This window comes from Gobio gobio (genome assembly GCF_949357685.1).
Source record: "Gobio gobio genome assembly, chromosome: 4".
Lineage (NCBI taxonomy): Eukaryota > Metazoa > Chordata > Actinopteri > Cypriniformes > Gobionidae > Gobio > Gobio gobio.
In genome coordinates this window covers 8,376,236-8,448,324 of record NC_137100.1, presented here as the reverse complement: position 1 = coordinate 8,448,324, position 72,089 = coordinate 8,376,236, and the positions used below count along the sequence as shown (strand labels likewise).

General features: G+C 39.7%; 1 protein-coding gene across 1 annotated transcript; it reads right to left on the bottom strand.

Annotated features, from left to right (window-relative positions):
- Nucleotides 1-47,205: 47,205 nt before the first annotated feature.
- mn1b (meningioma 1b) lies at nt 47,206-62,361 on the bottom strand. The gene is made up of 2 exons (XM_079815808.1): nt 57,804-62,361; nt 47,206-48,507 (listed from the first exon to the last, which is right to left on the bottom strand). Exons 1-2 carry the CDS (start codon nt 61,294-61,296, stop codon nt 48,299-48,301), a joined length of 3,702 nt encoding a protein of 1,233 aa, XP_079671934.1. The 5' UTR covers nt 61,297-62,361; the 3' UTR covers nt 47,206-48,298.
- Between the last annotated feature and the right edge of the window lie 9,728 nt (nt 62,362-72,089).

The window sequence follows — 72,089 nt, the reverse complement described above, 5'->3', positions numbered from 1 at the left end:
AGGTGGATGGCCAGGTGTGTGTGCGTTGTTTACCTGGGGAAGAGATGGCAGCAGGGTGCACTATGGAAAGAAGCCAGGCCGGCAGCATCAGTGCAATGCTCTGGGCAATGTTCTGCTGGGAAACTGGCATTCCTGTGGATGTTACTTTGACACGTATCCACCTACCTAAGCATTGTTGCAGACCACGTACACCCCTTCTCTGATGGCAGTGGCCTCTTTCAGCAGGATAATGCAGCCTGCCACACTGCAAAAATTGTTCAGGAATGGTCTGAGGAATATGACAAAGAGTTCAAGATGTTGCCTTATCCTCCAAATTCCCCAGATCCCAATCCGATTGAGCATCTATGGGATGTGCTGGACCAACAAATGGAGGTCCCACCTCACAACTTAATCTGCTGCTAATTTCTTGCTGCCAGATACCACAGGACATGTTTAAAGTAAAGGCCTCACGGGTCCACTTGAATCCGAAAACCCGATGTTCAACCGGGTCCAAAACTTTGACGAGTACCTTGGACACGGGTCAGGTTCGGTATTAGTGGCCTCAGGTCTCGGGTATAATTTAAAATGAATGTGCTTTTTTCAAATGCTCCCAAGAAGACTCAAATTCTTTTAAACTGTGTTGGGCATTTAACAAAATATTATTTAAAACAATTCTATGACAATATTATTTTCTCTCTGATTCCGCACTTCTATGTGCAATGGACAAGGTTGCTTCCGCATTTAGACTCAGTTGCTCCACATTTTTGTCTACACTTTCAAAAATCATGGATTTTAGACTCGCTTCTTGTAAGATCTTGTCTTGTCAATTGAAGTGACATCTCTCACACCCTCTAGTAAGAAGGAAAATGTCTTGGCCATGTCCACACAAAGCCAGAACTTTCCCTATCCGATCTTTTTTTTTCCTCGTTTCAAGAAATATCTGCGTACACACGAGAGCCTGAAAATGGCTCAAAACGATGTAGTATACATGCCAGGCCAGTATGTGGCACTGTAATTCTGCCACAGAAATACACTAAAAACGGAGAAGAAGAGTTGTGGCTGGAAGGGGTATGGCAACAGTCGGAGGTGAGGTAAAATCTCACAATAAAATAACAATAAATAAATTTGCTACTTACCAGATGTGTTTTATTAACGCACACCTACCCCAACCCTAAACATACCCTTACAATAATGCAAATACAGTAATTAAACAACGCAGTATTTATATGCGCATGCCCAGTGCCCGTAGTTGTATCCCCTTCAAGTCTTCCCCGCGCAGGACGTGGTGTGATGACATCACCGTTTCACAAAATGTACGGATTGGCTGTACACACGAAACCGCAAGGGTGTCGTTTTCAGATTTATCCACTTTAGGACCCGGTTTCAAAAAATAGCGGTTTCAGTCTCCCAAAACGCCGGATCCGTGTGGACGAAACGCCAATACGATAAAAAATGTATACGTATACAGTGAAACGCGTCTCCGTGTGGACGGGCCCTAAATCAGATGTTTGGAGTTGTTGGAGATGAGTTGGAGTTGACTTAACTTTAACTTTAACTTAACTTTAACTTAACTTTGAGGGCAAATATTCTCAAGCTAGCTCTCTTCGTTTGTGACAGTTCAAACTCTTATATGTTAAGTTTTCTCTTTACCTTTTTATATCTTCTGTTTTTATATTTCACTAATGTTATTAAGTATTTTTTAGTATAATAGTCATCTGTCAATCAGGACAATGGGATTTTTCCAGACTGACTGCAGGGCTGCAGGCTGTGGACATGTCAATGGCGTTTTCCTTTGGGTCAAGTTGGGTTCAAAAATAAATACAGTCGGGTCAGACTCAGGTCTAATTTTATTGATTAAAAGAAATGATGCACGTCGGGGTAGGATAAGAATTGATTTGGGTCGGGTACAGATTTTAGGATCCAAGAAGACCTCTAATTCTGAGGTCTTGTCAAGTCCAAGAGTTTATCTCTTTCGATAGATTTAGAAAATCAGCGAAGAATCTGTGAGAATCATAAGTCTGGACCTGCTCATGGGGCATGACCCATATTGTCAGAAGGGGATGAAACCCCAGTATCTTATATCTTCAGCCACAATTCTGTTCTGTAGTTCCAGTCAGACACAAGAGCATGGCTTATGACAGTTTTATAGGGGCTATACCTTCCTCTCTCTTTGTCTTTCTCTCGCTCTCCCTCTATCTCTGTCTCCCTCTCTTCAAATCTCCCTGATCTTTACATGCTTTGCAGTTTTTCCTCATGTTCACTAGCGGCAGATAGCAGTCACTCTGATCTGCCTCTTTTCATGTTGGCTACCATTCAAAGAACAGTTGCTGCTGGGGTAAAGCACGTGAGGCCAATGCCCTTCGACGGGCTGGGGGTTAGGGGTGTGCTTGACATTGCTTTGGGGGATATGAGGAGACTCTGTGTGTGTGTGTGTGTGTGTGTGTGTGTGTGTGTGTGTGTGTGTGTGTGTGTGTGTGTGTGTGTGTGTGTGTGTGTGTGTGTGTGTGTGTGTGTGTGTGTGTGTGTGTGTGTGTGTGTGTGTGTGTGTGTGTGTGTGTGTGTGTGTGTGTGTGTGTGTGTGTGTGTGTGTGTGTGTGTGTTTGGAATGAAGTGGTGGTGGGCAGGGTACTGGCCTTTCAAATTCATATTTCCCAACATGAAAGCTTTCTCACTTGAAGGAGGAAGAATCCTGGTCGTGGGATGGAAAGGTAACAGTTTACCACAGGCTCCTCGTGTGTTGCTAGGAGACTCAGCTACTCCTGGAACCTGATATTCATCAAATTTAAACCTTGCCATAAGCAAATGGTTTTCTTGGGAACTGAAAGATAAAAAGTAGGGCTAGAAAACGTGTTACCTACCACATGATCAAATCTTGACAGATATTGAGAGGACTCAACATGACTTATATATATATATATAAATATATATAGTTTTAATAATAAAAAGGTTTCTTGAGCACAAATTAGCATATTGGAATATTATGGAGGATTAAGTAACATATTTATTTGTAGACTGAAGTAATGAATGTTGAAAATGTGGCTTTTAAAAGGGTATATAAAAAAAGAAACCATTTCAAAAAAGTTTTTTTTAAAATATTACTGACTGTATTTGGTGTCAATTGAATGTTACGGTGAAAAAGTATCAATTTCTTTCATAGTTAGTCTTAGTTTTCCAAACATTTAAACGGTAATATATGTAACCTGCAGTCATGTATTTAAACAAATTGTCTTGGGCACTTCATTTTACTGCCTCTATTCTATCATAATTATTCACAATAGCCTACTGTTCTGAGGTGATGCATTGCACAGAGACAGTTTTCTCTTTTGTTTTCATTCTACTTCCTGTGATGTGATAAATTGATATTGATATAAAATCCTTCCCAATGCCATTTGCAATTTCCTGGAGACTCAAATATACTCCCTACAATTAGGGATCGTGGTAATGTCCAAAAACCCTGCATAGTCCAGTGTGATGTTAACAGTAGTTAACAGATGATGAAAATAGCAAACACAATATTCGCACATTAGCTGGACCTGTTCAATTCCTCTGACCGCACTGTAGACACTTAACTTCCCCAAAAGACTCAAATCATCATGTATGCGTATACACTACACTGTGTGTTGGGCCAGCAAAGACTGTATCTGTAAGTTGTCTGTAATCAGTCATAAAAATGTGACAGGTGCATTACTATATTTCAGTATGTCAGTAACTATGGGGTGGATGGGCTGTCCAATTATTATTATATTATTAGAAACCTAATATGGAATATGTTACAAATGGTGACTCTCTGTTTGCATTTGTTGCTAGTGTCTTTGCCTTGACAAGTTGTGAATACTGTAAAATCTTAAAACCAAATCTGAAGCGGCATAAAAACACAAAAATGTGCATTTACACAGACTGTTTAATGCTTCTCTGAAGTGGCATAAATGCATTTACACAGGAATTAAAATCGCAGGAAACAATGATTTTAACATTTAAAAAATACGGTTTTAACGATTTATTACTGATTAAAATACAGTTGAATGAATGAATTAATTATGAAATAATAAACAATGAAATAAAACAAAATAAATAAAAATATGGAATTTCCTCTGCGTGCTATATCTCACACGTTGATGTTTGTCATAATTCTGTGATACTGATAGGCTATTGTAGGCTACGGTATAGTTATTTTATATTTCTTAATAAAATTGTGCCAGCGGGAACAAATGCTATAAAGAAATTATGAATTATTACACCGGGTTGGCTAGATCATAGCAGGATTAAAAGTGGTCGAAAGTTTTTTTTCAAAGAGCCAGAAAGTCTCTTTGGAGCAGGCACAACAAATAAACAATTATAGGCTAATGTTTGCATTTCAGCACAACAGCATATGTCACCTGACCGTCGTGAAATATCTTTCTCAAGGAGATGATTTTTGGAATATATTATAACAATGCCCAATCACAGTGACGCCGATTGGGTTAAGCATGTACCGTAACGTTATCCGAGACAAATGTTGTAGCGCGTTGATCTGCCAGTCTCGAATTCAAAGGAAGGTTGCAAACGGCAAACGCCAATTGAACGCCAATTCTGCATCTTTACACAGAATTTTGAGCAGACTCAGAGCCGCTTTAGAGCAGCCTTAAAGGTAGGGTAGGTAAGATTTGGTTAAAAAACTTTTTTTCCAAATTTGTTTAAACTTTCTTTATATATCAATACATAATTAAAATGTAAGTACTCTGAAAAAGAAAGTATAAAAATTTAGTGTCTGTAGACCTCTCACGACTGTTTTAAAGACAGCTCATTATTTCCATTCACTCCACCTTCTCCATGCTGGGCTCTTTCCAATGCCACGCCCCCAAAACACATGAACGCGCTACGCCGACCGCTCAGCTGAAAGACACATTATTTACCTGAGAGCGGAGAAGAAGTGCATGTAGTGACATCATGTCAGAATCACATGTAATAAAAAATCTAACTTTATCATTATGAATATAAACAAATAAGATGTATTTTAGTACTCACTATCAAGCTAGAATAACGATACTGGTAAAGTTTAAAATACACACACAACACAGTGTCTACGACACACACAGATACAAGATAAAAACATCAGTAAACATTGGTAGAGTATATAAAAACAAACCAAGGGCCGAAATAAACGTGCAGGGGAAGTTCCCGGTGAACATGGTAAAAGAGTTTAGACAGAGGGTAGTAGCTAAAGCTAACTTAGTTCTAAAAAAAGTTCCTGGATGCGGTGTACTAGCTTTTACACATGCATTTTGTTATCTAAAGTTACATTTTGCGAAATTCAACACGACAGCGATCAACTTGAGCTAAGCATATTGAGTATTTATCATCTCTACTAATGGTTCGCTAAGTGTATAACATTGTAACTTTATGCTAAGTAATGTTATGTTAGCTATATTAGGCAGCTACGTGTGCTAGTGAGACATGCTTCATGAAAAAATAAACCAAAAAAATGTATAATCAAAATGAAAGATTACCTGTCCAGCAGAAATACAGCCTCTTGAACTCCCCAAATCAAACGGGTGCGCCAGGGTTGCCAGGTTTTCACAACAAAATCTGCCCAATTGCTACTCAAAACTAGCCCAAAACAAGCCCAATCGTGTTTCTCCGGTAACCGCATTTGGGGGGTAAAATATGTGTCTTTTTGGTAGGGCTGCCTGCTAAAATTCACATCCCGGTGCAAAATATCACATAATTGGGGTCGCTTCAACCTGCAGACATGAAAAACAGCCCGCGGCAACAGTGTTTGAAATAGCCCGACTTGGCAACATTGGGGTGCGCGCATGTGGGCAGATCCTGTAGCAAAAGCGGTGGTAGCCATGGTAGCGAGAGAGAGTGACAGTCGCCCAAGCCAATCACTTGTTTCGGCCCGAACGAAAATAATGAGCGGTGTTTATTGCAGATTAAAAAGTCTTAAGTCACTCGATTTTTATACTCTCTTTTTCAGAGTACTTAAATTTTAATTATGTATTGACATATAAAGAAAGTTTAAACAAATTTGGACAAAAGTGTTTTAGATCATTCTTACCTACCCTACCTTTAACTTGGCTGTGACAAGATGCCTTTACAGTGGTTGTCCAGGAGTTCGTTTCTTATGGTGAGTTTTATCAAGGTCAATGTAAACACAAGTTTGAGAAGCAGAGTCACTTAAAAAAATAACTCAAGACTCGACTCCAGCTGTGACCACCAGGTATGTTTTTGTTTGTTTGTTTGTTTGTTTCATTGATCCGATCACAAGTGGTGAGCCCAGACTGTGGTCAAAGTCATTGCACTGCAGAAGACTTGTAAAGTGGAATGTGTGTGTGGGAAGTTGAGAGATGATTTAAAGATTCCTGTGTCCAATTATGGGGGTGGCAGGAAGACATCCCTGATCACTTACCCACAGCCAGAGGATTTCTTGAGATTAATTGGGAGAAACATCTGTGAAAGGTGGCTCCTGGTTGATTAATTCGAAATAGTGTGTGCACATCCAAACATTGGCAGGTGCTCTGCCAAAAAAAGTCAAAATAAAAGAATATTTAACCTGGGCAGCAAGCGTTAATGCCCAGCTGGTTTTCTAACATCTACATGTGTTTCCACCTGGTATTAACATTTTTTTCAAATGTGTGTCGTGTGACCACGTGTTCGGATTTGTTGAGACACTCCACTCTTTTTTCGTCACACTCTATCACTTTCGCAGGAGCATTGAGTGCGGTACGGTTATACTATTTAATGAACAAACCATGTTACAGGGCTTAAGAAAGAAAATGCGGGAAAGGAAGAAAATGTAAAGTACCTGTGTAAGGAGGGCAGCTGTGATTTCCACCATACTCCATGTGTTTTGTCTGACAGAAATAACACCGCAAACTTTGGATTGCTTGTGTGCTTTGTCACAACGCGTCCCATACTTGAAAGTTAACGAGTCAACTAATCATCCATGACTATGTATTTTTAAAACCTTGTAATGTTTAACCAAAATGTCCTAACTCATAAGTCCACCAGTGAAAACGACAGACACTACTTACGTTTTATTGCGACTTTAATTACAACTAATTCTCAGACCTGTGGTATATCTGCTAGACAAAATAAATACAATGTAGCTTTAAATTCAATGATCATTAATACCAGGGTTTCTCAACTCTGGCCTTCGAGATCCACTTTCCTGCAGCGTTTAGTTCCATCCCTAATCAAACACACCTGGACAAGCTAATCAAAGTCTTCAGGATTACAAGAAAGCAAAGCCACTAGATGACAAGCCTGCAACCATTAGCTAAAAAAGCGTAACGGCTAATGCTAACACTGCGACCAGAGTTCATTTTTTATTTTTATGGAAGTCAATGGAGAAGAGGCTTCACTACACTGAATAAATCGTTTTGTGAGGAAACAGCTTATCATTTAATCAATCGACTGCCTGTCTGCTAATCTTCAACATGTTTTACGCTAAACAATGTTTGTTGGGAATGATATGTAGATTTTACTAGGATAAAAAGGTTATTTTATAACAGAAGGCAGAGAGTGGGATGTTGTGACAGGTAGGACTCATTTACGGCATTACCATAGTAATTAATAGTAATATTAATATTTAATTGAGTGATATTGTATATTGTCTAAAGAAAGTAGAAAATACAGATGTTTTCTTTCCTTGGCTTTCAGGTTATGATAAGACTTGAACGGTAATGACTATTATAACTGCATGAATGCACGTGATGCTGATATTATGCATTTTAATGAATAAAGAGAAAATGAATAGATTTATTTATTGTGTAATATTGTATGTTGTTTAATGAAAATAAAAAAAATATTTTTTTCTATTGCTGACAGGTTAATCTTGTGTTGTAATGATTTATGACTCTGCTGTGCGTCTAATGATGATGATATAACACTTTTTAATGAATGGAGGTGAAACAACACATTTAATGAATTAAATATGTACTAAATTACAATTAAGTTTTTCAACTAAGCTCTTTTTTTCCACTCAGTAAAAGCACATTCCACAAACAATGCAGTCCTACTGTACCTTTACTGGCGATATAACACCAAATATAGGCCCGGTTTCACAGACATAGCTTAGACTAAGTCAGGATTAGGCCTTAGTTCAATTAGGACATTTAAGTAACTTTTATAAACGTGCCATATGAAAAAACATTGCTGGTGTGCTTCTTGAGACAAAACAATGACACTGACGTATTTTAAGATATCTCAGTGCAAGTTGCTTTCAGTTAAAACTGCTCAAACATGCATTTTAGTCTAGGACTAGCTTAAGCCTTGTCTGTGAAACCGGGGGATAAAACATTTATTCCCAAGACCAATGCGCTAATCCACAAGAAACTGATTAACGTGAAATGTAACTGACTGTCATAAAACTTTGAACGTGGACACTGACGTCACTGCCACTACACGATAGGCTGAGAGGTGCCACACATGATCCAAGTTAGCCGTTAAGCTTTCTCCAATGGTAAGAGATACAGACCCTCTCATCTCCCCATATTAAGACAGTCTCTGCTAGAAATTTACAGGAAGGTGAGTTTGATCAGGGTTATTCTATACTCTGAGCTATACCCTGCAGGATAGTGGATCTTGAGGACCAGAACCCATTTAGTTGAGAACCCATAATTCATACTATTGTTGTATATTACCTCATCGCCCAGCCCTCTATGCATTAAAAGGTTAGTTCACCCAAAAATGAAAATTAGCCAATGGTTTACTCACCCTCAAGCCATCCTAGGTGTATATGACATTCTTCTTTCAGACGAATAAAATCAGGATTTTATTAAAAATGTCCTGGCTCTTCCCAGCTCCTCCCAGCAATGACTGTTGGGTCATTTTTGAAGTCCATAAAAGTGCATCTATCCATCATATAACTGGTCAGCATGGCTCCGGGGGGTTAATAAAGGCCTTCTGAAGCAAAGTGGCGTGTTTTTGATCAGAAAAATATCCGTATTTAAAACTTTATAGACTAAAACAGCTAGCTTCCGGCAGTCAACGGTACGCAAGTGAAAGAGTAAAAAGTTACGGTGAAAGAGTAACCTTTGAACCATTGACGCATGCGTATTGATGAACGCAGAAGCGCAGACGATAGAGCAAAACAAAACACCGGTCATGAATTAGAGTCTAAAACGAGAATTTTTAAAGAGAAATGGCGGAGGATTTCGATATAAGAGAAGAGGGGCTTGAGTTTGTTGCCCAGCCCTATCCGCAAAGTTTGCCACGTCAGGGGTTACTCTTTTGCCGTAAAGTTAGTTATTTTATTCTATAAAGTTTTAAATATGGATATTTTTCTTACACAAACGTGCAACTACACTTCAGAAGGCCTTTATTAACTTGCTGGAGCCGTGTGGAGCAGTTATATGATGGATAGATGCATTTTTATGGACTTAAAAAATGACCCAAGTCACTGCCATTATAAAGCTTGATAGAGCCAGGACATATTTAATATAATTCTGATTGTATTTGTCTGAAAGAAGAATGTCATATACACCTATGGCTTGAGGGTGAGTAAATCATGGTCTAATTTTCAGTGATCCAATCAAAAAACTTTTAAGACCCTATTTCCACCTGTATTTACTACTGACCACTTGTGATTGGATCGTCGAAAATGCATCTTAATACCAAGTGGTTACTGGACCCGTGGTGAAATATTTCCCTGAATCAGCGATATCATTTAGATACAAGGGAGAACAAAAAGACATTTCCTACTGAGTGGCATTTACAGAAAGCAAAAGCAAAAGCAAAAAAAAAAAAAAAAACCTTGCCTAAAGGCATTCCATGTTTTTTTTTTTTAATAGGTGAACAGTCTCTCCTTTAACTTAAGGTCAATTAAAATAAATAGAAAATTATATTTTGATTCAAATACAACCTCACCTCATTTCTTTTAGATAAGTTTGATGTGAATTCCCTTAAAATATTATTATCTGTCTATAAGACCTCAACAAGGTTTATAAAATGAACCTGCAAAATATAGAAAACCGTGTCTGCTAAGCAGAACATGATTTCACCAAGTACAACATGTTCCTGGAATTGCATCTTTGTTGATCCTGGAACAGCCTTCCAATCAACCAATCAGATTTGAGGGACAAGTTTACAGTTCATTTCAAATGCAGGCTTACAACCAGGGTTAGGAGCTTCTACATTCACCAATCATTTCCCTCTGATTTTAGGGATAACTTATGGGTATAGGGTTAGGTTTAGGATATGCATTACATTTTCGGACAGGAATAATGTTCCAGGATCAACAAAATATGTTGACCTAGCAAAATCAGGACGTGTGTCTTTCTGCTTAGGGCTTGCAGTCCAATGACCAGACCCTAATTTCACCTAAATTACAACCCAAATGGCCTTGAACATATTTCAAGTGGACAATCTTTATTATTTCTGTATATTTGTCTATTTATTTGTAAGTAAATGAAGATGATTTAAGGTTTTTTATTTAAAGAATGAATGAATATCATGGGCCTCTTTTCTACCTTCCACGCTCTCATTCTCTGCCTGTGCTCTAGAAGATGGCAAGCGACAGTTGAGGTCATTAGCAGAAGAGGGATGAAGGTAAACTTGACTGCAGTTTCCTCTTATCTTAATTCTTTGGACTCACGCTTTTGTTTCAAGGGCTTTGTTTACACCCAGCCCATTAATCAACTACTGGGTCCTATCTCTTTCTCTGCAGGCAACAATAAGGACAGACCAAACCCCTCCCTTAAGCACTTTAAGCCGGACTATTTATGTTAAAACAATAATGCAGAAGAACTGCAGTGTAACTCTTTTCTTTGTTAGCTTTTGTTATATGACTGACAGTGGGGGTATTCAATGGGTCTTGGGTATCTAATTATTGGATCTCACTAGTCAAAAACACTTTGAATGTTTTTTTTTTTTTTCAAGAAATAGCAATTTCCGGTACTTTTGTTGTTGTTGTTGTTAATAGTATAGATGCATACAACATGAAAACATTTGCAAAGTACTCTGTTCACTGTTATTTAGTATGCAAGGGAAAATCATTTGAAGCACTTCGAGAAGTTGGCAAAAGCTTGATTTTTAATTAGCTGCTGGCAGTTTTTCATTTAGGTCTGGTACAGCATTGAAAATGAACTGAATGATCTGTCAGGCAGAACAAAGAGATGTGCTGTGAGTTTGTGTGCACAATTTATCGCTACAGAACAGCGGCGGGTCTGGAATGTGTGTGTGTGTGTGTGTTTAAATGCATGCCTCACAGTATTAAATGAATAGTTTGCCCAAAAAATACTCATTTTTTTTTAATTATTGACTCACCTGTAGGCACATATGACAGCTGGTTGCTCATTTCCATCTAATTCCAATGATTATGGACTGAAAAAAAACTGTAAAAGCACAGTAACGGTGTTATAAAAGAGGCCATAGAAGTGATTTTCTATATCCCATGTCTTCTGAAGCCGTATAATAGAAGAAAATACCAATATTTTGATTACGTTATTATACTGTATGAAGTCTCAATACCACACAACTTGAATATAAATATAACATGAAATCTGTCATCATGGTCATCAACATGAAGGAGGTTTTATTGGCTATAAGCACTATTAGTGTGTAACAATGATGTGTGTATAGCATGTTGTTTGTTTGGATCTAATAGGGAAAATGAAGACAAAATTACTAACAATCCTAAGAAAACAAATGAAAAATGATGTAACGGCATTAGTTATATTAAAGGGATAGTTCACCGAAAAATGGAAATTTCCCCATGAATTATTCACCCTCAAGCCGTCCTAGTATATGACATTATTATTTCAGACGAATACAATCGGAGTTATATTAAAAAATGTCCTGGCTAATCCGAGCTTTATAATGGCAGTGAATGGCAGCCCAAAATGTGAAGCCCAAAAAAGTTAATCCATCCATTATAAAAGTGCTCCACACGGCTCCAGGGGTTAATAAAGGTCTTCTGAAGCGAATCAATGAGTTTGTGTAAAAAAAAAAAAATCCATATTTAAAATGTTATAAAGTAAAATGTCTAGTTTCCGCCAGACTGCGATGGATGAATGCACTTTTTTGGGCTTCAAATTTTGGCCTCCCATTCACTGCCATTATGAAGCGTGGATTAGCCAGGACATTTTTTTAATATAACTCTGATTGTATACGCCTGAAAGAAGAATTTCATATACACCTAGGATTGAGGGTGAGTAAATCATGAGGTCATTTTCATTTTTGGGTGAACTATCCCTTTAAGTCTATAATAACACATTAGAACTATAACTACATGTATCATAAATGTTTTCACATTTACTTTTTATCCATACTTTCATAAACTTGTTCAATATGCTCCTTTAAGCAGTAATCAATCTTCAAACAAGACATGTCCCACAACTTCGGCATTTGCTATTAATAAATCCAGACACACAAATAATATCAGTCATCCAATATACAGCAAACATGACAGTTCACATGGGCCACAGCTGGCTTACAAACAGTGTCTGAACAACTTGAGCCTGTGGCAAGACAGACCCCTTCAGATGACTCGAGACTCAACTTTATGGGCTTTTTGAAGTTCATATGGAAGTTTTTGACATGCTGAAAACAATTAAAGCCAATTCCACCCACTAAATTGCAATAGATACAAAAAAAACCCCTACAATTATAAAGAGAATCCAGATATTAAAAGAAAGGGTTCAGTCACCATTTCCTACCTCAATATGCCTAGTGAAGCCGTGGTTTACAGTAAAATTAGAACAGCTAAGGGGTGTTGAGGGCACCATGTGGAGAAACAAAAAATATAATGATAACAAATGTATTCTTCCTCCAGGCAATATAGTTCTTAAGAAACAATTCAACAAAGTGGTTGCCAAGCAAACACGGACACAGCTACAAAGATACAGTGGAAAGCACGCTTAAAGTTAGGTTGATTATTAACACTTATCGCCATTAAAGCTGCACTATGTAACATTTTTGCAGTAAAATATCCAAAACCAGTGTTAGCAAGGCCAGTGTTATATATTTTGTTCAGTTGAGCACTTACACTATCCCAAATGTTTCCAAATATTTGTAAATTGTGAGAAAATTGCTATTTTAATTTTAAGGAACCAGGACGTGTGAGGGAGTCGCCTGTCAATTGCGTCATATCTGCGTTACCCTCAGTTTCCGGTTATATTTTGCAGAAATGCTTTACTCTTACTGCAGTGTGAACAAGAGGCATAGCAACCGCCGAGAGAACGCACAGAGTAACGCCATAACATAATTTTCAACACACTCAGATGTATCTAATATGATAAACAGAGCTGCGTTACCTCATACTCATGACCGGAAAAGCGGAAGTGGCGCCGGCGACTGTGGCATAATAAAAGTCCTGCTGCTTTCGAGGCGTGTGTTGCGTTCATCTTATTAAAAATCGCTCCAGTGGCCTTGCTCAGCACCACAACACTCGGTCCTGCTCTGCTTCAGACTACAGTAACATTAATGATCGCATCCATGAACATGATTTCTGCCCGAGTCCTATCCCTATTCTTTTCCACCGGCTGTGAGGTGAAGACCACATGACCCAAGATTCTGTGCTTAAACTTGGCATCATCAAGCTACGACTTTGTTTTGAATAGGCGTCCTCTAGCGGATGGAAAAGTTACATAGTGCAGCTTTAACTGTACAATTGTTGAGGCACTGGTCTTTGCTGGATGAGGAGTCGTTTTAATTTCCTCATTTACAGACATTAAAACAACCATCAAGCTTTTATTTTGACGGAAAACTGCAGGGAGCCCTTGATTACAGTGTCATGAAACCCCTGTTTTCAGCACTGGTATTTCACACCACAGACCTCAAAAAGACTCGGGAAATGGCTGTGTAAAGCTGTGGAGAGGTAGGAATAAATGGGGGGATAACACACAGATTAACAACATACTCATTATACAGAGTCATGAATATTAAAATGTAAGTGGGTAAAAAAAGAGTTTAGGGCACTTTGCTGTATTTTTAAATATATATACAAGTCATGACAACAAAGTTCTGTTTATATAAATAATCAATCATGTCATCACGTTCATGATCAGACATACTACAGTATAATGTACATATAAATTTCATTTTAAGAAGATTGAATATGTGCGCATTTAGTACCCCTGTAAGGGAGTGTGTTTATCAGTAAATACTCAAAGCATGATGCTTCACAATTATAGCTTTACTGAGAATGAATGTGGCAATAAATCAAAAATTATTACACAGAAAAAAAATGCATCAGCTCACTTATTTCAATACACTTTCTCCAATCAATGCACTTCACCAAGTTTCACAGAGTGACTTGGGGTAGTATGAATGCTACGTTAAAACATTTACACTCCCCTTATTCACAAGTTTGCGTCTCATTTAAAACACATATAACGAGATAAGCACACATTTACCTTCTATAAACCAAACAGAATAACACAGAATAAACCCAACCATTTACATGTAATCACCTCACAAACAGATTTGTGTTGTACGGTGTGCGCGCTAACCACATGCTTTTTTTTTTAGCAAGTTGCAATATATTACTACAACACACACTATTTATTATTTTAGTATGGGAGTATGTTTAAAAAAACGCATTGCAAGAAATCCCCCGATTAATGAGAAAATGCACACACAACCAATCAGATGCACCCAGTTTAAACGTATTAACTTTTTACCTTTTAACCTAATATGAATTCACTAAACATATTATTTATTGCAAAACTTGCCATTTTCAGAGTATTTGCCAACATTTGAATATTTAATAATAAACTGATAACCCAAACTGAAATGGTCTTATAGCGCGAGTGTTGTTACACTCATCATGTAGTTCAGCAAAACTCTCTCATGCTCGTTCTGTGTGTACATATTAAATGTTTTTACAGATATATTTCCTTGTGTGTTGGTTTGCAGCCAAATGCACACGGGGGAACACAAAGAACCCACAGAAATGCCACTAACTGGATATTTTTTCTTTTTCTGCCCATTCTCTGTAAACCTTAGATATGATTGTGCGTGAAAACCCTTTTAGATCAGCTGTTTCTGAAATACTCAGACCAGCCCGTCTGGCACCAACAGCCATGGCACTGTAACCGGTCCTACTCAACCCGGGGTCTCCGGCATGGGAACGGTTAACAAGGAGGCTAAAGACAGCAGTCGCCAGAGCGCCTCTTGAGACCAGGGGAGTGAGATTCACACGCACAGCTCTTACTGGCCTACGTCCATTACACTCACCCCCCTAAACCTCACTCCCATCTCGGTCACAGCACCAAATATAACAGGTCCTACTCGACCCACTCCTAGCAAGATTCAAACCAAGGTTACCGGTGTTGAAGGCAGGCGCGCTAACAAGGATCGCAAGCCGCTAACACACCTCTTGAGATCAGGGGAGTGAGGTTTATATGCACCACTCTTAAGGGGGTTGCACACCGGCGGCGACATTCGGCGTCTGTCCGCGGCGCCCAGCTACGACTCAGGAATTGTTCAAAATCCTGCCGCGCCACAGAGCGCCATTTCAAGGTTTTATATTAAATTTATATTATTTTTACCTCAAATCGTCAATGTACACACTGATTTCACCCTGTGCTATATAAAAATTAAAAAAAACTAAGTAATAAATAAAGTAAGAACTCAGCTTACTTATTGTGCAGCTCTTCTGTCAGAAGTCGATTCAAAATTGAGCTTGCGCGGATAGAACGGCGCTGAGCTTTACGTCCGGTGTGCAACCCCCATCGTTCGTTACACTCCCCACCCTAAAACTCACTCCCATCCAGGTCACGGCACCACATGTAACCGGTCGAACTTGACCCGCTTCGAGCGGGATTTGACATGGGAGGCGGGCGCACTAACAGGGATGTTACAGACCGCAGCTGCTAAAGTCAGTCGCTACCACGCCTCTTGAGCCCAGGGGAGTGAGGTTTACACGCAACACTCTTACTGGCCTACGTCTGTTACACTTACCCCCCTAAACCTCACTCCCATCACGACACCACATGACCCACTCCGAGCGGGATTCGAAACTGGGGTCTCAAGCATGGGAGATGGGCACGCTAACAAGGATGCTAAAGACCACAGCCGCTGTGCTGACTGCCGCCAGACGCTACCGTGCTTTTTGAACCCAAAGGGGTGAGGTTTACACGCACAGCTATTACTGGGCTATGTCCGTTTCATCATGTTCAAAGTCACTTAAATCATATTTTTGAACATCTTGACCATGGCTGCATCTGAAAGCTTATAGGCAATGACTCTGCAGGCAGCATTTGCAGACAAAGGTACCTCACAATACCTTTCGGACAGACTAGAGGCAGCATAACAGTTTAATGATCTACAGCAAAATAGAGTGAGCTATGGTGAGAATTAAACAAATATTTAATTACTACAATAGTAATTTGAAGCTAGAAATGAAGTGGAAAACGGTAAAAAACGTACGTTTACACACAAACTGACCAGCAACCGCAACTGCAACTTTCAGATGCCGTCCTTCTTTTTTTTAACTCAATGGTCACAGAATGGAAAGCACAGGATTGTGGGATATCAAAGGCAGAGAAGGATACATATGCTGCCTTCAAAAATCAATCAGATGAAGATATCTCAGGAGACAGGATGTAAAGCTAACGTGCCTTGATACCTTCCTACCTTGGAATGCGTCCTCTGAAAGCAGTATTTTTAAGTTTATGGATGCAGTCGATGTCTACATGCCTAAATTCATTGAGTTGCTGCCATGTGATTGGCTGATTAGATATTTGCGTTAAAGCGCAGTTGAACAGGTTTGTCTAATAAAGTGACAAGTCAATGTACACAATGTCACTTCATATATTCACCGTAAATTGAACCCATGACCTAGGCATTTATAACACCCCTTTTATAACACTGTTTGAGCTACAGAAACATACAAAACATTTTTTAAAAAGTCACTGTCCACAATCTACAGTTTTTTTTTTTATCCTAGTCCTGGGGACCCACAGCATTGTACATTTTGTAGAGTAATTTAACAGCATCTACTAGCATAAAAATATAGCACACTAAAAAATCGTAAATTATATTTAAAAAATATTTTATTGACATATCAAGCCTTTTGTGATTAATGGATGACTGGCCTACTTCAAATTATAATTTGTCTTTCCTGGTGCACATGACAAATTGAATTTTGAACTCTTTTCCATAGGGTCAGTTTAATAAAAATAAAGTTGAACTCTACTATAAAATAAGTCCATATAACACAATACTGTCACATGGCCTTAGAAGACTTGAAATTTTGTACAGAGGTCATGCAGTATTTATGGTGCCTTTCTGGTGTTATAGTGTCCTTGGCAGCCTTCGCTCGCTGTCCTGAATTTTATGGAATACAGCCTCAATGGTGGAACTAAGTGTAAAAATTCTTCTTTCATATCGATCTGGAATGATGTAAGGGTAAGAAAATCATGACAGAGTATTAATTTTTAGGTAAATTATTCCTTTAACTTTCTGCTTACTTTTAAAAAAAAGTCTGACAAGGGCATAATGGTTGCATTCATGAACCATGGTGTTTTCTGAATGAGACTTGTCAAAAAAAGAGACTGTAAATACCACCGCATTGAGTCTGAGCATGCTAAATAGACTATAATGATTTTGAGGGAGACTACTGTAAATTACACAAGTTATGAACAGGCCCAATGACAAATGAATTTACTTCTAATAATTGACTAATTGAAACTGCTATTGCCACTGTTCATAATTGCCTATATTCTTTTTTGGCATCACCTGTCTTGGCAAATGGCGTAGGGGAAAAAAACACAATGAGATCTCTTATCTCAGTTGTTTGTTCTTGACAGCAGAAGAAATCATCTCAGAATAGATTAAATCAGATTCTCTCTCTCTCTCTCTCTCTCTCTCTCTCTCTCTCTCTCTCTCTCTCTCTCTCTCTCTCTCTCTCTCTCTCTCTCTCTCTCTCTCTCTCTCTCTCTCTCTCTCTCTCTCTCTCTCTCTCTCACACACACACACACACACACACACACACACACACACCCACAAACAAACACACTGAGTAAAAAGATTGAATACACTTTGAGTTGTGCCAAACAAGCCATTTGCACACCAATTGTTTTGTTTTTTTTCTTTTCTGTGAAAGCAGAAAGACAGAAGGAGTCCGCCTCATTCCCCTCCTTCTATTTCTCTCTCCCTCACCCATTCTGCATGGATCACTTCTTTACTCCTCCCCCTCAAGAACATGTGAATAGGGAGTTGGAATTAATTAATGAAAGAGTGAATGGACGTGAGAATCACATTTATATGCACACAGACAACTTAGATAAGCAAAACATTTTTACCTCACTCTATATTTAAGGGTAAATGTGAGGACTTTAGTGTATAATCACAATTTCAGTCAATTTTGCAGTACATTATACGATTTGAGTGGAGTGAAAAGTAAATTATTTATATATAAAACGGAAGTTTAATATTTTGTTTAAAAAAAAAAAAGCCATTCAACGGCTCCCATTCTGCTTGTAATCGCCTAAGTATCCTCTGTAATAAATTCCTCCACAATTTCCAAGTCCCAAAATCCTCAGACAACAGTAAAGGTATGGAAAAACAAGAACAAAAAATGTGGGGTGCTGGCCAAAGCAAATGCTGTCTCTGTCTTGAGATGCAGCAGGTTGACAAGACCCTGGCTGGACTGTTACAGTTAGTTTCCATTTTCCACCTTGGGAGCATAGAGGAGCGTAGAAGGGTTAACACTTTACCAGCCAATGGTCTGAAATAACCAATGTACTGGAATATTTAATGTCTAAGATATTTGATTGCACTGGGTGGAGTATGCAAGAACTGCACTAATACTTACCCCAAACCCTCAGTCAGCATCTAGTCTTGTCAGTCTTTAAATAAAGACATTGTAGACTCCTCTACACGTACTCTCTGTTTTCCCTCATTGATCTTCTCCACTGATTCTTCATCATTGATCTCCCTTGTTTTTCTCTGGTTGTGATGTCCTACATGTACTTCTCCCTCTATTAAGATCTCCTACAATACAAACTACTACTCTCAAGTTAAGTTTCCTCCTGGATTCAATTGATTTCACTCATATCCACGAGTCTGTGATTCCCTGACAGAAGACATGCCATCATGAACTCAGCGAGGACTTTGTCATCTTCCAATCCTGATCTTATTGAGGAAATGATAGACCAGCTTTGTCAGGCACTCACTGCTTTCAGTTGCTCATCCACCTCTATGCCGACACCATCCACACTGGTAACCGTCATTACCCACAATGCCAGCCCAATGGTGTCATCATATGCAGCCGAAGAGATTCCCTTACAAAAAGTTTATTCAAGTGTGCTATTAATATACTTGCAGTCTACTTTTTATATACTTCTCAGAAATATACTTTATACTTCTAAGAAATATACTTTATGTACTTTTCAGGAATATACTTAAAGCTACACTGTGTGATATTTTCCCCCATCTAGTGGTGAACTTGTATATGACCATCCAGTGAATTTTAGTTTCTGTTCCTCTCAATTCCGATTTCGTTTCAACTCCTACGGTGGCCGATTTAGTCCAAGATTAATATGGCTTCCAGTTCGACCTCGTCCACATTCGACACGGTGCCTGTGGGATATTCTGTGCGCAGTGGGATGGTTGGAACTCAACTGGCCTAATTATTCGGCCAGAAAGAACTGCAGCTAATCCAGAGTGAACTTTGATGATAGTAATGTTTATTCAGTCATCCAATTGCAAGACATAAACAGGTTTGCGTGGATATGTACATAAATGTGGTTTCTGTGAGAGAACAAATAAGGATGGTAAATATACATACACAGTTAAGAACTGTATAACTACTTATAAGTTACATTTGTATAATGTGGTAACCGTAAACCAGAGCTTATTGTACCATATATAGGCGCTAAATGCAGCTGCATTAAAAGGAGCGGAGCTGCCGCTGCTAACAAGCGGTGTCGGGTTACAAAAGTGTGTGCGGCGCTTTAACGTTAGCACTGCAGTGCGCTCTGTATAACAATTGTTAATATGCCGATCAGACCTGATACATATTTCCATCAACATACATTACAAGCAAATATTTTCTATAAACGAATAAACATTGTTGATAACAAAATAACTGAATGATTATTCAAATAGGTGAGCATTACGCTATTGTATGTTGACACAAAAATACTTCTGAGGTGACATCAACTGAATTACGCGATGACACACTCTGAAACACATCTACAATGACAATAACTATTATTACTTACGGAGTTATTAACGCACAGAAATACCACACAAGGAAAAACAGACTTTTGAGGAATAAACAAGCCAGGAAAACTCCGTATAACTCTGGTATAATACTGGACGCTGCTGAGATGAAAACTCTCTGCACATGCACCAGACAAGTCTGAACAAGTTGACGCGCACATGCGCGAGGCAGAGAATTTTGTACAGTGCCATCCAGTATTAAAACAACGCGAAAGGCGAAGCTTGAATTTACGGGTATGTCCCTCTTTGGCTAATGTACTTTCAAGATGGAGGGGCAACATGGCGACCACCGTTAGATCCCATTACCTTATGTATTTTCAATGGCATATTATAAACTTACGAGAATACTTTATTACTTGAAAGAAGTAAATATACATTAATGAGCACATATATTTTTGAAAGAACTAAGTGTTTTTAGCTAAGAACAGACAAAAAAAGTTACACAGTGTAGCTTTAATATTGCACAAGTATAGTACTGACAGAAAGGTATATTTGGACTATCTTTTGATCAAGATGTACTTAAAAGTATAATTAAGTATTCTAAGTATACTTGGCTTGTAGTTGTGTTTACACTTTTGACTGAGTAGCCTGTGAAATACTTTTTTCACATAGTTTTTACATACTGTCTTATAAACTTATATTGTTTGAAAATATTGATTTGTAAAGAAAACAGATATGTTCCTAATTTTGATTATCTTAATTTTTGTGATGGCTATCCCTTGGTAGTGTACATAGGAATTTACTTTAAATCTAATTTACTCTTTCCCCGCCATTGACTGAATTTTCCAGCTATCCATGTTTTGACTGTTATACAGTAGGGGACACCAATTCAAATCTTCTGAAAGAGGACCGAAAGGCGAAGAAGAAGCAGAAACGAGTGATAGAAGATTGCTTATGCAAATGTGAAATAACGCGATCATCAAATATTAAACAGCATATAAGTTTGAAACTGCCTAATGTTTCCAAATAAAATGTTGAACCCATGAAGAGGAAATGACTGTGAAGCTTTTTGGTCTTCGGATGTGTTGATGGACTTGATCTGGAAGTGTACTTTCGTAAACTAAAAATGTGCGACAAGTATTAAAATAGTAAACTGCTAGTAAACTTATAAGTTCACTTGTAGTACAGATACAGTTCAAATGAGAAACATAGTTGTGAACCCTTAAAGTTTACTACTGTTACACTTATAGTACACTTAAACATATACTTTATGTAGGGGGCGGCAGTGGCTCAGTGGTTCATGTAGGTTGTCTACAAACCGGAAGGTTGGTGGTTCGATCCCCGGTTCCACCTGACCAAGTGCCGAGGTGTCCATGAGCAAGACACCTAACCCCAGCTGCTCCTGACGAGCTGGATGGTACGGTGGCCCAGTAGTGCACAACACAACGAAATTTAAAAAGCATACATAAGTTCACAACACAACGAAATAAATCCACAACACAACGGAATGAAACCACAACACAACGAAATCAAGACACAACACAACGAAATCAAGCCACAACACAAAGAAAAATCCACAACACAACGAAATCAAGCCACAACACAACGAAAAGTCCACAACACAACGAAATACAACGCAACGAATCACAACACAACGAAATCAAGCCACAACACAAAGAAAAATCCACAACACAACGAAATCAAGCCACAACACAACGAAAAGTCCACAACACAACGAAATAGCCACAACACAACGGAAATGCTCCCAACCACTCGGGGGCACTCGGAGCGCTGTAAAGTTGTCATGCACTGTTCTATAGAGTCGGCAATCTTACAAAGAAATCAATACCACAATTATTTTTAACAGTATGTAGGCTAACCATTGTTTATCTATATGAAAAATTAATTTAAAATCACCTACATGCATTATAGCTGCATATTTATGCTCGAGAATGCTTTGACCCGATCCCACCGCGCTAAGGGAACGTCTACCAATTCCACCAATTGGTTGAAACGTATAATTTGTATGAATTAAAATTACTTTTAACATTTAAAAACAGACATGTTAAAATTTCACAGCTTGATTGTATTGGTAAAATTGACTTAATAATGCACAACACAACATTGGACTTTGAAAATTAAAAAAAAAATTTTTTTAATTCATACAAATTATGTTTCAACTTGGTGGAATTGGCAGACGCTCCCTTAGCGCCGAGGCAGCGGGTCAAAGCGTTCTCGAGTATAAATATGCAGCTATTATGCACGTAAGTGATTTTTAATTGATATTTCATGTCGATATACAACTGCACACTTAAAACTGATCGTAGTGTTTAAATATTTGTAAGATTGGCGAATCTATATAGAACAATGCAAGGAAAACTAACTTTACCGCACTCCGAGAGTCCCCTAGTGGTCAGGAGCATTTCCGTTGTGTTGTGGCTATTTCGTTGTGTTGTGGACTTTTCGTTGTGTTGTGGCTTGATTTCGTTGTGTTGTGGATTTTTCTTTGTGTTGTGGCTTGATTTCGTTGTGTTGTGTCTTGATTTCGTTGTGTTGTGGTTTCATTCCGTTGTGTTGTGAACTTATGTATGCTTTTTAAATTTTGTTGTGTTGTGCACTACTGGGCCACCGTAGGATGGCGCCTTGCATGGCTGACACCGCCGTCGGTCTGTGAATGAGTGTATGAATGGGTGAATGTGAGGCAAAAATGTAAAGCGCTTTGGATGGCCGTAGGTCTGTTAAAAGCGCTATATAAATGCAGTCCATTTATATACTTAAACGTGGGCCAATTTAGTCCCACGCAGTATTGAAATAGTACACTTCCAAGTTAGTACATTTATATTAGTGTACTTACTACATAAAGTATAGTTAAAATATACTTGAACATTATTTAAGTTTACATAATAAAATGAACTTGAAGTATACTTCTTTTTTATAAGGGTTGTTCTGGCATTTGGCAGTAAGTCATCAAGAGGGCTGACTCGTCCCATCCAAAACTGGAGTACAAACCTGATGTGCATAATAGTACTAGACCGCTTGCCTTAATGATTGTGATTGAGTTGTTCATTAATGGAAGAATCTCCAGCAGGATGACCAAATAGCTACCTCACAAAAGAGAGAGAGGAATGTGTCCAAGGATTACGTGACTGATCTGGCCTGCTCCCAAATGGTGTTAGCCCACTGCAGTGCCTGTCCGGAGAGCAGAGAGATGATCATTAGCTGTATCCATGCTGCATCTATAACATGACTGAACATAGCAACAGGAAACCATTAAATCCTATGCTAAGGCCATGGGGCTTGAACGATTTGTACAACTCTCCATCCAGGTTTCTCATTGCATGAGATCATATCTGCATGATCATTAAACACTGCAATCCCTCGCCGATCAACCACACTGGAGTATACTTATTTTAAACTAAAAATAAGAAGTATACTTTCAGTCTCCTTTTTATGTCCTTCTCAGAAATATACTTAAAATTGCACTTATGTATACTTGATTTATTCTGAAGTAGGCTATATTTGGTCAATACTTGTACTCTTTTAATAAAGATATACTATATAAGTATTCAAAGTATACTTGGCAACAGTATATATATATATACTAGGGCCGTCAATCGATTACAAATTTTAATCTAATTAATTACATACTCTGTGATTAATTAATCTAAATTAATCGCATACATAATTTTTGCTGTGAAAGTATTTTAAATATTTAAATTCAAATGAATCAATGAATAATCAGCATTAGTGACATTAAAGTTCAAAAACTCTTTTATTATTATTTTCACTGTTCAAATATTGGCCATAACAATAAACAATATGACCTAATATGCTGAGGAAATAAATTAAAAAGTGCTTCAGGAAGAAGATTTTCACTGTACACACAATCAGGGCTTGACATTAACTTTTTTGCTCACCAGCCACTGTGGCTAATGGTTTTCCAAAGTTACTAGCCACTCTGAATTTTCACTGGCCACAATTTTGCTGCTTGGAAATTACATTTTATATGATTAAAGTTGAATTTGACATGCTTAAATTACTTGATTTTGAGTAATTTTTCTTGGTTTAAAAGATTTAAAACCCTTTCAAACTTTCAATGCAGAGTGACGACCCAAATCAAGACTACATTGTATATCAGCTGGTATGTGCAGGTGGGCAAGGGGTGGGCAATATGGCTAATATGAAAAATGTAATAGCTATAGGCTAAATAAAAGAACAAAGAAGCAAATTACAAAAACAATAATCCATTTCTTAAAAAAATATACAGACAGTAGGTTTATTTAATATCTATACATTTATTTAACACCTGTAGTTGTTTGATTAACATTAATGACAGACAGGTATTAATTTGGGCTGCTGAATGCATGGACGTTGTAACGAGTAGAAATATGGTGTGGCCCCTTTAAGAGTGCGCGGTCCCTGTTGAGAATGCGTATCAATAGTACAAGTGTGCAGTGTCGTGGAATGTATACGCTACGCAGTTTTTCGCGTGCATATGATACGCACTTTATGGCGTGTATATGACACGCTCTTGGGTAGGATAGTGGACATTGCAGACGACTTTATTTTTATCAGCACTTCCATCAGGCCGTTTTTATATAGGCTACGTAAATGTTCCAATCAATGATCCAGGCAGCGCGTTCTCATCTCCCTCCTTCATTTTACAGCTCAGGGTCAAACTCCAATACAGAATGGATTAATCTGTGTTATTTTTTTTTACGCGTTAATTTCGATTAATTAATCTGAGGAAAAATAACGCGTAAAAAAAATATATATATATATTTATATATATAAGAAAACAGATATATTATACAGTAGGGGGCGCTATTACACATCTTCTGAAAGAGTACAGAATCTCCAGATCAAAACACAGGTGAAGAAGAAGCAGAAAGAAGTGATAGAAGATAGCTTAATATGCAAATGTGAAATAACGTGATCATCAAACATTAAACAGTATCTAAGTTCAAAACTGCCTAACATATGATGTTATATTCACTTAAAGAAAACTTACAAGTATACTTGAAGTATAAAACTACTAAAGTAGTTTACAGAGAGTATACTTCAACGTGTACTTGACTACTTTCATAAACAAAACAAAAAAAATGACTACAAGTTTTTGTCTATCAGTATACCTATGAGTACAATTGTAATATAGTTGCAGTACAAATAAAAAAAAGTAGTTGTAAAATAGTTGTGTACTCAAAGTTTACTACTCTTATGCTTAAAAGTATACTTGTGGGCCAGTTTAGTCCCAAGTAGTATTGAAACAGCATACTTACAAGTATACTTCTAATACATTGATATTATTATAAAGTATACTTAACATATATATTTGAACCTTACTTAAGTACACTTAATAAAATTAACTTGATTTATACACATTTTTTGTAAAGGTTGTTTTTCATGGACTCCACAGCAGACATCATCCTAGAACATCCCTGGCTTCTCCATCACTCTCCAGTGCTCTTATGGTCCACCAAAGTGCTAGCTTGGGGGAGGTAACTGCTTTCAAGAGTGTCTTCATCTAGCACACACAAGCTTCTTGGAAGCCCCACCAGGAGGACTCTTCCTGCAGACATTCTGTCACAAACATCAGCACAGCTGGAGCCAATTCCTTCCCTGGGGTGAGAATGCAAAGAACTCTTTCCGTCAAGCAGCCACCATACTGACACCATTCCAGTGTATACTTGGTTTCCAGCTGCCACTGTTTCCCTGGTCAGGGCAGTCATTGGATGTTCCAACTTTTTCATCTCCATCTCTATCGTTTATCTCACTTGTTGTTCTCTGGTTGTGATCTCCTATGTGTTACTCTCCCTTTGACAATTTCCTGCAAGAAAAACTGTTACTCTCGAGTGAAGTGTCCTCATTGATTCGTCTGTTGATCAGTTTACGTACCTGATTCCATTGCATCACAAACTTGTAATTAATAACTTGTAATAAATACACGTTTCAGCATAGAACAAAGTTAAACTGAGACTGAAATTGTAACCTATATCCATATTAATTTGAAGATTTTCTTGAGTGTTATGTTTGATATGATTACAACCATTGATTTGACAGAGGCATCCTTGATACACTTCAATTAAATAAGCAAACAACCATTAAATATATTTGTTATATGCTTCCATCTTACCTTGAGCCTTCAAAACGGTGTTGTTTGATAACTGAATGTGTATGTTGTGACATAATCTTGACTCGAAAATTTGCTCACTGCATCACGGTTGTAAGGTGAGAAATGAAGAACAATACAAACTCTCATGTGTTAATACCTTTTTAGGACCACTTGAGCCATGACCAACAGTAGAAACTGCCAAGTGATGGAATTTGGGAGTCAGCTTTCTTTCAAATGCACTGCCAAAGTACTGGTAGACTAATGAGTTGTAATGTGACTTGTTCAAATTTGTATGACCACTAGGGAACTGAGAGAAGATACTGCCACAGAATTCGGCAATGGCACACACACACACACACACAGACAAATACACACTGTCGACTTAGTGGCCAGACATGATAAATCATTGCCAGAGTAGTTGACGTGAAACAGTTTGTAAGCCTTAATGAGGCTCTTCCAATGGCCAGCTTGCTGTCATTCACTAATTAGGTTTGTTTATGCGTTTGTGTTTGAGCCGGGCTCATAGAGATGGATGGAAGGAAAGTGCGGAGGGAGGGGGTTGCTTGTCTTCAGCAGCAGCAGCCTGTGATGTCGTGACTGTGCAGTGACATGCATGTCATCCAGGAGAGGGAGAAATAATATTTTCCCAAAAGTATCACCCACCAGAGTAATAACACACAGGGAGAAAGCGAGAAAGGCTTTTTTTTTTTTTTTTTCAAAAGTATCAAAGAAAGTAAAAGAGGAAAGAAGAAAAAGAAAAATAGAAAATCAACAGTAAATGGGTGAGCAGTGAATTTTGAGCTGGCAGCATATATTACATTGATATTTATTTGTACAGTTTTTACAATTGCTGGCTATTATGGTTTTTCGAATATTCCCATTCATGCAGTGTGTAATACAGCTGTTTGTGAATGTAAACGTTCTGCAAAGTTGTAAAGTTGAACGTGCACGATAAATTGTCTCACAAAAGAAGGAATCGACTCTGAACCGCCTTTACGAGTCGTTTATATTTCGAATCCCACTGTGTTGCGGTTCTATGTCACTAGAAAATTTTGTATTTAAATGTTGAAAATGTTGAACAATTTGACCAGCCCTCAAACACATCATTTTACTGACAACTGCTTCCCTGTTAAACGTGGGATTCGCTAAACGCTTGCTCTTGAAAGATGGGTCATTACTCAGTTTATTTGGACCAGCTTGCTCCTCAGAATCAAAATACATATTTTCTACCGGGTGTTCAAAATGCATAGTTTTGTGTGTTTTATTGTGTAAGATTCTGGCTAATTTACGTTATTATTGTCTTACTGAAATACTTCTGCTCATCAGCTGTGGGCCACTGTTACCTAAAACGGTGTCTGTTAATGCAGATTGTCTGTCCTTCTTACTACTTTGAGTAAAGATATAGGATGGATTTGTTTTACAAACATTTATATTACATCAGTCATTCATGTAAGTGCTGGGCTGTTATTGCTATGTGCACCGCAATTAACTAAAAATACACACATGGGTTTGTTGATGGACATACACTAATGTTAATGCTAATGGTGAGGAATTGCAGCTGTAACATCTCATGATGTACCTCAAACTGAGTAGTGTATCACTGAGAAACGTCCTACTCAAGTCGTTCTTGCGATGGAGGTTTGGGCTGAATAACTAAATCTTCCAATGTTTCATCATTGGACTCGGATTGATATGGTAAAATTGACGTCATAGTTACTGTCTTGATAGTGTGTACAATCACTGAGCTTTAGGAGCCTCTGGAGCTGAAGTTCAGTTATGGTAATAGATGTTTAGCTTCCAAAACACATGCTAAGTTTTAAAGCAATCACAATAAATTTGGCCATCTGACCAATAAGAGCAGAGTAGCTCTCAGAAAGGGGAGATTTAGAGGCGGATTTAGTCTCCTCGCCCCCCTCAGAAACCTGACGATCAGATCGTGCTTCCCAACAGACTTACCATCTACCATGTCATGGTTTGTAGAGATAGCGGCAACATAAACCTTGAGGGTGGAGGGAGACAGCCTTCGCTCCAACCCATATTGTAGGGCACTGAACCGATCGAGAATCTCCGGGGGTCTTCTCGGCGAGAAGAACACCAATCGACAAACAGGTTCCATTTCAACGCATAGAGGTGCCTCGAAGAGGGAGCTCTAGCGGAAGTGATGGTGTCTACCACATTCTGTGGCAGGCCACCTAGAACCTCCGCGTCCCGTCCAGGGACCAAACATGGAGTTTCCAGAGGTCCGGACGTGGGTGCCAGAGGGTGCCCCGTCTCTGAGTCAGGAGGTCCTTCCTCAGAGGAATAGGCCAAGGAGGTGCTGTCGCAAGGAGCACTAGTTCCGGGAACCAAGTCCTGTTGGGCCAGTACGGAGCGACCAACAGGACTTGCGCCTCGTCCTCCCTGACTTTGCACAGTGTCTGTGCGAGAAGGTTCACTGGGGGAAACGCATGCTGTTAGTGCTGAAGCACCCAGGGATAACCGTGGCAGAACACAGGGAAAAGGTGCAGTCTGTGTCTGCTCTCACTGTAAGGAACGCCTTCACCGAACCAACTCAGACATTTTTTTTGGTTTGCTGTGAGAACAGCAGTTTTTGCTGCATGCAGCGGTGAGCACGCAGTCTCGCATTTCCGTGCCGTCTCGCCAACACGAGCGTCCTCATGTCCTCCTTCTCTCTCTACTGATGAGTGAATTCTCTATTGAAGAATTGCGTCTTTATTCTTCGAATTAACGGCAGTTCGGCTCCGAAGTGAATGACAACTCTGCTCTCGCTTCCTGTTTATACCCGCAGTGCGGGGCGGAACGCAAGATGCAAATCTCGCACGGCAATGGCCCATTGGCCTGTTCTCCATATCTCAAAGCTGATAGGGGCTCTCTGAAGTGATCCCAATTCGTCGGTACGTCCGACGTACGTCGAACATGACCGTCTGAAAGGGAACTCCATCAACTGCAAGATGCTATCCTATCAATATGGGCCAACATTTCGAAAGAATGCTTTCAGCACCTTGTTGAATCAATGCCACATAAAATTAGGCAGTTCTGAAAGTGAAAGGGGGTCAAACACAGTACTAGTATGGTGTTCCTAATAATCCTTTAGGTGAGTGTATATTATGAGAAAATTCAAGTGTTATTTGACCTTTGATGCATGTAAACCTGTTGTAGGAGACCTCCAAAACAAAATTAGGAAACGTTATTAAAAAAGCTTAGTGTGGTAAGCTAGACACTTGTATATTATATACAGTCCGTGCTAACAAAAAAGTAGAACAAAAATAAAATGTGCAAATAACAAACATGCTCAGGGTTGACTACCATGGTGAAAAAACTAAAATCTAAAATGATGGTAAAATTGACAAAGATGTTGGTGGCATTGACAGATGTACTAACAATAGGCTTTAGGCTTTTAAGCACATCATTGTTTTGGGTGTTACTACATTTTTCAGACATGCAAAAAGAGTTGTGATTTCCAATAAAACAGTTGTGGTATAACATATTTGCTTTTGGCATGCAAACAAGAGTGGAGCAATGATTTGATTTGATCTGATTTTATTTAATTTTAATCTCTTCTTGGAGAATTGGAGAGCCAATGCACAGTTAAAGTTTTAGAGAGCCAAGGTGGAGCCAGGGGATAAACAGACCAAGGCAGAGACAGAGACAAATTTTCAATTACAGCACCCTGTGAGTGTTTATTAACACAGTTGTATAGTTTATATTATAGTGTTTTATTGGTGAATATATAGTGAGTGTATATTAACACCGTATTTTAAAGTCCCTGTAAAGGCAATTCTGAGATTTGTTTCTAAACACATTATAAATGTTAGAAATGTATTGCTGAAACACGTTGCAAAGACTGTGGACTGTGTACTGAATTGTAGAGTTAGACCGTTAAACAGTTCTTCACCATGTCTGTGTTCAGCATTCTTTGGCGGGGCTAAAACGGTGGCTCGATGGTGTGCTGGAGCCACTGAGCCTGGCCCCTCCCCTAACACTATAATTAATAACTAGAGCGCATTCGCATCAGTTCGCCCACTCAATCGCGAGTTATATTAATAATAGTGTATTAGGTTTCTCAGTCAGAAACAAAATTGTATTGTGTTGTGTTAAACTGACTTAAAACAGTTGCGTTTAGGCTCAACTCAATGTTTTCATTTTGAAAGAACATGTTTCAGTTAAGCAGGCTGAAAATACCATTTGATGCTTGTTTAATTTACTTAAGTAAATTAAGTTAATCCAACACAATTATTTTCGACCACTTTACTTAATCCATTTGAGTTGAGAGTACATAAATTATTTTTGTTGTTTTAAAACTGCATTGTAGAAACCAGGGAGGACTGGATACAGAGCGTAAATGTTGAAATAATATGTTATTGAATGTGTTTTTTTATCAAGATTAAAAAATTGGGAGTTTAATGTTCTTTTATTTTTATATTTTAAAAAATGTCTGGTATGTTAGTGTTTTTGGAGGTTACCATTGTGGTGAAGTGTATGTGCTTGGGGTGAGGACCTGCTAATAACAATTCAAGTTGTTTTAAGAATAAAAAACAACTACTTTGGGCATGCCATGGATGTAACAAAACCATCTTCTGGCTAGCCAATAAGATTTTGTAAAAGATTTTCTTGTTAGATAACGTTTGTAAATGTTGTAAAAAATTATTTCTCTAAATAAAAATAATCAATTCAACTGGATTACTTGTTTTGGTTTTTGTTTGATATTCATTTTAAAATAATTGAACTTTTGGACTAAATGGCATTGAATTAACCTTATGTAAAAACTTAAGGTTACTGAAATAAGCAATGTTAATTAAATTCAACATAACCCAGTTACTTGGAACCTGTTGACATAAAAAAGTTAAGTAAATCCAACGTATACTTTTTTTGAGTGTACAGCCTACAGTTTGCTGGATAGTAATGCCTTCGTCACGTAAATGCATATTACCTGGTTGCGATAACTTACAAAACAGCTCTGTGTCCTTATTTAGATTTCCGAAAAACAATGATATCAAATTAATTTTGTGTAGAGCCACCTTGATGGAGAGCTGAGAATCACCACCAACACCCCCCTCTGCAGTGATCATTTTACACTGGATAGTTTTATAAACTTTCATCTGAGACAACTGGGATTCACTAATCCGCTGTAGAATGGGACCGAACCGACTATCTCCCGCCCCGGCCTTCATCCTCCCGTCCCGCTGACAACTGGTGCCATTGTTGGTACAACACCATGAAACACTAATTGGAAGGAAAAACTTGGAAGTTGGACGGAGGACAATAATATCTCAACTCCACATAGGACACACTGTGTTTAATCATACACTTTTTATTTCTGGGAAACATGAATCTGGTAATTGTGGTAAATGTGGTTTACCAGATACTGGAACATGTACTATTAAACTGTGAAGCTATGTAACACCGTACCAAAGAGAACGATTTTAAATTGTAGAAGAGCTTTTCACTTTTTTAATAATGAATAATGCCCCAAAGCAATTTAGAACTTACAATGTACTTTTAAGTCATTTAAAATAAAGTCTGATCAATAGGATCTCTTTATGTCAGTGTGTCATTACATGTTTGTCTGTATGTGTCAGACATACAGTCAATGATCTGGCGATTGTTTATTTTTAAAGATGTATCAATGTGGTAAAGCATAAATCCTTTGTCCTGGTGCATATGTGTTCTGAGTAGGTGGTCCTTTATTGTTGTCTCAGGGCACATCAGGATGCATTACTGTTTACACTACAATAATGTTGCCATATGCATTCCTTAGCAGCTTCAAAGCTAGACATCTGATTGGATCACAAATGCATTTGGAGGACACATTTGGACCCCTTTTAGATCTGTATTTAGTGCTGTCCAATTGTGATTGGATCCCAAAATGGATGTTGATACCACATGTTACTGAGGTAACCAGGTCTGGAAAATCTGCTTTTCCCTTGTGTGTGAATTTGGTGTGTAAAATATAGTTAAATCAATAGGCAGGGGAATAAAGAGAAAAGGGTTAAACAGCCGTTGTTAAGGATAGAGAGTGTTGGGTCAGATGACTGCTGAAAGCTGATGACACGGTAATGGCTGCTCACGGTAATAGACACTGTAATACACTGTAATACAACAGTCAACTGATCCCATGTCAGCTATAGCAGACTGGTTTGCCGACTATATATGCTGTCTGTGAAGCAGGAACTTTCTAAAAACAGAGGTTCTTCAATGGTTCTTTGCAGCACCTTAGGATCAGCAAAGAACCATTATGCTGTATTTACATGCATTTAGCATACATTTTTACTGGGCCACTGTTGAAATGTGGGTGGAAAAGTTAGTTGTTGAATAATACCTCCAGATTGCTTGCAGCCCTGGTTGGTGTTAGTGTTGTAGAGCCCAGTTGCACATTTATAATTTTCTACTCCATCATTGCTCTCAAATCTATGGAAGGCTGTTAAAAAATATAACTTTCACTTCATATTTGGCAATATGACTTTATATGTCATATCTTACTCACAATGAATATAAAATTTATAATTTGAGTGAATACTGAATTTAAGTTTTCAAGCATGACTTTAAAGGCATAGTTCACCCAAACATGAAAATTAGCCCATGGTTTACTCACCCTCAAGGTGTATATGACATTCTTCATTCAATTGAATAAAATCTGAGTTATATTACAAAAGTCCAGGCTAATCCAAGCTTTATAATGGCAGTAATTGTTGTTCTGTTTTTGAAGTCCATAAAATATGCATCTGTCCTTCAAATAACGTGCTCCACACGGCTCTGGGGGGTTAATAAAGGCCTTCTGAAGCGAATCGATGCATTAATGTAAGAAAAATATCCATATTTAAAACTTTATAAAGTAATGAAAAGTAATAGAGTGTTGAAAGTGCCTCTCGCTGTTCAAAGGCTTACGCTACGTCTGACGAGCGTAACTGGTAGCGTAAGCCTTTTGAACTGCAGAGGCACTTTCAACACTTTTTCCATAAATTAAATACGGAAGGAGATTGGCCGAAACTTTACTTTATAAAGTTTCAAATATGGATATTTTTCTTACACAAACGCATCGATTTATAACTATAAGAATGTCATATACACACACCTAGGATGACTTGAGGGTGAGTAAATCATGGGCTAATTTTCATTTTTGGGTGAACTAACCCTTTAAATCTTGCAATGTGACCTGCAACTGTGAATTTGTTTCTCATAATTGCGAATTTTTTATCTGAAACTTTCATGATGTTGTACATAATAAAGCCATACAGGTAAAGTGAGGGTGATTAAATAAAATCATTTCTTTTTTGTGCGCACTGGGGTTTTTTTTCTGTTTTTTTTTGTACTATAAGTGTGAGTAAGAGATGAAAGATAATCAAACTAAATGGAAGATAAATAATTATCTCTTCCAGAAACACACACAGACATTAATTAACATAAAAGAGAGAAGTAGAAGAACATACATTTCGAAAACTGAAATAGCCATCTTAAATTTTCTTTGAATGATCTACAAACGATCAAATTAGAGAAAAATATTTGTCTTGATAATAAGCTGATGAAGAATCCATTTGGCTTTTATTATTCTTTTGAGCTGAATATGTGCATACTGGTCACTGCTGTATACATCCACTCACAAAATTCCCTAAGCACTTCCCCTCGGGGAATCCCTGCCGGCATCTTGAAGTGCGTTCAAGTTCATCAAGTTTATTTGGACAGACCCTCAACCCATCGCTTTTGACAGAGGGAAAGCGAGTCTACTCATATGTACACTTTAGGCAGATCCATAGACCACAATGCAACACAATTGTGACGTCACAACAGCAAATCTCAGTGCTGTGATCAAGGGCTTAGGGCATTCCATTTAAACCCAGTGCAAGGGTCCAGGCACTAGTGCAACCAAAGCAATGATGGACATCCGAGTGAACGGGATGGAGGGAAGTTAGCAAGGGAAGGGCATAAAAACAGTGGACTTAAACGCAGCTCTTGATGACACCTGTAGGGTCCTACTTAAGGGGATGTAGTAGCTAACACACAATGAAAAAAAAACAGTTTCAACCGCATGGTATGTTGATTCCTTGTTAATTTATTGCCCTCTTTTGTACCAGTTACACTAAACTCATTTAGAATGGCGGCACATATGCTGGTTAAAGGAATTATACATCTGTTGGATGGAAATTATGAAAATAATGATATTTATCAGAAAGCGTGTTGCCTGGTACAGATGGTGACCAATGAATTAAAATGGTTCAGAAAGCTTCGCATAAATCCGTCTCAGACATCCCAGACAAATACACGCAGACACCCAGGGGGTGGGCAGTCATCTTTGCTCAGTCAGACGGGGATAGCAACATGCCATGGGGTAGAAAGAGTACAAACCACCCCCATCCCAGCCTGAGCACTGTCTTACAACCTGGGGCTCCTTCCTGAATTAGCTCCCCACAGGGTAGAGAGATTTAGAGAAGAGGACTAGGACAGTTACACACATACAAGAACACAACCACCCACACTCTCACTGACCTGTGTCATATTACACAAGTGGGCGCACAACAGCACGATATGTTCTGTGTGTGTGGTCCTGGTGAACCCTGCATTATGGGGACAAAATGCCCCCACAAAAATGGCAATATACAATATCTGAATATCCAAAGCGTGACACGTCACAGTTGGAATATGATCAGGGTAAAATGCACTTATTTTGTCTTTTGGGAGACATATGTATCTTTAAAAAAAAATCTTTAAAAAAAGAAGGCCAATTTACACCCCCCAGCTCTTAATCTACAGTGCTCGCCACCTGGCTTAACCTGGACTTGATATGGGAAGCAACTGCCCAACATGGGATATTTAATATGTACAATTTTATATATATTTATATCAGAATCATACTGTTTAGTACAAACATTTAATAGCCAAGTATACAAGCATTCAAAGACTGTCTTGGCATTTGCTACACAAATGCAGAGTAAAATAATAATATAAAGAGAGCTAAGGTAAGGTAACAATAAATATTCAAATAAAACTGAAATAAAATGAAAAAGAAAATCAATTTATGGACAGCGATGACAGTGATCAACCCAAAGCCATCCCTTTCTTTTTAATAATGAGACTATGAACAAGACCTACCTGGATAGGCTTTCAGCCGAAAATGCATTTCTATCATGACAACTCTCTGGTAATGGATTTGACAAAGTTAATGTATTAGTTCTTGGCGGAATAGATCTGCTACACTGCTGAATTGCTGCTGCTTTTGATTATTTCTGTTGTTGTAGATTGCTGCTGCTGCAGAGCAAGTACAGTCACTTGCTACTGCTAATACATACACAACACGGAGCTGTGAGCATATTAGACATGCTGCTGCTGCTGCACAAATAGCATATCTGGATGTTAAGTCTGATGTCACGTGGCGGCGCTTCCGGGTCCAAACGCTGTATCTCAAACCACAAGAAAAACAACAAATGGTGCTAATATACACACACAATGTGGTGTGATACTACAAAAAATATATAATCATAATCTTTATCTTTATCTCCATACCAAAAATCCAGATGGTCAGACAGTGATTCATCTTTTATAAATCGGTAAAATATTAATGTCTGTGACGCTGTGAGCACAGAGACTATTGTGTAGACCTTAAGTATTTTAAATGTTTAACTTTTTCAAATTGTTGATGTTTAATATGAATAAATAGACCTCATAAACGGCCGTCGATGGCATTCTCAAGTGAAACGGGTTGAGGCTTGGACCCAGAAATGGCGTTCCTTATGTCACGACTTAACAAGCGGATATCAATTATCCCATAGCAGATCTTTACAGGAGGTGCTGGGGAAGGTGGAACTCAGCCACGAAGTGGTAGGTCACGTACAATCACAGAGCAGGGTCAGCGCATGCTCTTTTTTTCACCAACTTTTTGCAGAGTCAATAGCTACAGACCTCCAAACTTTGTGTGGCCTTCAGATTAGCTCAATAACGTAGAGAGCTTCATGGAATGGGTTTCCAAGGCTTGGATGCAGCCTTACATCACCAAGCGCAATGCAAAGTGTTGGATGCAGTGCCTGACTGCATTGTGCCAAGTGTAAAGTTTGCACCTTTAGGATGAATTAGAACCGAGACTGCGAGCCAGGCCTTCTCGTCCAACATCAGTGTCTGACCTCACAAATGCGTTTCTAGAAGAATGGTCAGAAATTCCCATAAACACACTCCTAAACCTTGTGGAAAGCCTTCCCAGAAGAGTTGAAGCTGTATATGACGAAGCTGTATATGACTTGAATAGCTGTAAAGGATGGGCCAACTCCATATTAAACCCTACGGATTAAGAATGGGATGTCATTAAAGTTCATGTGCATGTAAAGGCAGGCGTCCCAAAACTTTTGACAACATAGTTTTATTTCAATATAATTATTTGCAGAAATGCACAAATAATTGCTATCAGTCTAATTTGAATGTTTCTGAAAGCAGTGTGTTAACATTTGAAAAAATTTGCTGCATATGTGGGCAGCGTCCGAAAGCTTAAAAATGTCTGAATCCAATGTTAGCTTCACTTCCTGTCTCCTGACATGATCAACGTTTTCCACTTCTGATGTCATCTCTAGCAAGAAATGTCTACTGAGAGAAATTAACATTTGCTAAGTTTTCACCAAAGCGCTCTCTATTTTGCTGTAGATCATTAAACTGTTACGCTGCCTTAGAAGTCTGTCTGAAATCAGTTTCATGAGGTACCTCCGTGTGCCAAGTCAGCGAGGCAGCGAGTCAGCTGCCTAAGTTTTCGGACACAGCCGTAGTGTTTCACAGGTGGTGGAGTATGAATAACAAAAGAGTTCATGGATTTTGGAAGATGTGGTCATTGAATGCATTTTGTGTGAAAGCAATGAAATATTTCACCGTCTGGTCCACACAGACTTCTGTTTCTCAATGTGAAGAATTTTGACAATGTGACAAGTTTTGACCAATGCATATTTGAAAAAATAACTAAGACTCACCACTGAATGTTCATGAGGCTGACCTCTACTATGTGGCCAAACCTGTGGTTAACTACTGGTTTAAAACCCCAAGCCAGCAGAAGGGAAAATAACTCTTGTTGTGGATAGTAGGAGCTAAACGGCTTAGTGGCTTTAAGGGAGCCATTCGGAAAATGGAAAACTTTTTATGTTTTGGCTGTTCATTTACATGACAACAGTAAACTTTTGAAAACGGGTTTCAGAGTGCAGAATACAATTTTTTAGTCATTTTTGTGGATCCATGTGAACGGGGGTCGTTTGGACAATGCTGTATGTATGCGAAAAACATTTCCTGTTTTAGTACATTCACTCTAAAAATAAAAGGTTCTATATGGCACCAAAAATGGTTATTCGTCGTAATCATAGAGGAACCACTTTTGGTGCTATATAGCACCATATCTTAACATGTTCTGTATATGGTAGCGGTGCTATATAGCACCTTAGTTAGTGGTTCTATATAGCACCTTAGTCAAAGAACCGGTGAAGAACCTCTGAAGAACCACTGAAGCACCAAAATTGGTATAGCACTTAAAAAGGTTCCCCTATGATTACGAGCCAAGAACCACTTTTGGTGCTATATAGCACCATATCTTAACATGTTCTCTATATGGTAGCGGTGCTATATAGCACCTTAGTTAGTGGTTCTATATAGCACCTTAGTCAAAGAACCGGTGAAGAACCTCTGAAGAACCGCTGAAGAACCACTGAAGCACCAAAATTGGTACTATATAGAACTTAAAAAGGTTCCCCTATGATTACAAGCCAAGAACCATTTTTGGTGCCATATAGAACCTTAGTTATCGTGTGTTATCGTGTTGTTATCGTGTAAATTTACCCTTACACTCCCATAAGTGTGAATGAGTCATAAGGGAAAGAATTGTGTGAACACAGGATTTGATGGAGCTGCAGGTGTGGAAGTCTGGAGAAGTCACAGACACATTGTAACATAAACAAATTTAGGATTATCACTTAAATATCTGTCTTGAACACTGAACTGTTTAGAACTATGGTTTGAGAGGAAACACTTTGAAGATACACACTGAGAGACATCCTGTCAAATGAGGCTTTAAGAGTGTATTTGGCACACACGTTTTTTTTTTTAAATGGGTAAAGGAATGCTCTGGAGCAGAGGTGAGAGTGAAGAGCATGTGAAGGAATGTGTGTATGTGCGTGCGTGTCTTTTGGGGAAGAATGAATGGAGGACTACTGTGCTGTTGGCGGTACATTTTTCACTTTCTCACTTGTACACCAGCAGCTGTAGATCATTAGAAATACTCAATAATCTTTCATTTATCTTCCAATATGATTACAACAGGTAACTCTGGATTTGATTTATTACAAAGCCTAGGTGTTCTTGAAAAGAAAGGAAAAGTCTCAAGCCTAAACCTGACATAAACTTTAAACTTGTCTCTCAAACATGATTGGTCGATTGGAATGTTGTTCCAGGATCAACAAAGATGTTGACCAGGAACGTCTCGGTTACGTATGGTAACCCTCGTTCCCTGAAGGAGGGAACGGAGACGTACGTCGGACGTACCGACGAATTGGGATCACTTCTGGGAGCCCCTATCAGCTTCGAGCTATCTAGAACCGGCCAATGAACAATTGGCGTGCAAGATTTGCATCTCGCGCTCCGCCCCGCGCCACGGGTATAAACAGGAAGCGAGAGCGAATGCACGCTGTTTTTCACTGAGGAGCCACACGTAGTGGCTCGACCTGCAGTGATGGTACAGCAACTGTGGCGACGGGACGTACGTCTCCGTTCCCTCCTTCAGGGAACGAGGGTTACCATACGTAACCGAGACGTTCCCATTCAGTCGGTCACGTTCGACGTACGTCGGACGTACCGACGAATTGGGATCCCCTATGGAAAACGCCATAGTTACTACCACTTCCAGCGCCCAGCGATGAGCCCCACGGACCCCGATCTGATGCGGGCGGGTAGGTTCATGCAGGGAGAGTCCAAGCTGCTGTTCCGCAAGACCCATTCAGCTGACTGTATTGGATAACGCTGGGAAAGCGTGCCTGTGAGGGCAGCTGCGGAAGCCACATCATGCCCAGAGGGAGTTAACATGTGGAGAATACACGTATGGGCTGGCCGTGGGCAGCACAACATACGGAAGTCCCAGGGGTGGCCCAGGCCAATTAGGAGGGAGACAACACGTACCTGGGACGGCAGAGGAACTCTGCCGAGGGAAAGACACGGGCTCGCCGTAGGGAGCCGTACCGTGGAAGAATACACATATGGGACCGCCGTGGGGGTCACTACATACGGAACCCAGCCTAACACAAGTTCCACCAATGCATACGAGTGTTAGACCTGGCGTCGAACGCTCCGCCACGTCCGACTGCCGCGGGTTGCGGAGGACTCAACAGGGTTCGCCATTCCGGGGAACTCGACAACTCGAGCAGAATAAGCGCACGCATCCGTCTACCATAGGGGAGGGAATGGCGCAGCAAGCCGACACTAGAACAGGCATTTCGGTGTTACTGACTATGGGAAGTGAGCACACAGGAAGATACCGGCTCTACACGGAGGCTATAGAATCTAGCGAACGTGTTAGGTGTCGCCCAGCCCGCAGCTCTACAAATATCTGTCAGCGAGGCACCACGAGCCAGCGCCCAGGAAGAGGCAACACCCCTAGTGGAGTGGGCTCTTAACCCGAGCGGGCAGGGCACGTCTTGGGACTGATAAGCCAAGACGATGGCATCCACTATCCAGTGGGCCATCCTCTGCTTGGAGACAGCCTTTCCCTTCTGCTGTCCTCCGTAACAGACGAAGGTCCTGAAGCTTTGCGTTCTGTCCACGTAAGTCCGGAGAGCACGGACGGGACAGAGAAAAGCTAGGGCTGGGTCTGCCTCCTCCGAAGGCAGCGCTTGCAGGCTCACCACTTGGTCCCGGAAGGGAGTAGCGGGAACCTTGGGCACGTATCCAGGCCGGGGTCTCATGATCACATGAGAGTTACCGGGCCCGAATTCCAGGCACGATTCGTCGACCGAAAATGCCTGCAGGTCCCCTACCCTCTTGATGGAGGCCAACGCAATCAGGAGTATAGTCTTTAACGACAGGATTTTCAACTCAGCTGACTGCAGAGGCTCAAAGGGTTCTCTCTGTAGTGCAGTAAGCACCAGAGCTAAGTCCCAAGAGGGTATAGAGGGAGGACGAGGCGGATTTAATCTCCTCGCTCCCCTAAGGAACCTGACGATCAGATCGTGCTTACCTAGAGATTTCCCATCTACGAGCTCATGATTAGCGGCGATAGCGGCGACATAGACCTTGAGGGTGGAGGGAGACAGCCTTCGCTCCAACCCATCCTGTAGAAAGGTAAGCACAGATGCGATCGAACATCTTCGGGGGTCTTCTCGGCGAGAAGAGCACCAATCGACGAACAGGTTCCACTTCAACGCATAGAGGCGCCTCGTAGAGGGGGCTCTAGCGGAAGTGATGGTGTCAACTACCGCTTGCGGTAGGTCACCTAGAACCTCCGCGTCCCGTCCAGGGACCAGACATGGAGTTTCCAGAGGTCTGGACGCGGGTGCCATAGGGTGCCCCGTCTCTGAGTCAGGAGGTCCTGCCTCAGAGGAATGGGCCAGGGAGGTGCTGTCGCAAGGAGCACTAGTTCCAGGAACCAAGTCTGGTTGGGCCAATACGGAGCGACCAACAGGACCTGCTCCTCGTCCTCCCTGACTTTGCACAGTGTCTGCGCAAGAAGGCTCACTGGGGGAAACGCATACTTGCGTTCTTCCCGGGGCCAGCTGTGGGCCAGGGCAGCTGCGGATGCCATATGCCCCAGGAGCCTCTGAAAATGTTTCAGTGGAACCGCTGTCCTGCCTTTGAACGAATTCAGGCAGTTCAACACCGACTGGACGCGCTCCTCGGTGAGGCGCGCAGTCATGGCGACCGAGTCTATCTCCATACCGAGAAAAGAGATCCTCTGCGTGGGGCAGAGTTTGCTCTTCTCCCAGTTGACCCGAAGTCCCAACTGGCTGAGGTGACTGAGCACCTTGTCCCTGTGTTCGCACAACTGCCCTCGCGACTGGGCAAGAATCAGCCAGTCGTCGAGGTAGTTGAGGATGCGAACACCATGCTCTCTCATGGGAGCAATGGCCGCCTCCGCAACCTTCGTAAAGACGCGGGGCGAGAGGGACAGGCCGAAGGGTAAGACGCGGTACTGACATGCCCGTCCCTCGAACGCGAAGCGCAGAAAGGGCCGGTCGAGGGGAAACGAGAATGAAAGTACGCGTCCTTCAGGTCGATCGCTGCAAACCAATCTTGGGGACGGACGCACCTGAAGATGTGCTACTGCGTTAGCATTCTGAACGGCAGCCTGTGAAGGGACCGGTTCAAGAATCGCAGGTCCAAGACCGGCCATAACCCGCCGCCTTTCTTGGGTACAATGAAGTACGGGCTGTAGAACCCGGACCTCATATCGGCTGGAGGGACCGGCTCCATCGCGTCCTTCGCCAGTAGGACTGCGATCTCCGCCCGGAGCACGGGGGCGCTCTCCTTCGCTACTGGGAAGTGAACGCCCCCAAACTTAGGGGGACGCCTGGCGAACTGAATCGCATAGCCGAGTCTGATGGTACGGCCCCGAGACGGGCTGGGAAGCTCTAGCCAGGCTTCCAGACACCAAGCAAGGGGATTAACCACAGACGTACCCGCAGCGGGGCAGCGACGCGGAATGCAGGGATCCGACTCGGACGGCATGGAGCGGCCCGAAGTGGGATCTGAGTGTGCTGTGCAACACTTACCTGCGTCCGCGGAGGGGGCGTGCGAGTGTGGGGAGGCCGCTTGAGTGCGTTCCCACAGCCGGCGCCCCCTGCTGGCGAAGGGAGAGGCGTCTGAGGGTGGCGAGGCATGGGAGCGTCGACCACCGCCAAGCGCGCTCCCAAATGAAGGAGGGGCTGAGCGTGGCAAGGCTTTGTGGCGTTGCGCACGGTCTGCCTCACCTCCTTCCTCAGCGGGGAACAAGAGTGGCGAGGTATAGCGTCGCACACTGTTGTCCACGCACCGCTGAGAAGAGGGGAATGAGAGTGGCGAGGCTTTGTAGCGTCACACACTGCCATTCTCGCCCTCTTCTGGGGAGGGGAATGAAAGCGGCGAGGCTCTGTAGCGTCACACGCTGCCATTCCTGAACTCCCGAGACCCCGAGGTATTGGAACTGCTCTTTTTTTTTTTTTTTTTTTGGTACCACTGGCTGTTTTTAACATCAGTGGCGGAACAGAATTACTAATGGTTTTCCACCCGGCCCTCCTCCGGGGAAGAACAGTTCCAGACCAAATCCGGGTCAATTGTGTTTCTGGACCAGGGTGGACATCGTCTAGCCAAGGGCCAGCGCTGTGCGCAGCTCAACCTCAGCTCAGAACTACCCTCGTGCCCTAAGCAGGGCGGAGGTGGCCTGCCAGTGGCACTGCCACCCCACCGATGAGGGTAGTGAGGGAGAGGAAAACTTTATACAGATTATGGCCCTATTGGTGTTCCATATTTTGGCACCAATAGTTCCACAATGCCAAAGCCTTCCAATGCACATCCGAAAAAAGGCAAGGGGCAGGCAAGGCGATTTACGCGTTGCACTATGCCTCAGCCATCCGGGAAAGCATGGCTGTCAAGTATGAATCTGATTCAGCACAAGCGCCCACTATTACGGTGGGAATCTCAGCATCATCTTCATTTTCAACACATAACAGCCCTCTCTCCGATGCAGCGATTGACATCTGTCCTCTGCTAGAGCCCCAAATGAAATGCTAGGTCCCCTTTCAAGGACCAGCAATCCCATCTGTAAGCTACCAGCAGACACGTGAGACAGTGGGCGTGGCCGTGAGACGGCACACGGCGCGCTGATCACTCAAGCCCTTATGAAAAAGGCAAGACGAACAGCGCGCCGACGTGGCCATGCTCTCGTGAGAGAGCATAGACCACCCACGAACACAGTCTCAACATGCTTGCGATGCAATAGAGGAGTGAGGGGCCCACAGAGATGTACGCGGCGGGGAAACCTCACTGTAATCCTCAGGCCACCCAGGCTTATCAGCCAAAATAGTCCCCCCTCTGGTGCACCAGAAAAGAGACTAGATCGGGGTATAAGCGAAGGGACTCAACCCCGTTTGAGGCATCATAGTCTCGACCGCGCATCGGAGGCGCCGAGTGACGCGCGCAGAGTTGCCGTGGCAACCCGCGCTGTCACCCGGCAGCCAGACGGCACACGGCGCGCTGAACACTCAAACCCTCACGCGGAAGGTGAGATGACCAGCGCGTCGACGTGATCCCGTTCCCCTGGGAGAACATGGATCACCCACGACACAGTCTCAACATGTTTATGCGAGAGGGATCGTGGCCGTCAGGACAGGAAACAACCGCATCCAGAAACGCACGGGTGGAATGCCATCTTGAAAAAGACGCAGCGTCACCCGTGTACTCTTTTGTGAGGAAACGCTCTGTGCTGAAGCACTCAGGGGGAAACGTGACAGCGCACGGGATTGTAGTGCAGCCCGTGCCTGTACTCAATACAGGAAAACGCCCAAACCAGACCAACAGAAATTTGTTGCTGTGAAAACAGCAGTTTTCTCTGTAGCGCAGAGGCAGCTGATGAGTCTTCCGCGGTCCCGCTGGAATGTGCCGTCTCTCCAACACGCGTTTCTCCTCTTCTCCGGTTCTTTCAAACTCTTTAATGTCTTGCTGATAGCAGCGAACTCAATTTGAGTCGTCTTCATCTGCCGTGTGGCTCCAAAGTGAATGACAGCGTGCATTCGCTCTCGCTTCCTGTTTATACCCGCGGCGCGGGGCGGAGCGCGAGATGCAAATCTCGCACGCCAATTGTTCATTGGCCGGTTCTAGATAGCTCGAAGCTGATAGGGGCTCCCAGAAGTGATCCCAATTCGTCGGTACGTCCGACGTACGTCGAACGTGACCGACTGAATGGGAACATGTTGTACTTTCACATTCACCAAATACAGCATTCAATTAGACACATTTATCTCAAGACTGTGTCCTTGTTTTAGTACTTAAAGAACACAAATACACTTGGCCTATAAAACATCAGCCATCCATTATGAACAAATGTAAAAATAAATGTAAGCTACCATAAGCTAATTTGAGATTTCCTCTTTACTAAAGTAAATTCGACGTGGTAGAAAAAGTGCAATTAAAAGTTTACAATTTAACCAAAAATAGATCGATTAAGCAGCAATTTTTATTGTTTGATTATTTTATGAAACTGTAGAGTTTTCTGTTTACCATACTGCAAAAAAAAAAAACGTAAAATTTACAGTAAAAAAAACTGAAGTTGTGGTTGCCAGAACATTACAGTAAAAAATATGGTAACAACATTTGAGGTTTTACAGATTTAAGTTAAACTTACAGTAAATAACCATATTTCATATAATGGAAAATTACCAACCTATTGAAATACTAATATCTTGTATGTACCTTTGATATATACTGACAACCACCAATCACAGTGGTGATGAGAGTCACATGATGAGTCACATGATGAATCAAAGCTCATCACAAGCAGCTTCTAGGAGGACAATACTAATATACAGACGGTGCACAGAGTCATTCACACAAACACTAAACACCACCATGGTAACACATGAAATTTAAAAAAATACAATAAACATTAATTTTGCAACATTACATGTAACATAAAACCCTAATGTACATAACTGATTCTGAAAAAAAAACTAGTTATTTCAACGAAAATACATCAAATGAAGTGTCACGCAGGGAATTCTGGGAATGTCAATTTACGTTTTTTCACTGTAAATTACACAATGACCGTTCCAAAAACTGTAACTGTAAACTTTTACTGTAAAATTACATTAAATGTAAGGTTAGATCTATTACAGTTTTTCACCGTATATAGTAATGAAACTTTCTGTTAACCAGTTATCTGTTTGTAATCGTAGCATTTTTACAGTCTTTTACCGTTAAAATCACAATATTTTTTTACTGCTATCAAAAATGTGCTCTCAGTTTAATCTCATTGCTTTCTAAGACAGTTGAGACATTAGTGAGATTGCATTAGTATTTTTTTTGTTTATTTGTTTATTTATTTAATTATTCGTTCGTTCGTTTGTTCGTTCGTTTGTTTGTTCATCCATTCATTCATTCATTTGTTTGTTTGTTTATTTATTTATTTTATTGTATTCAAATAGGGCATACTGCCTATAGCCACAACCTATACTTTAATTACAATGCAAAAGATGCAGTGGCTGCAAATGTCCTGTCATGAATCTGTAATAGTAGGCTATATTTCACTTGTAAGTGGACAAGTGCTTGAAATGGACACAATTAGATACCGAAACTCCCCTCTTTTGCATACTGGCATCTTAATAGAGACCATAGACCCTAAAAGAAAAACTTATTTTAAAGTGTTACCATTTTATCACCTAAAGGTGAGTAAATTATATAATTGTTTTGGGTCAACTATTCCTTTAACTCCTCTGATCTTTATTTTTAAATATTTTGTGAAAAACATTGTTATAGGCATCAGAATGGGTACAGCTTTCTCTGAATGAATACAGATGTGTTCACCCCCTTGACAAGGCCTGTTGAAAATCAAGTGATGTCATGTTGTCATAATTTCAGTCATTTTTCTGTGGTTCAGTGTCTCAAGGCTTTGATAAACTTTACTTGAAGTCTCTAAAGGGTTAGATAAAGTGCAATCAAGGGATTACAACCACAACTATTCTTCAGTTACTCTCATGAAGGGGAAATAACTTGTTTTCAGGGTTTAAGCATTTTGGAGTACTCTATGATTGTCTTTGTTGTTTGGAAATCCTTGAAGGCTCTTTTTTTAACCTTTATTATAACTCTTCTTTTCTCGGTTCTCTCTTTCTTCTGCCCACCCATTTTAAATGTAAAATTCAGTCAAATCAACCCTGTAAGAGAATGAGTAAAGCAAATTCAGCACCTTCGTTACTGACGCACATTCTCTTTTTCTCTCCTTTCTGAGACATTCACCTCTGTATCTTTGTAAAGGGTGGGTGGAGGGGTGCGTTCATAAGCAGGGTGGTTTTCGGAGGGGGGAGGAAGCAGACTTAGGTCAACATTGTGGTATTTTCTCAAAGATGCATATCTGCCCTGAACAAACATGCTGTGTATTTATAGGAATTCAGCATCCAGCTCAAGCTGCATGGGGCCAATTGGCTTTTTCTACAGTATTCGCCGTGCTGCAAAGCTCAATGGGGGTTTTTAATTAAACGCTTTACACTTAGTTAGGCTTAATAGGAGATGTGCCTCTTGATAAAAATAACAACAGCTTACAGCTAAAGCTTATGGGAAACACTTTATAATAAACTTCTTTAATTGGAGATGAACAGATTAGTAATTGACAAAGTAGTACATTTATGAGTATGTATAAAAATATATTAAAGTTTAATGGCATTCATAACTGTTAGAATTACATTGATAAATGATCTGTCATTTAATCATGTCTGCTAATATTATTAATGAATGTTATTATAAAATGTTAATGTTTGACAGAGGATGGCAAATTATAAACATAAAACATGTGAATATGTCTTAAACAAGTCATACCAAATGCCCAAAGCCTTAATTTTACAGTTGTTTTAAATTTATATTGATACATTTGGTAACACTTTAATTTAGGGTTTATTAACCAATTGCTTATTAGCATGCATATTACTAGGATATTGGCTGTTTATTAGTACTTATAAAGCACACTTATTTTGCATGAACATATTCTACATCCCTACAAATACTTAACAACACCTTAATAACTATTAATAAGCAGTAATTAGGAGTTTGTTGAGGAAAAAGTCATAGTTAATAGTGAGAATATTTAAGTAAAAAAAACTGCACAATAAGCACATGGTGTCTTATTACTTTCATTCAAATGTTAGAATTGCAAATCTAAAAAAGCCGGTAAAATTCTAATCTTAAAAACTTGTAGGCAAATAAAATCCAGTGTCAGTTAGTACATGTCTTTTGAGAATTAGTATCTGACACTTAAATAGAAATATTGGATGCGTAAAAATATTTGATATAACTGCAAATGTTACTTGCTACTCACAGCAAAAGTAATACAAAGAGAATTCTTCAAAGCGTCACCATTAACATCATATTTATTGTTATTTAGTTACTCAATAAAACATATACATATATATACAATATGCAGGAAAACAGACAACTGCACTTTACATATTACTTTAAAAAAAGAAAAGAAACAAAGAAAAAGGACCTCTGTTGCCATCATGACCTTCCATCTAACCTTTTTCAGGTATTTAAGGTCAACTGTAACATTTTTCTAAAGAGTATAAGATTGCCTAAAAAAATTACATGTGCAATACCAATATTCTGGTTTCTATTTGATATCCATTTAACATCAAAAGGTTTCCTCTAGCTGTGCGGCATACCAGTGTCGAAGCATCCTAGGTGTTCGAGAAACAATCCGATGGGCGAAACATGGAAAATGCTGTAAACCTAATATACAAGTAATGAGGGAATCCGGCAAGTTAGAGTAACCAAAAGCGGTGGAGAAAGGCTGGGGGAGGGCCAGTGATCCGCATTAAAGCATTTTAAGACAGCTTGAAAAGACATGGCACATCATTGAATTTCTATGAATCATGTTCTAATAGGATTCCCCTGACCACTCCCCTTTTGGTTCCAAAGAAGGCAGCAAGCTGCATGCCTGCAAGGACCAAATTACAAAGCGCTCTTGTGTCCCTTGATGACAATAGAATTACCTGCCCTGAGGGCGGAGAGGTCTACCATATGGGCTAGAGGGTCAGGAAAAGACCCTAGATCTTATACAGAAGAAGGCGGAACAATAATTATTCCAAATATGACCAAATGAGACCTCCAGAGAGGGCAAAAAAGTGGGCATGAGAAAAGCATAGAATACACAACAATGGATAAACAGAATAGCCATCAGAATGCATAGACATGTAAAGAAATATTGAGGTCTGCATCAGTACTGGTACACCATCATCTTGTCATTTTATATACCATCCTACAGTAAGTTCAGTGTGACATGTTTTTTCCATGTTTTGTTTTTTTTTCTACAAAAAAAGAGCACAAATTTTCCTGACAAAGAAACACTGATTTATCCTGCCTCCGTATAAAAAAAAGAGTCTTGTTTCCTTATCCTCATCCTGGTAGTCGAAAGGTCTCCTTTTCTCCTGCTCTGTTTCTTCAAGTCAACGCCGCTACGAAGGTTCCGAAACGGTTCGAGATGTCCGAGTGAAGGGAACGCCAGGAAGGGACAGGTCCCCCGCGCCCCTTAGACTCCCCAAGTTCATCTGTGCAGTGGACGGACAGGCACTGGAGATGAGAACCCATACCTCCAGTGGTCCCCGAGGAACCTGCTCCTCCTGTGGTCTTGCTTTGAGAGAGGTCTGCTTCTGAAAGAAAAACACAGGGGGAAGAAATTCAATACGCTGATGTAACCATTACATTTGGTTATTGCAATCTATGTATTAATTATATTATACAGCTCTTTGAAAGTGTCTTGTTTTGTTATAGACCAACTAATCTAGTGATTTTTGCCCACAACACAATATTTATTATATATTTTTTTAACCATATCTAATCCATCCATCTTGCATTGGCCAGTTTTGGTAGATTATTGTCCTAGATTTTGCCAATTAAATGGTAGTGTATACATTTCAAAATGCTTGTCAACATAAAAAGCCTTTCATGTACTTTTTAGGGAATGTTGAGTAAATATGATGTACAGTAAGTGTGGCCTACGCGCCACATGTTTTTCTATCGCGCTGGGGACTTCAACCTGAAAGCACACTGACTCAATTGAAGTCCCCATGAGGGAACAAGCTTATAAATCATACAGAATTTAATTTTTTAAGTAAAAATACAGAAAGTTTTATGTGAGGTTAAGGGTAGGGTTAGTGTAAGGGGAGAGAATATACAGTTTGTACGGTATAAAAACCATTACGTCTATGGAGAGTCCGCTCATGTTCCGCAGACGTGTATGTGTGTGTGTGTAGGCCAATGGCACCGGTCATTCTTAAAAAAGAAGAAGTGTCAATGTAAAAAAGCCCTTGCCTTTTCCAGGCAATTGTGCGAATGGTTTGAGAGCTTGCATTTGAGAAGTGTGATCTAAAAATCCATCAAACCACATTCATTAGCAATGGCTTTAAGACCCATTCACCCCGTTCCACTGCACAAAAACAAAGTGACCCTTCAGTCAAGCAGTCACAAAGCTCTGGGAAAACTGACCTTTGACACTGTTTGACCTAATTTACCTGCATAATGACCCTTCCACAGCATTGACACACAAGTCAACCCCTGCCCCCATCTAATTTGCTGCACAAAACAAAATCCATACAAAGGTTTATAAGGGGTTGCATTTAAAATGTCAATACAAGAGAAGAAGCGATTGATAGACAGAGAAAATGATTATATCAGTTTTGTACCCACTTCACATCTTGATTGTAGATGTACATAAAACTTGATATAAAACATCTTTAGACATTTTATTTTTTAGGGTTGTGATTTTATTTGCAACAGATCAAATCATATCTTTACGCAGATATGGACAAGCTCTTTTTCATTTACTGTAACAATTATCCCATGCTTCCTTTACGCTAAAGAATAGGTGTTAGGAATGTAACCCCTGGCTTTCTTGTACTTACAGATTAATGGTATCTGAACCGATTATGTTATAAACGTGACATGAATAATGACTAATGACATGCCAAAGTCGTAAAATTTCAAATCTTTAGGCTAATAATTTCCTGAATAAATCTGCAAAAACCCAAACGTGTTACAATTATCCATGCTCTCCCGTACAGACCAACACCTTTACACACACACACACACACACAAAATGTGTGTCAGCCATTTTAAGAGACGGGCGCCTGGTCTCGCCCTCGAGCCTGTCTGGACCAGTACTGCAGAAACAAAAACGGTAAGGTGTAGGGAAAGGTCAATAACCCGACCCCATCCCCCAAACCCTAAGGATACAGGAACAAAAATAAAGGGAAATGGAATCCAGAGAGGAGGGAAAGACATTAGTGGAAAAAAAGAAAAGACAAAGGTGGGCCTGCATAAATAATGACAAACAAAAGATTGTCTTATCTTTATATGGTGTCTTAATCTATTATATGGTGTGAAATATATACATATAGCCTCCCCCACATCTTCACACGCCTAAGGCAATAACACACACACACACACACTTATGCACGCACATAGTCCTATTCTCTTGTCTTGCGTCCTGCAGAGTCTGCCAATAGTCCGTGGTAGCTGGGCACAGCAGGCTGGGCTACGGCCTGGATAAGCAACCAAGCATTCCCAACACAAACACACACACACACATGCACAAACTGCTCAGCAGCCATCAACCTTCTTGCTGCTACCCCCAACACACACACACACACACAGCAATGTGAGAACTGTGCAACCCCAAAACAGAGTCACACACAAATGTATGCATTTAAGAGGCCCCTTGTCTATCCCAAAACACAGCAACGTAACATACCCACACATGCCATAACCTTTTCAAAAAGAAAAACCTGTATGGCATGCTGTATTAATAATCCTCAATCCTCAGAAATTCTGTTGATGTTTTTGTCTTGATTTTTGCATGAATTGGTTTCCTTATGTCATTAGTCTAAAAATGCTTACCTAAAGCTTTTATTGGTTTTCACAAAATGAAAATCGAGTTATTGTCGTGTCTGTTGATAATGACCTAAAATATCACAGTTATGAAAGATATATTTTAAATATCATTCCATTTAAAAGACAATGGGATAAAAGAGAGCATCTGTCAACTCACACAAACTTTAAGTGCGTCTAAATGTTTTCTTATAACTTCTATTCCTTGTGTTGTTGTTGTTGTTGTTGTTCAGAATTAAATTTAAATTTGTCTTTTAAATTTGACTCCCCACACATGGTCCCATTCGTTTCTGATCAGGAAATACTACTTCTGTTCACAGCGTAATGCACTGATTCAAGGACCTTGGGATTCCACAGAAGATATGCTAATTCTGATCTGCATGCTGGCTCTTTAATTGCTATCCACGAGAGAATTTGCAAAAGACTTATTTGAAGGTTTGAAAGCTTAAATTCCCTTTCCTGCAGGAGTCTGGTGGGGAGGTTTGAGTTCAGGCAGGCACAGTCTCTTGTCTTCCTCTACTCTCTCTCTCTCTCTCTCTACCACCCTCCCCCTCCTCAAAAACACATACTTGAGAAACTAATACGTGATTTACTGCTGCAATAATAAATCTTCAGCAAGTCCGGCTTCCTCGACTCCTCAGTAGAGGAAATGACATAACTGTCTGATCCTATGTTTACATTTCAAAACATTTGTGGTTGCACTTTATATTAAGTGTCCAACAAATATGTCCTTACATCAAAAAAACATTTTTTTTCTTATGTTAGCATAAGCATAAATTGGTTGCACTTTATTTGGTAACACTTTGTTTTACAGTGCCCTTGTTACATATGTTACATGTACTTACCATAGTAATAACAGTAAATTATGCATAATTACATGCAACTAACCTTAAACCAAACCCTATAGTAAGTACATATAGTCACATAATATTTCTCAGTACTTAAAAATATATAATTACACTGTATTTTAACCTTTTATTTTAAGGTGTCTTTATTACACTGTAATTGTACATTTAAGTACCGAGTATTATCAATTAACTACATGTACTTACTATACGGTTAGGATTAAGGTTTGGTTTAATGTTAGTTGCATGTAATTATGCATAATTTATATTTATTACTACAGTACATTACTACTGTAAAATAATGTGTTACACATACATTTATAGACAGGTACAGCTAACATTTATAATGAATGCACGGCTGAAATGTTGCAGGAATATGTGACAATCAAAGTATTTATCAATTAACATTAATAAACGAAATGTCAGAAAAAAAATATCAGTTCTGCTTTTGGTAGTGACGTTGTACAACAAGGACGTTGCCATCATGTCACTATCAGTATGTAGTGAGCCAGGGTCCTTATACTGTCCTTATCAGTGCCTGAATGTGTAAGGTATATTAATTCACGACCTAGGGAGCTAAAGCTAGACGCACCCAATGAACCATCTAATGGCCTTTACTTCTTCCTCTCTCTTTTTCTCTCCTAAAGGTTAGCAGCTCTAAATCACAACCCATTTGTTATTTTTCCCTAAAATTATTTATGATTCCCAGACCACAACCTTCTTCCTAAATGACATAACCTGGTAAAATTTTTAAACATACACAGATAGAGTATTTGTAAAACACCATTTTAAAATAGAAGACAACTAAGCTATAATGAAGAAGCTTCTAGAAGCAAACTGAAGCATATAACGTGTAACGGCAGGCTTTAAGTCTAACTGTCACATGTTAAGTCAGTATGTGCTCTGCTGTAGATATGTATGTGCACATCCGAAATCGCGTTTATCAGATCTTTTGCTTCCTTTTTTGGGATAAAAAAGGGAGAATTCATCATGGCCACATTATCTTGGGAGAAAAAGACACATGCACAATGCCCTGCTATTACTTGACATCCAAAAAGCTTTTCAAAAACCTTAAACGTATTTTTATCTCTGTGTGTGTGTGTGCGCGCGTGCGTGCGTATGTGTGTGCGTATGTGTGTGTTAAAATATTCTCTCCTGTCCCATCTTAATTTTCAGAGACTAGAACAAGTAAGTCATTTGAAGGTTAATTTCACCGAAAGACATAAATTCTAAAGGGCTATAAAAGTATCGTTTGGTTTATTTGAGCTTTCCAACCCACCCGAAACAGGAAAGATGATTTAACCAATGGTGTGAATGTGGGGATATGCACTATTATAGGAGCAGAAATTTCAGGAAAATCGTCGTAATTATTGCAATCCCAATTGGTCACGGCGTTGGGGCAAAAAAATAAGCACGTCACCTTTAAAATCCTGCTGGATTTAATATTAATATTCCATTTCATAGCTTTCCCATACTGCAAAAAAAAATCTAGCCAAAGTATTTTAAATATATGCTACATATATGTTGTACACAGTGGAGCTAAATGAAATGTATTTTTGAAATTGAGAATATATTTAAATATATTCAACATTCATATACCAAAATGTAACTCAAAATTAATTTCAGGGTCAAGAAATGACACATCCAATCTTACAGTATACTGCATTTAGGCTTTTTGCAAATCTGGATGGAATAGCCTATAGAGATCAAAATTACATTCTCAAACACACTGATCAGAAATGACATTAAAACTACCTGCCAACACCTTGAACTTTTGGTCACGTTCCGCAAACTATTCCTGAACTATGTATTTATTTATGGGAACATTAAATAAGTATGTTAATTGCTTCAAATATGGTCTATATGGTCTTATATGTTCATGTATTATAGACAATAAATACAGTTTTCAGTGAAATATGTAAATACATTTTCTTAGGGGCCAAAATAAAGGACAAACGAAAATATAATAATATTTATATTTTCTAAAATATACATAAAAAAGGCAAAAGATTTTATTGGTAGAACATATATTTACGTAAATACATTTTGAAATATTACCAAATATATTTGTTTGGCAATTCTTTTGTATATTTTGTAATATGTTTAAAATATATTTGATAATAAATAGGAAATGCATATGCACTTCTTCTTTTGTTTTGTTGCCATACGAAAAATTAGAGCAAATGCATTTCCTATTTCCAACCACCGATAAAATGACAGGTAAATTGGTGAATGTATGAATTGCAGAGGAGGTCAATAAGAAGCAGGCTAGTGACAGAATGAGAGCATGGGTTGCCCTGAGCCGTTTTTCTATTTTACACCAAATGTGAATCACAGCTTTGTTTTGAGTGTTTGGAATGGAATGAAAGAAACAAAAAAAAAAAAGGCATGGAAAGTCATTATAATCATTCATGTTTTGCAACTTGTCACAAATGAAACAGTAAAGTGTTATGCTTATACGCTGTCATGAGTTCGAAAAGGAACATTCACTCTTTCCCTTTGTTTACAGAAATAAGTGTATTGGGTGTTTGGTGACCTGTCAGTACTCTCCGGCTATATATTAAGGCATTTCCTACAAAAGCTCTTGGGCACATAGGGTGCACAAACACAGCTGACGTTACTTTGTACAGAACTGATCCATTTAAACTGTCCACCTATCATGCTGCAGAATGCAGAAATATTGTCAGCATCTTAGACAGGCATAATAAACCCTTGCCTAACTTGCTCTGTCATTTATCATGTCCACAAAGAGTCCAGTGGGGGTCATTAGTACCATTTGCAGTAAACACTTCAGGGGGCCGAAAGGAAATCCTCACCAGTGCAGCTAGTGCAGTAATGACTGATGACAACCAAAACCTCACACACAACAGTAATGTACAATGTGTTCATGCTGCTCAAGACAGTCAAAAAAAAAAAAAAAAAAAGCTCAATATTAAGGAATTCTAGAGATATATTTTCCAGTATAGTCTTTTTTCTAGTAGTATAGTATAGGCAATTATCCATACAAGAAATACCACAGACCTCTTAATTGTTTTCATATAGTACTAAAAACGTGTGTGTGTGTGTGTGTGTGTGTGTGTGTGTACTGTATATATTTTAGGTTGTACAAAACACCTAAGATATCCAATAAACTCTGCCTTTTCAATTCTCTGCCACATCTTACTAGCAAAGATCGCCTTTCAAAACTCTGCACTGACAAGAAGGAGACTTGAGAGAGAAGCCAGAGAGAGAGGGTGACAATCGGCACAAAATGACCCAAAAATAACTCCATGAAAGCATAATAGGGACTAAATTGAATTGTGATTTTGTCATCAGAGGAGTCAAAACTACTGGTGCTTGACAGTACAAAGTTTCAGAACAAGAAACAAATATGAATACGCTGCAACCTAGTCAAAGATGTCCAATTTCAAATTCACAGATGCAATCCAAAATTAAATCCAAAAAGTGTGCTGCTATGTGTTATGCGTACTTGGCTATGAAAGGTGTGGTGAAATTTTAGTGTGTGTGTGTGTGTGTGCGTGTTTTCGACGCTTGTAAGGACTGAGGATTTAAGATCAAAAAGGATGTTTTGCTTAGATTATTTTCTAACATTAAAACAATATTACATGAAAATGATTCATGCAGGGTTTTTTATTTTTATAAAAATCTAATATTTAATGTTAAAATTATATTTTGCACATTATAAAAATGTCATTTAACTCAATTTGTACTTACAATCTTATTTTTTTTTAAATACGAGTAAAATTACACATCGATGCACAAAACATTGCCGCATTGCGCTGCTAGAACTGACAGTTGAATCTGTGTATAAGGTGATCTGTTATTTGTGGTTATTTTATGAAAACCTAAGAAAAAAGATAGAATATAATCAAGTCAAGGATATATTCCCAAGTAATACATTGTGAGCTAATACGTTTACTCATATAGTATCATTACTCTTATATAGAAAAAAAAAAGTATGGTGTTATCAAGTCAAAAATATGATTTAATATGACTTAATATACCTGACTACATTAGGTTACACCAAGCAAATATACATATGGTGGCTAGAAATAGCCCCTTTAGTTCACAACTACACATTTTCACTTACAGCACAGTGCAATTAATTCCAAGGCGCCTTAAAATGATCTTGAGACTCATAAAATAAATTACCGCATCCTATAAATCCATATTAACAATGTCCTATAAGCACCTTAGTCACCTAATTAAAATTACTAGAAGCATTCATATGCTTTAAAAGTTAAGTGTTATAAAGGCCTATAAAAATGATGGCGTGAATGAACCTCTTATAGAATTTAACAGTCCCCTTGTGTGCTGGCGTGCAATGCATCCGATGCAATTTCACAAGCCGCAAACACTTTGTAACCCTTCTCTCATCTCTGCTGTCTACGCCACTCAAATGAAAATCTGTCAAGGCTGGTGATTTGTGCTAACTAGCTATCGATCGCACCAGCACAACGTGCGTTTACAGCTCGGGGGGTTGAATGCAAGGAGGAGGGGGGGGGGGGGGGAGAAGGAGACTGCAAAATGAGGACAGCGATGCATAGTTGGTGGGGGGAAAGAAAGGCGGGAAATGCTGAGAAGAAAATACAATGTTTTGCATTTGGTTTACACCGAGTGCAAAGACAGATGCGCGACAAATCCATTTGGCCGTGTGGTGGTGGATGCTTTTGCAAGAGATGGGGATGGTGCACTTGACAACACTGCATGTTAAACAATGGACCTTGACTTAAGGTTGCCTTCCCTGAAAGCCCCCCCCCCCCCTGCACCCTCCCACCTGCAGTTAGCCCAAACAAAGGGGCACATAATGCACACCGGGGGCGAACTATTAACACGTGTGAAAGCGCACTCCGGCTGTGGCGATTCAATTATGCGTGTCCGTCCCGCTGCCTTTTCAGTAAAGACAATTACCGTTTCATATACTGATTAAACTAAAAGACAAGTGCCAAATGAAGGATGCACACATCAACTATATGAGCTCATGGTTTACATAATTATGCCGCGTAATGTAAGAAAGTACTATAAGAGGAGAGAAGTCTTTCAAGAAATAATCAGAAAATAGAATTGGCCATTAACCAGCAAACACGGAATGCATTAGAAAATGGGTTATTAAATTATTATAATTAATAATAACAACAACAGTAATCATCATCATAGTACTACTACTAATAATAATAATGATTATTATAAGTAGCATATTAGTATTATTACTACAGCCTGCGTTGGTTGTTCTAATGGTCTTTAGGTTTCACACACATGGAACTTGTATAAATAAATTAAACTTCATTTGTAATGTAAATGGGAATTTTTGCAAACATTTATGTAACTTTTAGTAGTAGCATTACAGCATTAAAGCCTTGAAAAATGCTCAAACTATTCTACCCATCAAATAGTGTCAGAACGGTGGCCTAGAAAAAGCCATACTAAAAACTCAATTCTCAATTAAAGACTTTTGAGCAGGTTTTGTTTAACTTTATTAATAATATTAATAATGATGATGATAATAATAATAATAATAATGGAAAGATTAAAACCATGTGGCTAAAACATATCAAAATGTTTAGTAGAGTGTTGTTGTGAGTGAAGATCGAGATGAAGAAAAAAAAATTCTGTTATTTAATGTAGGCAAATATATCTTACGAAATCCTTAAATAAATGCTTAGATTGTGCAAATGCTTTGAAAGCCATAAAAAAAAATCTAGGTAGGTACTCAATTGAATGAAACGTATTTTATACACAGAAATATTTTTTGTCTTCTTTTAATTATTTGTACTTTTTATGAAGCTTTAATATTTTTTCCTCACAAAGCCATTTTATATGATACATTTTTTCAACTACGTGTGTTCTGTTAAATTTAGTTAAATTTAGTAAAAAAATAAATAAAATTTGAAAGTCCACACTAACATATTTGTGACCTTAAATCATATCCGAAACAAATAAATAACTACATCGCAAATATCTGTATGTATTTTTCATTTGAATGAAAATATAATGCAGAGAAAAACTGAAGAAAGAGTGACGTCATTGCTCTTGCTCAAAAATACTATAATGTAAATGCATGAGTGTGTCTGTGTGTGTGTGTGCAAGACAGAGAGCCGGTATTTTTTTTAAAGGCTATACATTTAAAATGGAACATACAAATATTGCCACCTCACACATTTTATGAGTGTTTTTACAAAAAAAATCTGTACTGTAGTAATATTATAAATATTTACCTTCTTTGATGGTTGCCTGGACTTTATTTTTTTCCCAAACAGACTTCTCCTCCTCTGAATCCTCAAGCAGAGACTTGTCACCGGGCACATACCAGGTGGCATGCTGCTCAGCCATGAGTGTGTCCAGATCAATGGTGTCCACCGAGCTCTTCCCAGCATCCGGGCTACAGCTAGAAAGCTCTCCATCTCCATTTTGACCACTGCACTCACTGCTTTTTTTCTTATTTTTTACAGCTAAAGGCTGGTCTTCTGAAATGCTGAACTGCTGCCGTTGAAGCTGGATCTGAGCCTGCAATATTTCTAGCGGGTGAATTTCATCTTGGCCAGAGGTGCTAGAGGGTGTACGGGCTTGTTCCATGCCTGGTGTGCCCGGATGGCCCACTCCCCCGAAGCCATCCGATGTTGAGGTAGTGTGGTTGGAGAGGCCCATGCCTTGCCCTTTCTGCCCCCCTATCAGTCCGTTGTCTCTCTGCAACTTGGGCGAGCCTAACAAAGGGCTGCGGCCAGCCTTCACAGTGGACGGAGCATCCGAGCTTGACGATACCTCATCCTCATTGCTATAATGTGGGCCCACGTCATCTGTAAAATCCATGCGAGGTGAACAGACTTCAGACTTTGATACACTTTGGATGCCACTGTCAAGAGATGACATAAGGTCAGCCTGATCTCCCAGCAGCAGGTCACCCCCTTTCCCCCATGAGGGAGAGGTGTGGGGCTTGTCTTGAGGTGTGCCTGTGCATCTCTCCCCGACACCAGCTGCTGAGGCCACCTGCTGGCCGGGACTTACAACAGGGTTGCTGTTTTCAGAGGGGAAAAATATCCCAGGGCTCACATGGCCACTGTCTCTTTTTCTCCTCCCTCTCCCTCTCCCACTCCCTGTTGCCGCCTTCCCCTCACTGCAAGGGGTAGTGTCCATATTGTAATTCGGGGAGAGGGTGCTGGCTTCCCCCTGCACCGGATGATTTTGACCTGGTGGTTTAGTGTTGCTATTTCCAGCAGGAGGCATTTGCCCATTTTGGGGGGCAGCGATGCTTGGGAAATATTCCGTCCCAGCATTCCCAGTGCCATTAACTGCACTGTTATTTAGGTCCTGTTCTGTCTGACTCAGCTTTCGTTTCCCTTCGCCCTGAGTCTTCTTGTTGAATGTCACATTGAGGTTAGGGGCCCCCAGGCTGGCAATCATGTTCTGACAGGCAGTAGAGAGGGCTGCCAGGCAGCTCTGTCCGAAAACATTGTCCTTGCCACTCGTTTTGCTAAAATTCCCTAAGGAGAGACCCCCAAGTTTGCTGACTGAGGAACGTTGGCTAGTGGGAAAGTCTGATTGGGATGTGAAACTCCCTGGTGAGGTGCTCACCCCTTGGGGGTTACAGAGAGAGGCTCCCTGTCGATTAGAGCCTCCATAGGGAAAAGAGGACGGACCACCCATGGGTGGTCCCGGAAAGTCATTAGGGCGCCTTTCTGATGGTGCACTGGGCAATCCAACCCCTGTACTGGGGGACTGCATCTGTGAGAGGTTTCCCATGCCACTGTTGAATTGTGAGTGGACGTTGGGTGAAAGTAAGGGCTGCACGTGGCCCTCCCCCGGTATCCTCATAGGCTCCTGCATGCCCATTCCATTCACACCAGCTCTGAACATCATGCCAGGGCCATTTTGCTGCATTTCATGAGCCCCCACCTCTCCACCTGGACCCATGCGATGGCCCAGCATTTCCCCAGGTGGATGTGGCCCAGGAAACCACCCACTCTCCAAAGTTATGTGTGGGTTCCGTCCATCAAAGTTCCCCATCCTCCCACCGTTTTCTCTCTCAAAACTCGACTGAGGCATGCCTCCCACCGGGCCCCCATGCCCCAGGGGCCCTTGAGAAACATCACTGTGGTGACCCAGCTGCTGCAGATTCGGCTGTCTCATTCTCTGCTGCTGACTCCGAGAGGCCATTTGCTTGATCATCGATGCTGCATTTTGTTGCTGCTGCATTGACTGCTGCTCAGGCCCTGTGAGCTGCAGTGATGGGCCTGTTGAAAAGCCATCCGTCACAGGGGGGGTGAACTCTCCAGGCAGCCCGGGGTAGGCTGCTGGAGAGAGATTACTCTCCATACCAGGCGGGTTATGCATACCACTGTTCCAACTGCCGCAACTCTCCCCACCATGAGTGGCATTTGGAAAATCAAACCTGGGCCTCTTAGCCATATTTAAATAGGGAGAATCAAAGTGTTGCAGCCTCTGATTGGAAGGCTGTTGAGGAGGGGGTGGCTGCTGTTGCATGTTGAACATGGGGTCGCCATAACTGTGCATCCGTCTGTTCTCTGGTCTGTGAATAGGGTATTCAAACTGATTATGCTGGCCAGGCATCATGACGCCTCCCTCCTGCATGCCGGCATTTGCGGAACTCGTCTCTGATTGTGGGGGCTGTGGGAGAGATGGTGGGCAAGTGTTCTGTCTGCCAATCAAGCCTGGCTGCTGCTGCAAGAGAGGATGCCTGGATCCAGGCTCTATCCCCACTGGTATTTTGCGTCCACCCCCAAAACGTTCAAAGAACACATTGTGCTGGGCTGAGGGCTGCTGCTGTTGAGGGGGGGCGTGGGGGTGTTCTTTAGAGATGCCCTGCATTCCAGGAGCACGAGACAACCCTGGGTTTCCAGGAAAATTGGGCCCTGGCACCTGACGCCCAGGCCCAAAATGAGAAAGCTGAGAATCAGATTCAGAGGGGGAGTACACAGACACTTCAAAAGGGCCAGATGAGGGCTCATTAGAATAGTTGTAGTCCAGTCCATCAACAGCACCCGGCGGGGGCATTCGTCTGGGCTCTAGATTGTGACTTTCTGATGAAGAGGATGAGGAAGACAGGCCATGAAAGGAGGCAGCACGATTAGGTGATTGGTCCAAGGGGAGACATGGGGCAGGGACAGGGTGATTTCCGCTGGGGGGTCCATGGTGCTGAAAATCAGTCCTTTGCTGCTGCTGCTGGGACTGCTGCTGCTGAGAGAAGCCATCTGCTGACTGCCCCTCTGAGAGTGGGTCAAAACCCTCCGTGAATCCTTGCTGGAGCCCCATACCGCTGTTGTAACCAATTATCCTTCCGCCGTGTAAGCAAGAGGACCCAGGTTCAGGTCCAAAATTTCCACCAAAGTGCTGATGGTGTTGGTGTGAATGCGTTTGATGTCCATGGGGATGATTATGAGGTCGTTGAGGGTTAAAAAATCCATGCATCGAGGCCTGTTGTTGCTGTTGGAGATTCCCCACATGCAGTTCAGAATGTCCTCGCTGAAATCCACCATACTGTTCCCCTCCATTCATGTTAATGTTCATCTCAATCACAGGAGGCTCGTTAAGTGGGCCCATACCAGGCTCGACTGTCCCTTGTGGGCCTCCAGCATGAAATCCTGGGCTCTTGTAATGTGAGTTCATGCTCACTCTTGGCTGGTTAAAGTTTTTCTCAGTGTGGCCAAAATTTCTGTTATTAATCTGTGGACCAAACTGTTCGAGCCCAAACATACTTCCCACAATCAGTCCCGCATGACAACCAGCTTGCCTGGCTCCACTGCAGTGTCTCCTTTTATTTTCTTACTTTGGCAAACTCAAGTAATAAGTTGTGAAATTTCCAATGTGAAATTGCCATCAATAAAAAAACTATGTTTGTAGTTGCAAACCACAGTAATGAATAATGAATTACTGAGAAAGTCTGTAAATCGATTTGAAATTGCAATACAAAATGTTTTTCAAAAACTTTACAGTTCACGGTCTAGTTCATAATCTGTTCCATGCTTTTTTTCTACACTGTAATTTTATTACATAAAAAAAGTACTACTGGAATATTTGAACCGAACCAAAAAAAAAGGTTTTTAGACGAAATTTGCTCTACATCACAGCAAAACACGGCTGCTATAAAAACAACTCTCTTACCACAAAAACACCCTCACTTGAGGACAGCTACAACACATATAGAAAAAATATATAAAACATGTTCCGTCAAATCATCCTCCACAGACTATAATTCCAATGTGCTGTCAAATGTCCAGAGTGAGGTAAACATTCTATTCAAAAATCCATTTTGAACGCATATCACAACACTATCCAGAGTACCACAAAAATATCCATGAATCCAGCGTATTATTTTGGTATCCACTGTCTTTTATAAATGGGTAAGAATCTTTAAAATTGCATAAGTTGTAAAGAAATAGTTCCCTTGGGCTCAGCTAAACAAGCGATGACTCCAAAGTAAAGGGCAGAAGAAAGTCCCCGTGATTGAGGGGGAGAACCCCGAACTCCCGTCTTTGTGCGCCCGTCTTTTGGAGCTCCGAGCGATAGGCAGCACATGCGCTATCCAAAGCCCGCCACCACAGAGCTGCTGGGCAACAGAGTCCCATCGGTCCTGCTCATTTTCCGCGCAATCGAACAGCTTGACTGCAATTTCAATTACAGTCAACACTTGCACTTTCAGGGAGTCCTCTTCTAATAGCACCGATTCTGAGATATGCTCCTCTCCAGCTGGAAACGATTCACCGATAGATCACATACTGGTGTCTGAGACGCTCAGCACTGCGCGCAACGACCGCGAGCACCAGCAACAAGTTTTGCATTTCAGCAAGGTCCTCGCTGCACACATCAGCCAATGGCATACGTGCCGAGGGAGGGACGATCTCTTAAGGTAGTCCAGAATTTGTATTTGCGTTACGAGAAAGGCTTTTCAGGTGATTCAGAGAAAAAGATGTGGTTTATTGGATCCAACTTTTAATGGAAAATAATGAAAATTGCTACAATGCATTTCATTTGACTGTGCTTTAGAAGTAAAAAGTATGATTATACAGAGAAAACGTTGTTATATTTCACAATAGAACTGAACTTATTTATTTATAAAAATAAGTTTATAATTAAGACTATATGAATTTGTGGACCTTTGTAAAAACGCCTATATTTAACAATGCAACATGTTTGCGGCAAAACTGTTAAAACAAACAAACAAACAAACAAAAAAGTAAAAATGTCTAGAATGTCTTATTTTTTTATGGAGAAAAGCATTCCAGAATCCCCGGAGAACATCCATGCAGTTTGTTGGGATTGTAGGTCAACTTTTATGGGGGTTTATGCTGTCAGTGTATAGCAAAATAATTACTTTACCGTCTTTAAGCACATTTTACAGAATTAATAGCTTGGTATGTCATTATATAATTCAATTGCACATAGGCTAGGATCAGTAAAACATAGTTGCAAAAAAAATTGCATCTTGCAATCAAAACAGTAGCGATATGATTTTTTTGTTGTATCTTGCTTTTCACGGCTGCTGATAATTGAACAGCTCTATGAGAGTTTTGTGATGCTTTGACTCTTCGACAATATAGCGTAGGCTACTGAAAACCTGGATATTGTGGAATGAAAAAGAATGGGGAAAAAAGTCCATTTGTAGGGAGCCTCAGTCCATCCCCGTGCAAATGCCTAACAAAAGCGCAAATGCGCGGCGTAATTACCACCCGGAGTTTGCATTGTTAGTGCACTTCAAACTGCGAATTACCATTTCCATTCAGATTAATTGACCAATTAACATAATTCTGTTTACATTCGAAGAGACACATTTCTATCTATCTATCTATCTATCTATCTATCTATCTATCTATCTATCTATCTATCTATCTATCTATCTATCTATCTATCTATCTATCTATCTATCTATCTATCTATCTATCTATCTATCTATCTAAAGTGTGATAACTGATCATCCTCTTTAAATGTAGGCTAGCTGTCACGCGTAAAACTGCATTCAGTTAACATTGTTTCTAATGTGGGTGCTACATCAACTGATTTGTACATTAACTTCACGATCACCAATAAAGTAAAGATTAGAACGTAGGGCTATACACGACTCGTAGACTCAGATAGTGTCTATTCTGAGTAGGCTATTATTGTCTGTTTCTCTCGTTTTAATTATGCTACGAAATATACTGATATGCCTAAATCAGTCTGAGCTTGAGCAACAGAGTTTCTTTCTTTACCTAACTGAAGTGAACATGTAAGGTAGCATTATTTGTTCCCCTTTCTGTCCCAAACGCATGTTCAGAATTAACTAAGGCAAACGATTTGCCGAGATGAGAAACCAAGCCATTTACGAAGCATTTGTTATTCTACCCAAAATACCTGTACATTTAGGGTAACTCACAAAATGTAAACAAATGAATGTTAAATGACAGTGATTTAAAACATCTTATGTCCCTTCTAACAAATAATAATAACAATAACTAAAATGATTATAGCCTACTTAATAATTTAGGCCTACTAAGCATTTGTTATTCTACCCAAAGGCCCTGCATATTTAATTCTTAAATTAATTTAGCAAAGACAATACACATGCAGTGACAACTGTTAAATCATCTGATGTCCATTCTATCATAACGTAGATATGAAATCTCGATGCCATTTACGCATAGGCTACTCCACAACAAATACTTGGGTTGAACAGATTGACTTTTCTAAAGTAATGCATTTTTCTCCTATAGGAGGAGGCGCATTTGAAAAGCCATGGAAATCCATTTTCCTGGGAACTGCTTTCGCTGTGGAAATTCGGTGAAAAAGACACAGTGCCATCTAGCGTTTAATAAACAACCTGCAAGTGGATACAACAGTATTAGTGTGCATAACAGTTTATGCTTGATAACAAAAAAACTGTCTTCTTTTAACACACATGATCGTTGCAACTTCCAAACACTCCATTATTATATTCATTCTTTCCTATTCCATCCATCCATCCATTCTCCAAACTGTTTATCCTCTGTAGGGTTGTGTGGGTTAAGGTAATGAGATTAATTAAAAAACTTCAGAACTAAAATACTGCTACTTATTAATTTATTGTTTATATAATGACTGAAATATTTAAATTTAGGTCAGTGCAGTGAGCATATATCTACTCTTCTGTTAAATCTGGTGTCTTTGCACAAAGCGGTTAAGTGAATGACCAAATAAAAAGATTTAAATAAATGATTGTCTTTATATTTGTGTATTATACTTAAGTTGGAACGGTGAGAGTATTGTCAGTGATTGAATTATAAATGCTTCGTTGCTATTTGAGTAGCAGCAAAACCGAGAGATAAGAAATAATAATAATACATTTGGCAAACAGGAGACAAACATTAAATGATCAGCACAAGTCTGCATTGGGTGTCTAGAAGGGTACTTGGAATTGAGATTGTTGTTTCGTCCCAGAATTCAATCAGTGCCAAATGACAAGGCAGTCAAAGGCAATGTTACAAGCTGTTGAGAAAATAAAGAGGAAGGCAGGGGTGGGAAGAGTGGGAGGGGTGTGGAAGAAAGACTTGAAGAGAACATGATGAAGTCGGAAACACTGGAACAACAGAACTGCTTTTTTTTCTTCTTCACAGTTGACTGCAAGGAATCTGGCAAAAAATGGGAAGCGCAGAAAGATGACAATAAAATGAAGAAAAGCAGTGCACAAAAATGAAATTTGAAGAGCTGAAATGTAATGTAATGGAGTGGAATAGAATAGAATATAGAATAGAATAGAACAGAATAGAATAGAATAAACATTCCCTAACAATTTAATCACCAGCTTTAAAAAAAACTAGAAACTGTTACAAAATAATTTTATTGTAAATGTTTTACATCTTCAGTGATTATATGGATTGAAACAGTTTATCTCATAAAAATGTGACGCAGTAAAAATTTGTTTGATTTTAGATCTTTTAAAGATTTTTTTTTAATGCAAAACATACAGAGATGACATGTTTACAATACACAAGTTTGCAATACAGTACACAAAATGTATCCATAACATGTTCAATGTCATCAGAATATAAAGGCGAGAAAGAATTACCGATAAATGGTTAAAGATTAAGGTAAAAAAAAAGAAAGAAAAAAAGAACATAAGAACATGAGGGTAAGATATTTATTCATCACTAAGGGTATACAGATTAAAGTCATTACAAATTGACGTTGTTTTACTTGCTTTCTTATTTACAGAGGATGAAATATAGTGTTAATATATATACAGTGGGGAGAACTAGTATTTGATACACTGCCGATTTGGCAGGTTTGCCCACTGACAAAGCATTTAGAGGTCTGTCATTTGTATCATACTCTTCAACTGTGAGTGACGGAATCTAAAACAAAAATCCAGAAAACCACATTGTATGATTTTTAAGGAATTCATTTGTCAAGTCAAGTCAACCTTATTTATATAGCGCTTTTAACAATGCAGATTGTTTCAAAGCAGCTTTACAGTGTTAAACAGGAAAATAATGCAACAGAATTTTATTCAGCCGTATAGCCATTCTGGAGAAAACAGTTATGTCATCAGTTTCATTTCAATTATCATACAGTGACAGTGTGGGCTTTAGATCAGTAATTAGATCAGTAATTTAGTTTAATACTTAGATTTATTTGGATATTTAGTTGAAAATTTTTTGAAAAATGTAGTGTTAGTTTAATAAAAAAAATATTTTATTGCATGACATAAGTATTTGATACATCAGAAAAGCAGAACTTAATATTTGGCACAGAAACCTTCGTTTGCAATTACAGAGATCATACATTTCCTGTAGATCTTGACCAGGTTTGCACACACTGCAGCAGGGATTTTGGCCCACTCTTCCATACAGACCTTCCCCAGATCCTTCAGGTTTCGGGGCTGTCGCTGGGCAATACGGACTTTCAGCTCCCTCCAAAGATTTTCTATTGGGTTCAGTTCTGGAGACCGGCTAGGCCACTCCAGGACCTTGAGATGCTTCTTACGGAGCCACTCCTTAGTTGCCCTGGCTGTGTGTTTCAGGTCGTGGTCATGCTGGAAGACCCAGCAACTACACATCTTCAATGCTCTTACTGAGGGAATGAAGTTGTTGGCCAAGATCTCACGATACATTGCCCCATCCATCCTCCCCTCAATACGGTGCAGTCGCCCTGTCCCCTTTGCAGAAAAGCATCCCCAAATAATGATGTTTCCACCTCCATGCTTCACGGTTGGGATGGTGTTCTTGGGGTTGTACTCATCCTTCTTCCTCCAAACACGGCGAGTGGACTGGTTTAGACCAAAAAGCTCTATTTTCGTCTCATCAGACCACATGACCTTCTCCTATTCCTCCTCTGGATCATCCAGATGGTCATTGGCAAACTTCAGACGGGCCTGGACATGTGCAGGCTTGAGCAGGGGGACCTTGCGTGCGCTGCAGGATTTTAATCCATGACGGCGTAGTATGTTACTAATGGTTTTCTTTGAGACTGTGGTCCCAGCTTTCTTCAGGTCATTGACCAGGTCCTGACATGTTGGACTGGGCTGATCCCTCACCTTCCTCATGATCATTAATGCCCCACAAGGTCAAATCTTGCATGGTGCCCCAGACCTTCTTACTGGTTGGTAAGTGATCAAATACTTATGTCATGCAATACAATGCAAATTAATTATTTAAAAATCATACAATGTGATTTTCTGGATTTTTGTTTTACAACCCCAATCAGAAAAAGTTGGGACAGTATGGAAAACGCAAAAAAAAAAAAAAAAGAAGTGATTTCTAAATTTACTTTGACTTGTATTTCATCGCAGACAATATGAACAAAAAATATTTCATGTTTTGTCTGGTCAACTTCATGTCATTTGTAAATATGCATCCTTTCCTGTCATTCAGACCTGCAACACATTTCAAAAAAAGTTGGGACAGTAAAGTATTTACCACTTTGTAATGTTGCCATTCCTTTTCACAACACTTAAAAGACGTTTAGGGACTGAAGACACCAAGTGATGAAGTGTCTCAGGTGTAATTTTGTCCCATTCTTCCTGCAAACAAGTCTTAAGGTGGGCAACAGTATACGGGGTCTTCGTTGTCGCATTTTGCGCTTCAAAATGCGCCACACATTCTCTATTGGAGACAGGTCGGGACTGCTGGCAGGCCAGTCAAGTACCCGTACACTCTTCCTCCGCAGTCAGGACTTTGTAATGTGTGAAGTATGTGGTTTTGCATTGTCTTGTTGAAATATGCATGGACGTCCCTGGAAAAGATGTCTTCTTGAAGGCAGCATATTAGGCTCCAAAATCTCTATGTACTTTTCAGCATTAATGGTGCCTTCACAGAAGTGCAAGTTACCTTTGCTAAGGGCACTGACACAACCCCATACCATGACAGACCCTGGCTTTTGGACTTGTTGCTGGTAACAGTCTGGATGATCCTTTTCTTCTTTGGTCCGGAGCACACAGCGTCCATTCCTCACAAAAAATACCTGAAATACTGATTCATCTGACCACAGTACACGTTTCCACTGTGTGATGGTCCATCCCAGATGCCTCCGAGCCCAGAGAAGTCGACGGCGCTTCTGGACACTGTTAGCATAGGGCTTCCTTTTGGCACAGTACAGTTTTAACTGGCATTTGTGGATGTAACTACGTATTGTGGTACTTGACAAAGGTTTGCCAAAGTAGTCCCTGGCCCATGTGGTGATATCGCTTATAGATGAAGGACGATTCTTGATGCAGTGCCGCCTGAAGGATCGGAGATCACGGTTGTTCAGCTTAGGCTTGCGCCCTTGTCCTTTACGCACTGAAATTCCTCCAGATTCCTTGAATCTTTTAATTATGTTATGCACTGTTGAATGTGAAATATACAAATCTCTTCCTATCTTTCTTTGAGGAACATTGTTTTTAAACATTTCAATAATTTTCTCACGTATTTGTTGGCAAACTGGTGATCCTCGGCCCATCTTTGCTCCTAAAGGATTAGACCTTTCTTGGATGCTGCTTTTGTACCAAATCATAATTACAATCACCTGTTGACATCACCTGTTTCAAATCACATCATTATTTAACCATTTTACCTCATTACTAGCCCTAAATTGCTCCTGTCCCAACTTTTTTTGAAATGTGTTGCAGGTCTGAATGACAGGAAAGGATGCATATTTACAAATGACATGAAGTTGACCAGACAAAACATGAAATATTTTGTGTTCATATTGTCTGCAATGAAATACAAGTCAAAGTAAATTTAGAAATCACTTCTTTTTTTTTATTTGCGTTTTCCATACTGTCCCAACTTTTTCTGATTTAGGGTTGTAGATTCCGTCTCTTACAGTTGAAGAGTACCTATGATAAAAATTACAGACCTTTGTAAGTAGAAAAGGCCGGAAAAATCGGCAGTGTATCAAATACTTGTTCTCACCACTGTATGTTCAATTCTTTCAAAAAGACACAAAAAATTGGTTTGTTGTTGGTGAATTTAATTTGTGGATATAAAATTTACAAAGAAAATACATTAAATGTATAACAAAGTAAGCGTTGCTTTTAATAGAGTCACAATCATAGTGACCAAAAATAATGTCTTTAAAATTTATGGATATGCCTTGCTGGATATTATCATTAATAAAAGCCTCAATATTTTCCCAAAGTTGTTTAGTATAATAACATGACCAAAATAAATGATAAACAGTTTCTATATGGATTTTTACTTTATTAGTGAGAAAGTATTTTTGTTGCAAGGACCAAATCTTTTTCCCGTTTAAATGTATAAATAAATTATTCCAATAGGAGATTGCAGGAGATACAGAGATGATATTTTCAGGAAAAAGGGATCTAACTTTATAATTTCTATCCTTTTTTCCAGAAAAACATATTTTACCTATAGGGGTTTTTATTGGTTGACGAATAGTAATAGTCGTAAGAGGAGAGCGATTGCTATTTTTTAATAGCACATTCCTGATGGTATCGCTTCCATAACTATGGCAAATTCTTTAGGGGTAACTGGCAAGTTATATTCTGAAAGAAATTCAGTATAGGACATTAATAAACCTTGATTATTAAACAACTGATTTATGTTGGATCTTAGGTTGAAAGCATACATGCTTCTTTGGATCATCTTTTTTATCTAATCATTCTGAATTGATGCAGCACTAAATAGTAATTTTATATTATTATTTTGACATGTTTTTTATCATGTATTTATTTTTGGATAACAAACATACACAGCGTGCAGAATTATTGTTTTTTCCCAGGCACATTTTACCAATTCCAAATCACATTAATCTTAATAACTACTATTAATTTTGTATTTATTCATTTATAAGTGATATATAATTGTCCATGAAGGCTGGAAATAAAAAAACATTTAAATATTCAGGTGTGCAGAATTATTATGCACGTTTTCTTTTCCAGATAAAATGAGCCAAAAAAGAGATTTAACTCAGACGGAGAAGTCAAACATTATTAAATTCCCATGAGAAGGATGCAATACTAATGCAATACTAGAAATTGCAGTTAAGGCATGACCATTGGACAGTGAAATGCTCATTGGGTCAGACAAAAACAGGTGGCGAAGAAAATAAACGTTAAATGCATACGAATTAAGAATTAAGGTGAAGAATTAAGTGTGAAACCATCAGGAACCCTTTAGTCTCCAGCGCCACCATTTTCCAGAACTGCAACCTTAACCTGGAGTCTCCAGAAGTGCAAGGTGTCAGGATCTTAGATACTTAAGTTAGGTAAAGAATCCTAAAAAATGACCCCCCACTAAATAAGAATCACAAGCTGAAGTGTTGTAAAATACATGAAACGTGTTTTTTTTATAGGCTTTATTGACAGATAGGTTGAGAGTGACCAGCATCACATCCTCTTGAAGAATTCATCTTCTAGAATCTGTCAGTACATTTTGGGAGTTCATTTTTAATCCATTTTGCAGAGATGGACTAAAAACGAACTCCCAAAACTTACTGCAATGCTCAGGACATTGTTTTGAAACTGCCTGTTTTTAAAACTGATGACATCCAGAGATCCTTTCAGTTTTTTATGATTATTTTGCTCACAGTTGTCCTTCCTTTGTGGACGGGAAGTAGTGCAATGCAACCTTTCTCTGAAGAATATCCAATCCTGTCAGTCAGTAGTGGTCAGTTTAGAGTTGTAGGTCAAGGGTTTAAGTATCATCTGTCATCCAAAGGAAAGCACTTGTTCAAAGCGAAAAAAAAGGGAGGTGGAGCAAAAGTGATAGAACACTTAGGCTATATATCTAGTTCAGTCATGACACTCAAGAAGGCACAGGCTTGTAGGTCCTTTACATGCAATCTGCAAGCAATCACATTATTACTACGTGACACAAGCTGATTGGCCTCTGCTGCTCCTGCAGCCAATGAGATTGCTTGCTCAACATTTAAATAGTCCGGTTCATTGTTTGTTGTAGGCTAGTCCTGCAGTGCGCAGAGTTCCTCTGAAACCCTCCACCTCCCCCAGCTCCACCTGTCTGATTTATTAATCCAGTAGCAGCAGCATATCGTACATGCCAACGCTCTCACGACCAATTCGTACGTATTTGTACAAGGTGGCTAATTTGTCTATACTGCAGGGATGGGTAGGTTTTAGGGGTGGGGTTTGGGGTAGGTAATTTACACGAAATCATACGAATTGACCAACTCGTCAACGATTTTGTTTCGAGTGAGGTCGTACAAATGAATACGAATTATAGCCACCTCGTAAAATACGTACACATTTCCGTGAGATCGGGTTGTACATGCTCACAGCAGTGTGTCTGTGTATCTATTGGCTGTAGCAAGTCCATACATTTCAGAGAGTTGTCAGGACTGAAATTAATGTAGTAATACATAGCCATATACACTTGCACACAGTCATAAATAAAGTACGGTGGATATGGCATTGAATTAGGTTACAAAATATCAAACCAAGTGGCAAGAATAAAATAGCACAAACACACTTTAAAGGTGCAGTGTGTATTATTTATGAGGATCTATTGACAGAAATGCAATATAATATACATAACTATGTTTTCAGTGGTGTATAAAAGACCTTACATAATGAACCGTTGTGTTTTTATTACCTTAGAATGAGCTACATACACGCGGGTCCCCTTACAGTGAAGTCGCCATTTTGCGCCGCCATGTTTCTACAGTAGCCCTAAACGGACAAACTTCTCTACAGAGCGCTAGCTACTATCTGCTCTCTCAGACGACGACATTTTTGTCATGTGTCGGCCACCGTAGCTTCTCTATGTGCTTTGAAAGGGAGGGGTGAGCAGTGGGCGATGCAATTCACAAGCTCACCACTAGGTGCGGCTAAAATCTACACACTACACCTTTAAGTATTTTTGTTTTGTACGTTTTCAAATAAAAAAATATACACCATATACATTCTTAGAAGAAGAGTTTCTATATAGAAACTTTTAGGGGTTCCCATCATGGGATAATTGTATTAATTTAGTTAATTAATTTAGTTTTAATTTATTTTGGATTTTTTTTTATGAATTAAACAGCTTGTAAACATACATTGTCACTAAACAAATCATTGAAATAACCCTTTAAACATG

Excerpts from the sequence above, each read along its gene's own strand:
- mn1b (XM_079815808.1), bottom strand. The coding sequence starts at position 61,296 with ATGTTTGGGCTCGAACAGTTTGGTCCACAGATTAATAACAGAAATTTT. Across the intron at positions 48,508-57,803 it reads CCAGGCAACCATCAAAGAAG|AAGCAGACCTCTCTCAAAGC; the intron begins GTAAATATTTAT and ends TTTTTCTTTCAG.